The sequence below is a fragment of the Glycine soja genome, chromosome 19 (genome assembly GCF_004193775.1).
Source record: "Glycine soja cultivar W05 chromosome 19, ASM419377v2, whole genome shotgun sequence".
Lineage (NCBI taxonomy): Eukaryota > Viridiplantae > Streptophyta > Magnoliopsida > Fabales > Fabaceae > Glycine > Glycine soja.
The window spans coordinates 8222449-8294537 of NC_041020.1; the positions used below are offsets into that span (position 1 = coordinate 8222449).

General features: G+C 31.0%; 3 protein-coding genes and 1 long non-coding RNA gene across 5 annotated transcripts in view; all 4 read right to left on the reverse strand.

The window, feature by feature from the left end:
- Window positions 1-6771: 6771 nt before the first annotated feature.
- LOC114399225 lies at window positions 6772-7349 on the reverse strand. The gene is made up of 3 exons (XR_003663683.1): window positions 7279-7349; window positions 7108-7188; window positions 6772-7030 (listed from the first exon to the last, which is right to left on the reverse strand). It is a non-coding gene; the product is annotated as an uncharacterized LOC114399225 (long non-coding RNA).
- Window positions 7350-14816: 7467 nt separating this feature from the next.
- LOC114400640 (alpha/beta hydrolase domain-containing protein 17B-like) lies at window positions 14817-24986 on the reverse strand. Of its 2 annotated transcripts, XM_028363185.1 has the most exons (6): window positions 24459-24986; window positions 19938-19974; window positions 16511-16747; window positions 16382-16429; window positions 15421-15480; window positions 14817-15327 (listed from the first exon to the last, which is right to left on the reverse strand). In XM_028363185.1, exons 1-6 carry the CDS (start codon window positions 24788-24790, stop codon window positions 15070-15072), a joined length of 972 nt encoding a protein of 323 aa, XP_028218986.1. In that variant the 5' UTR covers window positions 24791-24986; the 3' UTR covers window positions 14817-15069. The 2 variants fall into 2 exon arrangements, with proteins under 2 accessions (XP_028218986.1, XP_028218985.1); XM_028363184.1 differs by having other exon boundaries at window positions 14817-15480; window positions 24459-24984.
- A 41734-nt stretch (window positions 24987-66720) lies between these two features.
- LOC114399471 lies at window positions 66721-67433 on the reverse strand. The gene has a single exon (XM_028361672.1). The coding sequence runs from the start codon at window positions 67330-67332 to the stop codon at window positions 66949-66951; it is 384 nt and encodes a 127-aa protein (XP_028217473.1). The 5' UTR covers window positions 67333-67433; the 3' UTR covers window positions 66721-66948.
- A 4565-nt stretch (window positions 67434-71998) lies between these two features.
- LOC114398568 (uncharacterized mitochondrial protein AtMg00810-like) overlaps window positions 71999-72089 on the reverse strand; it is a 510-nt gene continuing 419 nt past the window's right edge. The window contains exon 1 of the mRNA XM_028360752.1: window positions 71999-72089. This exon is cut by the window's right edge and continues 419 nt beyond it. Within this exon, the coding sequence (XP_028216553.1) occupies window positions 71999-72089 (91 nt within the window).

A 72089-nucleotide genomic window follows, 5' to 3' on the forward strand; every position in this document is an offset into this window, starting at 1 on the left:
CTATTCGTTTAGAGACAACAAATACTTAAAAGTAAAGGCCTATAAATGTCATAAGCTTTGAAGAAATAAGTTACGAACCTATGCACAAACATTCAAATTCCTTTTTTTAAAAAGCTCTTGAATATTCTTGTAAATTTTCAAGAGCTTTCAAAACACCTTGAATATCTTGAGAGAAAAGACTGAGTGTTGAGATTGTATATCCGTTTGTTAGACGGTTAAGAGTTAGTCATTGTGTAAACAAACAACAAATCTTTTGATTTGCTTAGAGCCAGTGGTGGCTTGGAAAGATAAATAATATTGAGTTGTTTCAATCTTATTTGTAGAGCTTGAGTAGTAGAGCCAGAAGTGACAATGACATAATACTTGTAATTTTGTAGAGCTTGATGGTTTACCAAGAATTGGATGTAGTCTTAGTGGTTGACACAAACCAATATAAACTCTCTATGTTTGTTTATCTTCTTGTTCTATTTATCTCTAAACTAACCTAGGGTTTGAATTTGATTTTGTTTTGAATATATATCTTGTTTTGCATAATTTGTTTCCATCATCTAAAAGTGTTTTGCGAAAATTTCTTATCTGTTTTACAAAGTTATACTTTAGATGATAACTTTGTTTTTCAAGAAAAAGACTTTAAGTTTTTAAAAATCATAACTCAATCTCGTTTCTTGTGATATTTGTCTTTACAAATAGTAATTGTAGTAATTAGTTAAGATTTACATATTTTTAAATTTTCAAAACTTAACCATTATTTTATTATCTATATATTGTAGTAATTGGTTAAAATTTAAATACTTTTAATTTTTTTAGAACTTAACCATTATTTTATTATCTATCTATCTATCTATATATATATATATATATATATATATATATATATATATATATATATATATATATATATATATATATATATATATATATATTCTAAAATTTTAATATTTTTTCTTCATTTTTTTCTTATTTTTTTTTACTCCTCTTCTTATCATCTTTACATTCTTTTAAAGACTTGAAGTGAATTATCATAGTCTCAAAGAGATAATTGATATCAATGTATTGCATACTTGCAATAGATAAATATCAACGTAAAATTCTTATTTGTTGAGAGTGAAATACTAAAATTACTTAACAATAAAACTTTGATAAATAATTTTAAAGCTAAAAAGTCTAAAGATTAATGTAAAAATTGATAGTCTATATAATATTAAGTTTTCTTAAAAATTTCAACTAAGGTCCCAAAATCCCTAGGCACGACTCTGTTAAAAAGCCTTTTAATTAAAAAAGTCAAGCTTTAGGCTTTATTAAAAACTTATTAAGCTTAATAGAGCAAGTATTTAGGCTTTATAAAAGCCTTTTAATTTTCTTCATTCAAGTATTTGGCTTGTATACTATAGAAGTATTCAGCCATACCGAATATCCAAAAATACCCTCAATACCTTTAAGAATTTAAAGCAAACCTCTTAAAAAGTATTCAGGTATCCGGCTAGGCCAAATACTTGAATGCTTAGAATCCTTAAGCCTATAAAGCCTCTCAAAAGTATTCAGGTATTTGACTAGGTGAAATACCTGAGCACTTAGAATCATTAGGCTTATAAAGCCTCTCAAAAGTATTCAAGTATCTGGTAAGCTGAATACCTAAACTCTTAGACTCCTTAGTCTTATAAAGCCCTAAAAAATATTCAGGGATACGACTAAGCCGAATAGCTGAACACTCAAAATCCTTAGGCATATATGGCCCTTCATAAAGTATTTAGATATCTGGCTAGGCCAGATATCTAAAATACTCATAATCCCTAAGCTTACATGTAAAAGCCCCTCACAGAGTATTCAAGTATCTGACAAAACCAAATATCTGAACACTCAAAATTCTTAGGCTTACCTATAAGATACCTCTTAAACGGGTACTTAGACACTCAACTCGGACGAGTACCCAAATACTCCCAATATATATCAAGTGTTAAGCCAAATCGAATATCTAAGTACCTTTTGTCATCATTAAAGTATATTAACAAAGATTATCCTAATACATCATTAGGATGTAGATTAAAAGCCTTGATAGTAATTACAAGTGTATTACCTAATATGGTAATGATATGCAAGGGCCCATAGATCCAAGACCTAATAAGAAATTATAAATATATTTTTTTTATATCAAGGTAAGACATTGTTCATTGTATTAAATACTCATTTATTGCTCTCGTCCGAGATATAACTTAAGCATTAGAGTATCTTTTGCAGGTATTCACCCTTTAGAATGACGAATATCAAATATCGTAGAAAGAAGACCTTGGAGAAGAAGCAAAATTAGAGGAAAGATTACCTATTTACCATGGTGCAGGTACAACTTGTTTATAGGCCTTCTATAAAACATTCCATGTAAATAGACTTCTAGGCCAAGCCTATAAAATAGACTTTAATAGGTAAATAGACAAGACTCAAACTTAGTAATTATGATGTAGGCAAAGCTCAAGTCCTTTAAAGCATGTCCATGACTTGTTATCACCCCTTGGTCACACACACATAGACAAACAAATCGTAAGGATAAGCTAATCAAATTCAACACATATAATAGAGGATTATGTATATTTCTAATATACCTATTATATCATATAAGAGCATCTCCAACGCCAATTCCGTGGTGAGTTTCTTAACATGAAGAAATGGGTTCTTAACATTAAAAAACTATTTTCCAACATCAACCACCTTCAACACCCATGTACAAAAAAGAGGAAAAATAACCGCAAGAAGAAGAAAAATGAACAAATATGGAAAAATACAAAGGGGAAAAGGAATATTGAATAAATATGGAAAAATCCCCTGTCATCGTCATCGACGATGGTGCCTCAATCATCGACGATGGTTCTGCGAGCGAGCAACGATGGTAGCTCGAGGGGCGACGGTGATTACGCTAAGGAGTGGGGTTGTCGTGGTTGCGAAGGAGCGACATTGGTGGCTTGAGGGGCAGTCATGGTCACACAAGGGAGCGATGTTGGTGGCTCAACGAGTGGCGGCGAAGGGTGGTTATGAAACGAAGAAGAGGGAAAATGAGGAAGAAGAAAAAGGAAGAAGAAGAAGCCAATGAGAAAAATGAAGGTGGGTGATTTTTTTGTTTTTGAAAGAAAAATGAAGTTTGAACAGTGGGAAAAGGAAGGAAGATTCTGGAGTTGGATGGGGAAGTGGAAAAGGAAAATGTGGGGAAGGGGGAAGGTTTGGGCAGGGAAAAGAAGAGGGGTGGGGAAGTGGGAAAGGCAATATGGGAAAAGTTTTAGAGTGAAAAAGTGAAGTGGAGTAATTGAAAAAAAACGAAATTGAAAAATAGTGGCAATAAAAAGTGTAGAATTAGTGTAAAATAAAAAAATTAATTAATTATTTTATTACAATAATAATTAAGTTATAATAAAAAATTAAATGTGTGGATTTTTTGGAAAATTCTTGTGATTTCTTGCGATTTCTTGCGTTAAAGTAAAAATTTGTATGAGTTTCTTATGAGTGACATGGTACCGTGGAGAACACAAAAAATATTACGGAGACCCACAAAAAAATGATTAAGAAACCCAGTTAAGAAACCTGGACTGAAAATGCTTTAATGATGCTGAGAAAGAAAACAATTAAAAATACATAATAATTCAAAATATTGTCATCACGCAATTTAGTGCAATGTGGTACACTTGATATATGATATTTGCAGACAACTCTCTGTGGAATACAATTAGTTTGGAGTGATTAATCGAACTTTTCCCTTGCAATAAATCACCACTCTATAGGGTAAAGAGGCAACACATGACATAAAGCGATTGTGATACATGTATGTGAGTGTTTACACTACCATTACTCGAGTCCAAGCAGTGATGGATCCAAAAATATTTTATTGTGGAGCAATATTCATATACATAATCATTATTTATCATAGATAAATGTTTACTTTTTTTCAATTTTTTTAAATTTAGATAATTAAAATTTAAATAATAAATAAATAATTTTAACATATAAATTACGTTATAATTAAAGTTCAAAATAAAAAATATAATTAAATATATAATTTATATTTTGAATTTACAATGAAAAATTAATTATGGTTTAAGATTATTTTTAAATATTGATAATTTATTTTGAAAAAAAACCATTGAAATTTAATTGAAAGATAAAGATAAAAGAAGGTAGATTTTAAAAGACAGACAATTTAAAAATTCAAATATTATATATGTGTAAAGATAAAAAAGGAAATTTAAAATGAATTAAAGAGATTTTTTGCTAATTAAAATATAGTATGTAAAATACACATAAAAAGGAAAAAGGAATAATATTATAAATATTTAATTGAGAGAATAAAAAAATGAGACTAAAAACAAATTTGTGAGAGTAATATTCATATTATGAATATACTTATTTTATTACATTTAAAAATAAATTTGTGAGAGTAATATTCATATTATGAATAAACTTATTTTATTATATTTAAAATTATAAGAGTAAATAGTAATTATAAATATCTATGACATAAATAAAAACTAAAAAGTTAGTGGGGGCAATTGCCCCTCACAATGTCCAACCTCCATCCGTCCCTGAGTCCAAGCATCAATGACCTCACACATCTATAGTGACCTCAATGTTCAAATGTCACCTTCACTACTAAAAAAAGGTTTTTTAATGACGGTTAAAAAGGCTTTTTAATGACGGTTTTGAACCGTCATTAAATATAACAACATTAAAAACCAAAGTTTTTTCAGGACGGTTTTTATAACAATGTAAAATTTCAGATTGTACTAAATTTCCCTCTCTAGGCAAAACTAAATTATAATTTCATTAATGACATTATAAACACCAACTACTTTGCAGAAGCTAAAGAGACACCTTTGGTTCTCTGTAATCACCACATTTAAAATGTCCAGTTATACAACAATAACATGCGCATTGTAACTTCAGCTTTACTAATTATAAACCTCTTGTGTCGAGCAACACCAACATCTGTATAATGCAACAAACAATATTTAACAAGTAACTGCAGAAGATTGTTAATACTATTCCTACAATCTATATATAACTTGAGCACTTGTATGAAAAATAAATTCTCAGTTCTATGTAACCCTTTCTCTCACACACAATCATAGGCACAAACCTTCTTTCATTTTTGGTTAAAAATAAATGTTATATAAAATCATTTTTTGAACTTGCACTCCATCTAATAAAGCTTTTAAGAGAGAGATTAACAAGAAAATATTACTAGCAACTCTAGGATGAACAAATAGACATCTGCAATAATAAGAAGGTAATTTATAAATCAATATCCTCACCGGAATGACTTAATAGAAACCATTTGGTATTGGTTCTGAAAGCACTCCAGTGCGCTAGAGTGTTTGTGATGCTTTCTAAGAAGAAAAAACATCTTTTTCAAAATGTCGAGGAGACTCCTTATTACTTAAGGTCTCATCCTAAGAACCCAAAGAAACAAATCCAAATTTTTCAACAAAATCTGAAGGCCAGCACGACACATTAGATGGCCCTTGCTCTGTCGGCCCTGCATCTTCTCGTGTCTCCTCCATGTTCTTATATATTTGGAATGAAAAACCATTTCGCCACAATTATAAACCCATAAGAGACATATCCAGGCTAAAGGTTTTTCTTAAAATACAAAATCATTGAAATATATATTTCAGTAACTCCAACTGCTTCAAGCTGGAGATCATGTAACCTATGAACCAAAAAACAAGGATATGGCAGATTAAAAAAATAAAACACCAGATAATAAAGGAATGAAAATTTTAAAAATCATAACACATGAAATTGAAGCTTACAACCAAGTGCCAAAAAAAAATTACTATACAAAAGGAATGAACAAGTTAAATGGAGAGACGTAAGTGTCTTGCTTTCAATTTTATGAGTTGCATCAAGCTGATGGCCACTATCATGTAGCCATGGATCTTCCAATTAGTGCATATCGTTTGCAATGCTTACATACAAGGAGGAAAAACAAGCATTTGCATTACATAAATAGGAATGTTTGCTTACATTCAGCTTCACTGACCTACGTAACTATCATAATTGAACGTTAAGTTAAGCATGTGTTTGTTTGCACATTCAATGTGTGCGTCTAACAAGGGTAAATGCATAAGCAACTAACTATTTGTTGCTTCAACTAAGACGCATATCCAATTTTGTTAAACATAGAAGCAAACATGCACGAGAAGATATAACATGATTAGGGAGACATGGAATAAAAAAGAAAAGAAAAAAAGTGAATACATTCATAAATTGATTTATTGGGTGTCCCAAAGGCCAAATTCTCCATACCTAGGTCAATTGTCAAACAATGTTAATATAAAAGCAATCAAGAAATGTCTATCTATCTTTTGTTGCAATTCTTAAGTCACATTTAGTCATAATTTATAAATGATGCAACAAATTTTCATGAAATCCAAAACACTAATGTTCATGACATTTTAAGAAAAAAATTTCTTGCAGAATGTATCCTAATTACATATTCTTACCCCTTTCCCCTTTTTTCTGTTATCAAAATAGGGATAATTGCATATAAATCTCACGGGACCCACCCAAATAAATACTCTCAAAAATCTAAATGGTGGGATGTTCTTTCATAGTAGTTCTTCAAATTTTAAGTATCCGAATTCAAATTTTGATTCCTTTTGCACTATTGACATCAACGATAAACAATGAACACACACTCACAATTTATAGCATTAACAAAACTACTTTCCAAGTGTCCTATTATTATCACTTCCATGTTATATCAGATCACATCTAAAAATATCAGTAGCAGGCAGCAAACAAAATAATCCACCTATATCAGATATTGATGAGATACCAGAAAAAAGGATGCATTCGAAACTCATGCACGAACTGCATCCATGATGGTACAATCAAAATCAGGACAATTCCAAGGGAAGCAACAAACATAAGAGATCTCTCAATCTTAGTATCTTTTTGCTTCAGCAGAAGCTGTATTTATAAACCACTCCCATATTTGGAGAATATATTTCAAAGCTATTGGATATAGCAGAAGACCAAGCACAAGCCCCTACAATAATAGAAGTAGACAACTTTAATTGATCTAGCTATACCATTAATAATAATTCGTAACTTATGGACAAATACCTGAATTATAATGCTTATCTCACTTCTACTTATTTCATATTCTACAGTAACTAACTCTGATGACATCAATAGTCCATGTAGCTATTCAAACAGTTTAATCACCAATTATTATGCACATACATACATATACGTAGGTCATCTGGGAACAATATCATGTTAAGAAGCCCTAACCTTTTTAATAGTAAGCAACAACATGTCACCAAAATAGAGAACAATACCAGAAGTCACCAAAAATGTTTCGCCTGGTATCAGAGGCAAAAATAGGATTATTAAAAGAGCATATGAACCAATTTCAATTGATATGACAGGTCAACATGATCAAATTAAGCAAAATAGGAAGTGCATTCATCTTCCATAGTTAAGTGAAGGAATCCATGAACTATAAAAACAGATCAATTCCAAGCATTTCTTCCTCTTTTTTATGAAACTTTTAATCCCATATCAGTTGTGACAAAAGTAAATCCCAAACACCAAGAAGAATAGGTGACTAAGACCACAAGTATAAAATAGAAATACCAATGGAAGCACATGAGGAAAAAGTTCTAAGGAAATGTTGACTTAGTTTCACAGATGCCAATCCATGACAAAGGGCCCACACTAGCTTCAGTGATGGGTGCAACCCTGCAAAGGAAGAAACAATGAAATTTAAGCAGAAGATGCATCCAAAACCTATATTGAATGGGTTTCATACCAACTTAGGTTGTTCCAAGGTCTAGTTCTTAAAAGATAACAACAAATTTCCCTTACGAACTATACATCTAATCCAATTTTGTACATTCCTTTTTTCTTTCAATTGAAACCCTACTTTAATGTTTTTAAATATTGATATTTTTATTACATATATGTTTCAAACAATCCAAACCTTAACAATGCATCAAGCAGTCAAAATTAAGAAATAGCCACTGTCCCATTTGCATCCAAGTCAACAATGTAGCAGCTGTTGGTCACAAAGAAATCATTGATTACCCGCGTCTTCCCTGCAACGACCATTACCATACATCAGCACTAAAACAAGCTTAAATCATACCCCCGACATCTTTTCAACACTACACGAAGCTTAACCTACCTAAGTAAGTAAGTGACTAACGTACCGTGGACAAAGCCCTGCTCTTCATGAACTACCACTCCTTGATTCAAATGAACTTTGAGCCGAGAAGAGTCGTCCGCGTCGTCGGGTTGAATGGAATAACAACGAAGTGGGGCTACGAGGTTTGAAATATCTAAGTGTTCACTCAATTACGATGAAGAGGGGCTAGGGTTCAAATTGTAACGAAGAGGGGGTACGAGGTTTGAAATGTCTAAGTCTTCACTCAATTACGATGAAGAGTGGCTAGGGTTCAAATTGTAACGATGATGGGCTAGGGTTCAATTGTAACAACAACGAAGAGGCTAGCTAGCTACTTCAATGAAAGGTGGGAGGTTCAGAGGCTATTCGTGCTTTTATTTTTTTCCCCCAATTACGACGATCTTTAACTAAAATCCATCGTAAAGTTTATTACATATAACATTCTAAGGTAATTTTTAATAACCTTCTTAGAATGTACGTCGTAAAATACAATTTTTTACAATAATTACAAAAATGTCACCGCACCACTTTCTAAATTGGTTCTCTAAATAACCGTTGTAGAACACACGTCGTCAAAAGTAATATTTTTAGTTATAATCTTAGCATTGATTTTTTAATATATAATTTTACCTCTTTAAGTATATTCTTGGAGTTAAATCCTTTTCTAGTGGACATGTTTTGGCCTTGTATAAATCTTTTTTTTTTTGTGAGAAGGAAAAAAAAAGGGGGTAAAAGGGAGGACAGATAACCACATAAACACATATTTTATTTAATTTTATAGGAGAAAGAAACCTTGGAAGAGATTTTGGTGAAAGATTTGGAATAATTTGAAAGGCCATAACACAAAGTGGTCCAGATTTAGATAGATGAATGGTACAGAACAACAAAGGGGTATTATAATATAATAGAAAATAACCTATGAGAATATGGTAAAAGGTTTGGAAAATTTTGAAAAATCACGTGGAGCCGAAATTTCTTTAGGGTGACTAGGGGTACAGGAATTGTACAAAAAAAAAGGTTTAATGGAATAAGTACAATATAAGGATGAAAATGGCCTGTGCCCCTCCTCAGCTTGCTCTTTGTGTCACAGCCAAACTATTGATGGTGAATTAACGGAAATATATATTTTCACTTACCCCAAGAGGAAATTAGAGACCAAGTTTCTATAGGATCACAGGACCAATTTAGTTGTGCGAATAGAATCTTTATAATATGCTTATGTAGTCCAATCTATTGGAAAATGATGGGTGGATACTCAAATGGTAGTTGATTCTTACATTTCATTTGGAATTAAAGAAAATCAGAGGGAGGGTACACATGTGTGAAAGAAAACAAGGAATTTTTTTGTTAAACTCACTCAAATATTTTTTTTTCTTTCAATTTAGAGATAAATATAATAAGACAAAACTTAAATAGGTATAAAGATAAAAACTCTCATTATTTATTATACATGTTTTTTTGTTGGAATATTTGTGTCATTTTATATCTCTCTCACTTTTCACTTTTTATTCAATCAAAGAACCATCTCATTTTGATACTATTTTTCTTTCTTTAACTTTCTTTCCTTCCTAAATCAAAGTATTAGAGAGATAAAAAGAGAAAAATATAAATATAACAAATGATATGATATGATAAAAAGATTAAGATAAAGAAAAATGACAACGGTCAGTACAATATTATTTGAACAATGAATGTTAATATATTATTACTGTAATCTATTCTAGTATTCTTTACCTCCTTGGAAGAGGAGGAAGGTTAAAGGACAATGACAAATCCAAAATTCTTAAGTCAATGAGTGTAAATTATAAAAAATAAAATTAGTAGATTTACTTATATAAATATAAATAAAATAAAATATAAAAATATAAGATTTTATTTGCAAATTTAATAAATTTTAAAAAATAAGGAAGTGCAATTGCACCCCTCACATGTAGCAGGTCCGCCATTAACCTAGCTAAAAAATGATTCGGCATGACACTAAAGACCAAAGGGAACAGGAAATGACTTGAGAAGCAAAAGGAAGTTCATAAATTGTAAAAAGAAACGAGTGATAAATGTAATGATAAGAAGTGGATAGATTATGATAGTTATAAATCTATCTATATAGTATATACATAATATAATAATGTTTTCTAAAAGAAATGTTGATACGAGAGATTTAATTTTTAGAGTCGTAAACAATTAATTTATTGTTAATTTTAACATTAAATAAAAAAATGATTTACATGTGTGTTTCTTATTAAGATCTATTATTATATTTATAATTAAAATTTTATAATTAATGATTGTCAATTTAAATCACTAACCGTTAGACTAATTCTTTTGTTTGGTAATCAGGATTTGAAACACTTATGCCAATCATTGATCTAATTAGACTAATTCAATTCAACACAAATAATTGGTTTATAGATCGTTTGAGATATATATTATTTATAAATCAATGGTCCATTATTTAATAAATTAATTATTGTACCTTATAATTAGTATGACTATAGAATAAAAAATTATTAAATTTATTTAATCAATCTATTTCAATTCTCATTAAAAAAACTATAATATATGTTTAATTATCTATATCTATCTATACTATATACATGCAAGAATGCTTTAAAATGGAAATTGGCGTTAACAATTATTTATTGAATCCTTTAATTATCTATTTCTATATCAATTTTCATTAAAAAAATATAAAATATTGTAATATATATTTAATTATCATAATATAAACTAACATTAATATATAACGAGGTACACGTAACATAATTCTCATTCATTTATAAAAAAAAACATAAAATATATTTATTATTATCTCATTTTCATACGTAATATATAATTCTCATTATATTATAATAATTATAATGATTAATTATTGTTAAATAGAAATTATATTTTTTATAATTTTAATTATAATTATTATTATGATTATTATAATAATTGTCAGTATTGATTATGGTAATTGAAGTCAAATATAGGAGTTTAATTTTATTTTAATTCTAACCACTAATTGTTAGATCAATTAGACTAATTCAATGATAATTTATTTAATAATTGATTAATTGTATAATACACAAATTTAATATATTTTTTCAATCAATTACAAGGCACTTTTCAATCTAATAAAATTTAAATTATGGAAAGAGAAAAATTGAAAAGTCCATTTAAACCACTTTTCAATCATAATAGCCAAGGAAATTGATTTGTCACTAAGATACAATAACTAAATTTTCTGATTAGTCTAACAATTAGTGATTTGAATGAAAATAAAATTAAATGGCTATATTTTATTTCAATTATCATTATCAATACTGATAATTATTATAATTACAATTATAGAAAATATAATTGCTATTTAAAAATAATTATAATTATTATATTATAATAATAATTATATATTACGTACGAAAATTGGATAATAAATACATTTAATAATTTTTTTTATAAATGAATGAGAATTATGTTACGTGTATCTCATTATATATTTAATTAATGTTAATGTTAGTGAGAATTATATTATGAAAATATATATTATAAGATTTATATTTTCTAATGAGAATTGATATAGAAATAGATAATTAAAGGATTCAATAAAAATAAATGTTAACATCAATTTCCATTTTAAAAACATTATTGCATGTATATAGTATAGATAGATATATCCCCTAAAAAAAGTATAGGTAGATATACATAACTAAATATATTTATATATTGCATATTTTTTTAATGATAATTGAAATAGATTGATAAGGATACGTCAATTAATTTATTAAATGACCATTGATTTATAAATAATATATTTCAAACGATTTATAAATCAATTATTTGTGTTGAATTGAATTACTCTAATTAGTCTAACAATTACCGATTTGAATTGGTAGTCATTAATTATAAATATATAACAATAAATCTTAATAAAAAAAACGTGTAAATCAGTTTTTCAATTTAAATTTAAAATTAGCAAAAAATTGATTATTTACAACTCTAGAGAATATCATGTGTCAAAAAGAAAACACATTCTTATTTATATATATATATATATATATATATATATATATATATATATATATATATATATATATATATTATAGACTATAAATATATATCAATCTCATAATATGTAATGAAAAAATATCGAGAGACACGATTAAGTTTGAAAAATAATAAATACTTACATTTTTTTATAAATAAACAATTTTTTTTTGAATATTATATAAACAACTGAATTGAAAGAAATAGATTTTCGAAACAATAAAAGTCTAAAATGGATGGAGTACTTTGGAATTAAGATAGGACCGTTTTAGAAGGACTTTTAAATTTATTTTATATTTCAGAGGCAAAATCAAAAGGTACTTTTAAAACATTTGAACAAGTTTATTATGTTATAAAAAAGTTTTTTTTTTCTTCAATTAGAAGCATAAATTGTTCGATTGGACTTACTATCTTTCAAAACTTTTTTGTTGTTTGAGTTCAAACAACTTTTCCGTCAAAAAAAGAAGTCAAAACAACTTTATAAATATCTCTTTTTAGTGTTTCATTCAAACCAGCTCAAATTACACAATTCAGTGGTCTTTTCTTTTACATGTGAACAAATATAAAAGTGATACCTAAAAAAGTATCATCGTACGTACTCTGAAAAACATTTCCAACTAAACAATCGCGTATACTTTTAACCCAAGGCTATGATAACTAATAATGGAAACATCATGCATATTTTCTGAACCTATTCATCTGTTAAGTGATATAAAAATAATAGGACATGAAGGTCAACATTTTAATTTTATGTTGGCAAACAAAGATAAGCATGACACCTTGGCGTGAGCCTATTACTTTTGTCTCATGCATAAAAGCCATGATCGTTGGCATCTTCAAATCTTCTAATCACGGAGTTGGTGAGAAATGGACTTGCTATCTCAATTTCAAAGCAAAATAATCTTGAGCAACCATGAAAGGAAATGATAATTAATCCACAAAGTAGTTGGAGTTTTGAATTACAACAGAAATAAAAAAATGGTTCTTGAATTCTAGTATATATCAAGTGGTAACTTTTATTATGAGAGTGAGTGAGAAGAATCAAATTATGAAAAGTTAAGATTAAAAGATAAAGTCATGTACTAAATAATCATTAAAAACTGTTTATTTTACTCATTCATATATGATTGTATATTTCATATTTACTCATCTTACCCTCATACATAAGCATCTCTCGTAAGTCTTAGTACACCCCGCATTATATGTATAATATGACGGATACATAAAATATAAATCGTGGACACAATACTCATTGACTTAATTTTCTTTATACATTTTAAGTTATGTGGGTAACTTGTAATTATACACATAGTGTATTGAGTAAAGCATTATTTTAATCCTTAAAAATTATATAACACTGTTATATTAGTCTCCAAAACTAAAAAAATAATCTAAAAAAGACCTTAAAAGTACAATGGGTATCACAATCCAAAATTTAAATAATAGCATCAACAAATGTTTAAGGTTTAGAGTTTAAGAACCAAAATAATAATATGTGATTGAATTTAGAGACTTAGATGAAATAATTGAAAATGTCTTGAGACTTTAAAATTTTCTTACTTTCAAGGACTAATGCAGCAATTTGTAAAACTTTTAGGAACTAGCTATCTCACATCCCGTAATTTGACTTCATCCCTATTTATAATGAGAGGTCATTTTATTAGGAGAGTAAGATGAGTAAACCTAAACTATACAATTATACATAAATATTTAAGATTTAAAGTCAAAATACATTAAGAAAGTCACACAACTTTTAAAAACTTATAGCTTAGTATTTTAATTAACCGATCATAATAACTTCTAACAATCATTATTTTTTTTTATTTCTCTCACATAATGTCCTCTTACCAATATTCTTAATATTGTGAGAAATAAAAACAAATAGAAATTGTTAATCATATTTGAATCATAAAGATTAAAAGACAAACACAATACCTTCATCCTTTAATATAAGAATTTTTTAACTAATTCACACTCTTTAAGAAAGATTAATTTAGTTAAAATTAATTATTTTAACAATTTATATTATTTTTTCAAAGTTATTCTTCATATTATTGGAATTCATCATCTCTTTCTTTCTACTAAATTAATTAATATGTTAATCTTCTTCAATTCTTATCAGAGAGAATGAACTTATCTTATTAAATTATATTAAAAATCTTATAGAAAGTAACTACCAATTTTTTTAAAAAAGAATCATATATATTTAAGGACGGAAGTAGTACATGACTTTTCAAAGTGATTATGTGACTAATAACATTTAATCTTGATGATTATTCTTAAAATGAAAACTGTCTTGGAGAGTAAATCTTAGTCATAATACTAATACATAAATGACCAAGATTCTTTTAATTAGTTTTAATCTTAACCACCCATCTGAAGTATAACTGGAGGATAGAGAATATATTCAAGAGATAGTATAGATCATTGGAACATTCTTGTATTTAACAAAGTGAGACTTCAACATTTCTTGATTGTGCTGCCAAGTTATCCCTTGGTGGTTGTAGATAATATCTGCTGCTCTGGCAGCCTTAAATTCTTTCCATCCATATTTTACTTGGGTGAATGAAGGAAGACAAGGATTGAAACACAGAGCAAAACATGAGACACTTGAAAATAACCAAAAACAAATTATCATAATGATTGCATTTATATCAAGCTGTTGATTTTACAGGGCATACAAATGCATATTGCTCTCAATAATTTAACATACAGCTGAATTCAGGACCTAAGAAGGAGGAAAGGAAACAGAAAACTCACTCAATATATTCATTTAGAAGTGGCATCATTACCTGAAAAGTGGAATTAGATTACCTGCCAAGTGAATCCTAGCAGATAAATTATTCTGGATACAGTTCCTGTGAGAGACACTACCAAACTAACCCCTTTCTTCTCCTAAACCTATCAACATGGTCTGTGCTCATACGAGATTTTTCCGGTTTGTCTGGTTTTTTAGACTTCTCGAGACGGCTATCTAAACTGTTTCTAGAAACTTCAGGGATTTCTGTACTCAATTCAGAAGTAACGGAAGTTCCACTTTCAGATTCTTTGCTAGCTTTGCCTTGATTATCAGATTCTACAGTGTCCTTTTTAGAACCATTTGCAGTTGCTTTAGATTTTCCAATTGTCTGTACAAATTTCTTTAGATGTTTAATGAATTCAGGGTAAAGCTCAAGATTACAATGTCCACCACCACTTACCCACAAGGGTTCGTACTTTACCTTGCAAAGCTCCCAGAGCTGCTTCCCATGGGACACATCGACAACTTCATCTGCTGTCCCCTGGTCATGGAAAAATTATAATCATCACTACTGTTTACCAACTTCTGAAGAAAAGACACAATAAAAAGAACATTGAAAACAAATAATTGGGAAAAATGCGCGAGATGAATGGCTACAGTCTTACTGATAGTGCAAACTACTAGTTACGAGTATAAGACCTTTTACACTCATGAGAGGAGTGTTAGTAGCACACTCTAACACATTCTATAATTAAGTTTTATTGAGACTGAAAACTATAAAAACATGAATGGAACTCATTAAATAAGAAGTGAGATCTACAAAATTGTGATTTCCAATAAATTGTTGGAGATCCTACATTGATTTAGACCATAACTCAAATTCTAAGGTATCAGATCAGAGTCTATCCTAGCTATTGTATCAGGCCATTATTGAACATCCCACAGATGTTTAGTCATGTAAACTTCATGCTCAAGATGTCCATTCCTTGGTGTGAGGATGGTGTGTTGGAGATCCTACATCAACTAGTGATACAAGCTAATCTAGTGGAGTTAAGTTAGGCTTAAACCCACATTCTAAGTAAATTTCAGCCAATAATAAAGAGTGTGTTAAAAAAAGTGTGTTAGAACGCATATTGATAACTACGGTTTTTCATTTGCAGTGGAAGTCTTTAACAGTTTTTTTCTTAAGGTAGTAACATATGGTTTACTATAAGTGTAAAATGATTTACACTGTCCATGGATTAAATCCAACAATGGCAAGTTACTTGACTTAATTAAGCATGTTCTAGCTATATATAGAAACGCATTGATTTGGAAGTCAACTTAATTTAAGCCTGAAAGAAACCATAAGCATTACCAACAAAGGAAAAAAAGATGGACATGTAGCCCTAAAAGAACACATTAAATTCAAGGGGGAGGGTGGGGGAGAGAAAATCACTTACATGTATAACCAAAACAGGACATTTGACTGCACCAACTTTATCAATATTCTGCATCGAAGAAAAACAAACCATGTAAATATCCATATATCGAATGAAACAGATTGGAATAGAATCTGTTAAAAACTCTACCTTGTAAATATCAAACCAGTATGTCCGTTTTACGGGGTATAGTACTCTAAGTCCTGACAAAATCGGACTATGCAAGATAACACCTCTCAGTTCTGCTATCCGTGAAGCAAGATCAAGTGTCGGACCACTCCCAACAGATTGACCATACAATATCAATTGCTCATCTTTCACCCCGTATTGCTCTTTTAGGCATTTATATGCAGCATCAATATCTGCGTATGTATTACATTCAGTTGGCTGTTTCAACATACAAAAAGGATGACTGTTATTAACTTACAAGCAATAATGTCACTCTGAAAGAACCATCTACAAACAACACCATAGTATTCCGCATTAAAATATTGATAGCTCACTTTACAAATAAACAAAACTTTCTTTATTTGATAATGAATTGCAGATAAACTGAAAGTCATTGATCCCAGACTGCGCTTATAAATCCACATTTTTCCATAAAACTATTCAAGCAGTTTAAATAATGTCTTTTACATTCATAAACAAAAAAAAAAAAAAAAACATTTGTGTTAGAATTAAGAATATTAAGATTCCTGGAATCTTCTTAGGGTAATGCTGTTATTAGTGTGGACTTGCAAGTAACACTTCATTAGTACTTCACCAAATGATGGGTATAAACAGGTGTCAATGCCTTGTATTATAACACATCAGATTAGGGAAGACAATGGGTATTGGACCCAGTGGGTACCCGCAAAAATTACTCATGATGAGTAGGATAATTGCCCCATTTTATGGGTAGGGGGCGGGGTACAGGTAATTAATTGCCTACAAATTTAACCGGGTACAGATGCGGGTACCTTAGTACCCAACTTGATCCATACCCTCACCAATAACAATAATAACAGTAACAAGAGTATAAAAGTGTATAAATATAGAAGAAATTTGTCAAAGGAGCCACAAGAACAATGCAACACATCTGAACAAATTATTTGGGGAAGATTAAGCGCGTTTAGTTATCTTCTCAATTGAATCATGAAGTCTGTAAACCGTCGTTGGTGTTGGAATTGGATGTGGGGGTGCGAAACTGCAAAAGCTGAGAGGAATGGGATAAACTGGAGATAGATAGAAATAGTTTTTATTTTGATGTATATTATTTGACTGAATTTTATTATTTTTTAATGATGTGTAAATTTTTAATTGGATGTGCCTAAATGTGATCTGTTAGGTATGTGTCCATCTAAGAATTAAGAATTACTCCAATAATAATAATAAGTTTAGAACCTGCAGAGCTGCAGAGGTAAGAATACTGGCCTGTAAAGACTTGACAATTTTTTAATTAGGGCCCTGAACTATGGATATTTTTAAATAAGTCACTGAATTATTTTTTTTCAATCGGGCCCCTGAACTTGTATGTGTTTTTTAATTAGGTCCCTGCACTAATTAAAAAACGAATACAAGTTTAGGAACTTAATTGAAAAAAAAAAGTTCAGGGACTTGACTAAAAATATTCAGATAGTCGAAGGACCTGCAGATAGTGGAAGCAATAGGCCAGGTCAGGCCAAGCTTTGCATAAATAGGCCTGGCCTGTTATAAAAAATTAAGGCTTGGCCTGGCCTATTAGCCTATCACAGAAGACAAGACAATTCATTCAGGACAGGTGACAACCAGACATATCCTTGTCTTGGAAGTCTCAAGTGAGCACATGTGCTGCAGAGCAAGCAACAAAGGTGCATTGGATTGCAATGGCCATGTCATTTGGGTGGCTGACCAATCTTGTGATGATCGAGAAGATAATGGTGGTGGTGGTGGTGATTGAAAAAGTCCACTGACAAGCAGTGAAATGGTTACTGACAATCAAACGAGAAGGAAAAGGGGGTGAGAGAAACAGAAAGTGGATGGAAATCTTGGGTTTCAGTGGTCGAATTTCGTGCAGAGACAATGGGAAGGTCAATTGTTGAAAACTGAGGTGGTTTGGACTTTGGAAACAGTATACCAAACAAAAGAATTCAAATTAAGAAACTCAATAGCAGAATAGTGATGAGACAGGTCACGGAGGATGGCAAACCAAGCTCTAATATAATGTTAAAATTTCAGGGATTGGTTAAAGACTGAGGAAAGCAGAGACTAAGGCAACGAATAATCTGATTTTGATATTGAATTCATGTGATACAAAATACAAAGCATGAATATCTGTTTATACTAATACTAGACTCCTAATCCTAATAAAATAAGAAAATAAATCATTAAATATGGAAACCACACCTAAATTAGATAGTCTAAGATACTCTAAAAGACTGAAAGATACAGTAATGATATAGTAAGATACTTTTACAAAAACTAAAGGATTCCCTTTTGCCTCAATATTTATGTCTTTTGAAAATATCTTGCTACACAAGTCATGGCCAATGGTCATAACTTATGTCTCATTTCCTTTGTTTTTCAAACAAGTCCTGGCTAGTGGGCACAACTTCCATGAAGTCAACTTATATATATAGGGAATATGTAGGTGAGACTTGAGAGCAATTGGTTATTGTGAAAAGATAAATGCACACATGACTTTCATAAATGATCGCTACCTAACTTTTCATCTTGATCATCTATGTATAGTTGTATAATTTAGATTTACTGTCTTCACATTCTTAGAATGAGAACAGTTTATACACTGTTATGAGCAGAAAAATCAGCTCAAGTAATCCTAGACTTCAAGGACTAGGGACCTCCCAAAGAAAGAAAGAAAGAAGAAAAGGGATTCTATTTTCTGCTTGAATTTTTCATTACATGTGTTGTTTATTTATAGGCAGCCAAAGTGCTAAGCTAATTCAAGCTAATTTCTTCTGCAGGTCCTAGAAGGTGCTGGCAATAACGGATTAAGGAAATATCCTAACAGAAAGATGCTTCTTTAGCAGACAGGATATTCCTCTAGCCACTACACATGCGCCAGCTCAGCGTCCCTTGTCAGACTCCATTATGAAATCCTTCAGGTATTGTGGCCTGGTGCTCTGCCTCTTGCTTCTTGGATGCATGATTGTCTCATCTTTGTCTGATAATTCCTTGCCCTTGTCTGTGCTGTGTATGGACTGATTCATAACACACACACACACAAAGTACAAGGTGGGAACTCTTATTTATTGTGAGAAATTAGAATACTTAATTACAACCTTTAGATTAAAATTGACAGTTTGAATTGCATATTTAATTACTGATCTCATGTGATTTTCTTCCTTTTTAAATTTTAATTGAAGATCATGTGAAATTTGTAATTAATTATTAAATTTGAATTGTTAATTTTAAATTTTTAATCTAATAGTTGTAAATATATTGTCTAATTTCTTACAATAACTAAGAGAGTGTGCGTGTGTGTAATAAACGTAATAGACATTAAGATTTAAGAATATTAAAAAGTTGTGTAGATATACATCTGAATTCTACTGATAGAGTGATAGACTTGGATGGGCTGAAAATTTAGACTACTAACCTTTCCTGTTGACTGTCCATAACCAGAGTAATCGTAACTGTAGAAAGAAAAGTTATTAAAATAAGTCAATGAAATGAAATAAAGTAGTAGAACTAAAGGACATATTTAAGGACAACATGGGAATATTGTATATGTGACATCTGAGAATAACAAAAGCATTCCCATATGCACTTTTAAATTTCATGTAATTGTATCCTATAAGTAGCCAAGAACCAAGACAACTTTATTTCTTATATTTACAATTAGAGAAATTCAAGACAAATATATACTGAGGAAGATAAATAAATTGCAGTATAGGATAGCAAACTGATGAAAAATAAAACAGCATAGAAGAACATTACAAGCTATCTTTTGCTGTATAAACAGCATACACACACAAACTCCCAATGAATGATTAAAAAGAGTGCATATAATATGACACTTGTGCTTCCATAAAATTTATTTTAGTTGGTATACTCATTCTTCATATCTTTTGGGCCTATTTAGGAGAAGGAGGAAGGAGGGAAAGATAGGGGAAATCAATACTACTAATATCAATGAATACAAAATTAGTAAAGGATGATGCCAGTAATAATTACCAAGAGTACAGACTACAGTCATAAATTATCATAGCTAACAAAATTTTAAGCAGAGGATGGTTGTAAGGTTCCTGATATTGATTTAACAAAATAATACAGCAGAAACTCAAGATGTAATATTGTTCAGTTCATACTTTTACCTTAAACAGAACCAAGTTTTGCTAAGAAGTATGGGAATAATCATGATGGAAAATACATTTCCAATATGAAAGATGATTGCCATGTGAAATTGGACCAAAGTAACTATTCTCTATAAACGAGTATGACTCAAGTGAACAAGAGTTATCTCTCCAAGAGACTCATTAATCACAACTTGAGGCCAAGTATGTCTTCAAGATAGTTACATTTACCGGTATAATTGTATAAATAAGTTGAATTATTAGTGAATTATTCAAACTTGACTCATCAAATGCTCATTCAAGCTTGTTAATTTATTAGCTTGAGCTTGATTATATAGATGATTCAACCTTAAATATATCATTTTTATGTTCAAATATTCTTTTATTCTCTTTTGTTCTTATTTTTATCTTATCCTCTAACATGAAAATATATATTAAATACTTAATTAATGTGCTTAAAATTATTAAAAGAAAAACACTTCCCTGCTCAAGTTATGAATGAGATAAATAAGCCAATCTTAAGCTTTATATTTTTCTAACAAGTCAAACTCAAGATTTAAATTTGGTTGATTTAAATGAGTCAAACTTGAGCACCATATTATTTTGGTCAGCAAAACTTGAACTTAAAGTTTTTGACTCAGTTTGACTCATTCACACCCCTAGTCACAATGTACAAAAATATCAATTTCCCTGAGTGATATCCAGTAACTGAAATTGTCTCGTGAGTTAACAATAAGTAACTACAAAAATAATTATTTCATTAAAAAGTTCTAACATAATCTATATAGTGGAACAAATAAAACATAAATTATTCAAGGCATTTTTCTCAAAAATATTACAGTCTTAAAAAAGAGTATTGTTATTGGTTTATGATTTAACTTTGGAAAGGTCACTTCTAGAATCTAAGTTGTCTGTTGAAGAACTTTGCTTGAATCCATAAATAATTTGCCAAAAAAAGACATCTGAGAAAATGAGTGAGTTAAAGAAATAGGGAAGATCTCAGTGAGAATTACAAATGATAGAGGGTTTGTGGCCTGAGAGAAGTGAGAAAAGTTGTAGAACCAATAGTTGTGATGGACAAACCATGACCATTTCCCATTAGGATCCTGTCAAAGCTCTAAAATGGAGTGCCATGAAGCAATCTTTTGGATTTAGGAGTAACAGGATGAGTTGTTCTTGAAATCAGACACCATGTTTCTGTGGAAAGATCCTCAGGACCAGCAGGTAGTGCATGACCTAATCTTAGGTCACAGGGAAGAGCCAGCTTTGAAAAGTCACAAAAGCGAGTGGAGGAAATGCTTGGAGAGATGTTCTGCCTATATGATAAGAGGGCGTGAAGCAATTGTTGGATGAAGCAGACCTAAATAGAGATTGTAACCTGTATCAGTGAATCAATAGCAGGATAATGAGCTGGAGTGTAGTCAGGATAATGAGCAGGGGAGCATACAGAATGGCCTGAGCTCCATGGAGCAGGACAAAATCCATAGTACTGAGAAGATTTAAAGCAAGGAGAATATCCATGAGATTAGCAGTAGTGGCATCTGGCATCATGCCCTACAACCAAAAGACCACCCTTGGCCTCTGTAACAGCCAAAGTGGCTACCTCCTCCACAAAAGGAACCATGATGTCCGCCATAATACTGGATCCAGCTCCTCTTAAAGAGAGCAACTCACTTAGAAGGTAAAGTAACAAATCTCAGTCATTGATTACAAAATCTTGAGTAATTGGACCAGGTGTTTGTGGAACTGCTGCTGGAGGCAAAAAGGAATCAGAACCTTGAGTAAGGTTGATTGAAAGTGCATCAGCTAGTACAGCTTTCTAGCTCTTCTTAAGCCGCCCTCCTGATCAAGGAGTCGGTTGACTTCCTTGATAAGGAAAGCATCAAATCTACCACTGACTGCAGCAGGGAAAAAATCATACTCATTTGGGAGTCCTCCTGAATTGGTCCAAGATGATCTAGAGGAGAGACTGAATCTCCAATAAAAAGCAAGAAATGGAATCAAGAATGACTTTTATTCTTGAGGCAGTGCAGCTCAGATCTAAAGTGACAAGATTTTGCTAGTATTTGTTCAAGAAAAAGGTTATGGATCTCCTCCCAAACTTGCCAAGAATGAATACACCCGTCAACCCAGGGAAGAAATGAATTAAAACATAAGGCTGGAGCCAGGCTAAGAGAACAGAACTCTGCTGCTCCTACTCAACATAGGCTAAATTCACTAGGCCTTGACCATGATCTTCTTCTGTTCTGAATCTGAAAGGAATTGTTTGATTTCCTACATAGTTTGTAGTTGGTGGCCTTGGATATTACCTCTTTGTTGATTCCAGTTGAGAAAATTTTTCTTGTCTAGTTTGATAGGGATTGTGTGGGAAAATGTAACTAGTACAAAATATGGGGCTTCTAGAAAATGGAAACGATGTTGATGGAATGTCATGGTACCAGGACAAAAAAACAGGTTTGATACCATATTTTTCAGCATCGTAGACTGAAAAGCTATTCGATAATGTTAGTATTCGAAAGTGTCATCTCTGATGCAAAGACTGAAACTTATATAGTAACTGAAGCTGGAACTGCATTGAGTTCAGCTACAACAGACTGTAAAAAACTACAGTAACAGTCTACAATTAACAAACTAACAGCAACAGGACACAACAAAACTGTAACAGTAAAAGGTTGCACCTAACAAGCATAACAGTAATAGAACATGTAACAGTAACAACACATAATACTGTATTGTGTATACACTGCCATGCTATGACGTACATAGGTTAAACATTCAGTATCATAAAAAAGAATAAATCATTCACAACCTTGGTCAATAAAAACAATAACTGGCCATATTCTAAAACATATGTCAGCATCAAGAGCTACTGAGATAGTAAGTTCCAATTTCCTAGTTACTAATAACTATGACACAGGTACATGTTATAAGCAGCCTAATCTCTGCACCGTAAAAACGAAGACAACAAGGCAAGTTCAGCTCTTCAGAATAGCAATACTAAGAAGACACAAACAGAACTTTCAAGTTTCAACACCACAAAGATAGATAACAGGTAAGCATCGATCCACTCAAAACTTTTCTTTTCACCATTATCTTTTATGCCAAAAACCATCTTAACAGGAAAAGAATGTTCTTCCAGCAATCAAATTTTCCATTACTGTGGCTGACTTCTCTAGAAAAAGTTAAACCACCTTCCTCTTAAACATCGCCACCCTCATTTTGATTCCCCAACTACCCTTTACCCAAAGAAAACAGAACCTTCCTTAAACCACTTTTTTCCCTTCAGAACCATCACAGAAATAGCATCACCATTACCAATTCCAACTCCAATCATAAAACAACATCATTAAAAAGTACAGAGAAAAGCAGGAGCAAGCAACCGGAGCTTAATCAAAAGAAACTCACCCAGATGCTTAATTTAACATAACAATAATTATATTTTTTATTAAAAAAAGGAAGCAACTTAACACTTTAATTAACTAAAACTCAAAAAGTAAGAAAAAAAAGAAAAAGAAAAGCAAACCAATTAAATACAGACCAGAACATTCTGATTCCTCCAAGATCATCCCAGACACAACCAATTAATGCAAACAACACTCAAGCCAAAAGCAATCACAGCAACATCAACATCAAGCTAAGTTATTCACCAAAAAAAAAAAACATCAAGCTAATTTTTTTCAACAAAAAATACAAAAAAAGGAAATTATTACAACAACAACAACAACAACAACAACAAAGCCTTATCCTAATAGTGAGCTCAGCTACATGAATCACAAGACAAGACGAAAAGAAAATTATTAAAATACAAAAAAAGGGAAAAGTACCCCATAACATTGAGGCGAAGCCTGTTGCTCAATTCAACGAAAAGTTCGAACATTTGGCCCAAATCCGCGGCATTCCCGTGAGAATAGAGCATGGTGCAGGTGGGTCTATGGTACTTAACGTACAACGCCACGATTTCGTTGCCTCGGCGCGTGCGAAGCTTAAGCACGTCCACGTTGTCCTTGCTCGGCACCTCCGGAATGGCGAGGCGCGGCGGCGCCGGCGGAGGGTCCGAGAAGCCGCCACCCTCGGCGGCGGCGACCACCGTGTAGGACGGTGGGTGCGGCGGGAAGAAGGCGAACTTGGCGGCGATCGAGGAGGTGACTCCGCCCATGGCGGCGATGACTCATACAGGCTGCGCGTCACGGCGGCGCGTGGGTTTTGAAAATTGTGCTCTTTTGGTGGTGTTGGTGTTGGTGCTGGTGGAGTTCTTTCTTATTATATTTTTGTGAGTAACTTTTTTGAATTTCTAAGTTCTTGAGAGAGATAGAGAGAAGAAAGAGACTGTTCAGTGTTGTTGGTGTATTTGTCGACTCAGCTTTGCTTTTATTACATGGGATTGACAACAACAACAACAACGTACGTGCCTAGATAACTATAATAACGTATGTATCTATGGGTACGCTGTATATTTTGTTTAATTACTCGTTCTCACAGTTACAAAAAATTTAGTACCAGTACTATTGTAACTAATTCTATGGTAGGTGTAAGTTATATTAAATTATAAGTATAGTATTTAAAAAGTGTAAAATAATGTAAAAGTAATAAAATTATGATTTATTTAAAAAATAAAAAAATATTGAAGATAAAAATTAAAAAAAAATTAAAATTTAATATTTTTAAGAAAATATTTCAAGTAGTATTAAAAAAATACTAAAAGTTTTTAAAAAAATATTAATTTTTTATCAAACAATTAAATAAATTTTTCAACTAGTATAAAAATAACTAACTAAAATATCTTTCTAAACAAAATTTATAACTAAAAGAGATTTAGCAAGACTATGATTTGCTTTAAAACATCTTCTAATTATAATTTATTAATATATTTTAATTAAAAACAAATAAATATGTATTAAAATAAATATCACAAACATTTACTAACATATTGAATACATATTTGTTTTTAGCTAAAGCATGATAACAAATTACATTATCGATCAATCTATTTTTAGATAAATTTTAGTTGTAACCTATTACAAATTGCTACATAAAAATACATGTTTTTTTTTAGTTTTTACACATATTTTTAATCTGTTAAAGTATTTGTGATAATAATTAAAAAATAAAATGATATGTATTGAAATTAAAAATGATTAAAGTTATATATGTAAGAATTAAAAAAGGGATATTTTTAACTGTAGGAATTAAAAGAGAAAGTCTTTAATTATAAAATCAAATTATTATCAACAACTTATTGATTTGTGCGGTATTGATTTTGATCCTTTCATACCAATAACATCTTAATAAATCGATGAGTAATTGAGCTTATATTGTACGTGTTCTTATCGCAAATTGTTATGTGTCCTCTCTTCAATTGCGTTTGGTATCATATCATGTTTCATACCAAACCCATCGTCTCTCAGTCCAATCGTAAATTTAAATATGTTAATCAATCACGCCTGAGTTAATTAGTGGATAGTTAAGTTAATTTAATTTGGTTATTTATAACTGTGATTTTTATTGGGATTATTAAAAATAAGAATTTGGTTTTAGAGGGTTTTATTATTTGAATTTATTGATGTAACTCTCAAAGTGTAGAACCGGTTGTTATATAAGAATTGAGCTTATTTTTTATAACAAATTTGAGCTTTTCTTATGATATATAAGAATTGAGTTTATAACATTTAGAATAGAACCGGTTGTGACTTGGAATTTAGGATATTAAAGTATAAAATTTCAGGCTCAATTCTGTAATTTATATATATTGCTTAATGTGTTGTTTATCCAAATTAAAAAATATTCTTAAAAAAATACCATGATGTTGTTGAGTTATCTTTGGAAGGGTGACTTTAAATGGATACAGTTCTTCTTAATAATTTGGAGAGTTTTCCTTTTTTTTTCCGGTTATTCTTCAAATTTATTTTGTTCAACGTATTTTCCGTACTAGACCTTGAACGAAAATAAAACAATGTTCCATTTCCTATAATGTTGCCTCAATTGCTAAGAAGTGGCAATAAAATAAAAGTCTATCTTATACAAACATATTATTGGAGGGGAAATTTTCTGAAAGTAATATATCTATAATGTGGTTTATTTTTTTTATCTAAATAATAATTGAAAAATAAATATACTGATATATACTTTGTATATAATTTTTTGTTTGTTTTAGTGATGGTCTTGTCCTTTCAAGAATTAAGTGTAAAAGTAATAAAGACTTTATGCATTTATGTTTAAAAGTATTTTCTTTTGTCGGATTCTATTTCAACCGTAGTCGTAAAAAATTGACTCAATAAAGCTGAAAAAGCATAACTAACTAAGAACAAAAAATATAAGGACAATTTTTCTTTTTTTTTTTTCATTTCATTCAGATTACTGGATTTAAATTTGATCGAAAGCAGTCTAAATCTTCGATCATACTGTCTACCACGAACCAATTAATTTTTTTATTTTGCCATATCAGATTATATTATTTTAATTGAATTAAAAATAAAAATATTAAAATTTGGGATTGAGTTTTGAGATGGGGAAGTAGGAGGTTAGGAGGTTGGCTGGAAGAAAAAAATGAGGGTTTGAGTTTTGAGATAGATGAATATTGGGTTTTTGATATGGGGAACTGAAAGCGAGGAAGGCCTAGGGTAACCCAAAAAATACAGCGTTAGAGTTTTAAGATAAGAAAGTGAAGAGGAAGAGGATAACAAAAAAAAAAAAAAAAATACAGGGTTGGAGTTGAAGACTGAGGAGTGGGGCGGATAAAAGTGACTGAAAAAAAATGAGAATGTGGGTTTTGAGATTAGGGATTGAGCAAAGAAGGATAGTTGAAAAAAAAGAGTTGATAAGTTCTTTATAAGTGATTTGGAATAGTTTTTAATAATTAATTTAATGTGACTAAATGAATAATTTGATAGTAATCTCAAATTTGAATCTGTAGTTGTATCTAATATTTGAATGAAGAATTTTAGTATTTTATGATGGTCTAATCCGATTCAAGTAATATTATTGTCTATGACAAAAGATATATGTAATCTTTAAAAAAATTGGTTAAAATATCAATGTAAAATAATTTTATACTTAGGATACATATGAAATAAACACTAAGTTTATAATATTCACACATTTTGCTCAATCAATTTAGCTAGATCAACCCTTCTATATTTTGTGTAAAATGAGTTTTTATTAATGTAAAAATTACCAAACCATGACAGCACAATTTTTTTTGCATATTGTTGAGAAAAACTCAGTTTTACATCGGCTAGAAATAAAATCAAAATAGGGTATATAAGTGGAAGATAATTCTCATCCTATAAATTAACTTTTGAGATTAAATTAAATTCAAACCTACATTTTAAGGTAGTATTAGAGTCTAATATAGATCCATTAAACGAATCATCCACCATGTCATCCACGCACTAAACCCAAAAGTATTATAAATAAAAGATAATCAATATCTTATGAAGTTATTTTATGAACTAACTTTTGAAATTAAGTTAAATTAAAATTTACATTTTAAGAAAGAGACATCATATTAGATATAAGTAGACTTCTTATTAAAAAAAAAAAGAAGGAAATAGGATTGATAAGGATGAAAGTGAGATCCGTTGACTTGAATTGATTACAACTATTATCATTTTTCCATATCATAATATAATTGATTCTATCATCATTTTTCTCACGTTATAACAAAATTGAGTGTTATTATGACATTGAACTTTGAAGCAATACTTCCGTTGAAATTTCGATTGTCAATGAGAAAGTTAAAATACTTACTCCTTGGGAGTTGTAATTATATGAGCCCTGTTTCCATAAGTTTGAAATAAGTGAATATGTGTATGTTTTGGCTTAAAAAAGAGGGAGATGGTATTTCTGCCTGAAACTAAAGTCTTGAATTATGTTAACACTTGTTTGAATATGGAATATGACATTTATATATAGAGAGAGAAGTAAGGTTGATCGTTCAATTCAAAAAAAAGAAAGGTTAATCATTTGATTGGAATATATGACATAATCTCTCTCTCTCTCTCTCTATATATATATATATATAAATTTGAGTTAGGACAAATTTATTAATATATTATAATTTAAAAAGTCAAGTATCATAGAATCTCAAATAACCAACCCATTTCTGTGCTGTTTGAATATATGTATATAACTACTAAAGTAGTAAAATTACTTTGAAGTTGTTGAAAACTGAGATTGTCCACTAATTATTTTACTCATATTACACATGACGTGAAGGATTTTTTTTAGCTAAAATATACATTTTTTCTATAAAATTAAAAATATTCATTTTTATCTCCTATAATTTTTTTGTATTTTTTAGTCCTCGTGAAATAAAAATATATCATCGTTGGGCTATAAAACATTGGGATCTCTCAGTTGCATTTATACCATAATAATTGAACTAACATGATTCTTTTCTTCTCCAATTCATTAAATCATTTGATGTGACAATTTTTTTAGGTTTTTTTTTTGTCAATTACAGTGAGGGAGAGAAGAGTGTAATAGAGAATGATCCAAGTGTAGGAAAAAAGGTGTTAAAAAATACATATTACAAAATAAAAGGATCTATTTTGTATTTAAATTAGATTATAAACAAATGATTTATTAAAAAGTGTACTTGTTGATGATTTCTTGAAGCATAAAAATTGAAATAACAATTGACCAAGTCAAACTTGTATCTAGTCGTCTTTTCAACCCAAATTCCAAATATAAAATCATATATGTGTGTTTCTCTTCTTTCACCAAATCTTTCATATTATTTATATTTTCAGTGCTAGCAAAAATATAATAATATTCTACCTTTTTTAAATCAATTAATCATTTGATAATATTAAATTCTCTAATTTAATTAATCATCAAATATTAAAATAATTTCTTTAATATAGATTAGAACACTTTTTTGTGTGTGACCCCGTAGGTTCAATACTAAGCCGTTAATATATTAATCAAATTAATATACTAATCAAGGTAGGTGTCTAGCAACACTCCTTAACATCCGGATAACATGAAGTGACATTTTACTTTCAAGAATCATTAGAAGAGTAGTATAATAATTTCTTCCATCTTTACAGCTCTGAGTTAACTGTAGAGCATGGTATTACTGTCAAACCCTTTTAAGTTAACTCATAATGACTTAAGAAACTCATTTCTTCTTTCATTTAATTTTTCTGCTCATGATATAATTTTATTCGTAGAGCTCAAACTCATTACCAAGAGTTGATGGATTCTTTCTTGATTAATCATTAATTCTACAAGTATTTAATCATATCTAATATATATTCAACAAATGCTCTAAAACATTAGGTGTCTAGAATCAAAATATAACAAATAATTTGTTAATTACTATGACAATCTCAGGTCAAAGAAAGTTATTATACTTCTTCTTGAGAATTTTCTATTGACAGTTTATGATAAATTTTAACCATTATAAAATTTCAATTGAGTCAGTTCAATGATCATATCAACATGTGATTCATCTATATATACAAATTAATAAATGAGATTTATTAATATTTATCCAATAAATATTATCACATATATATTAATCTATCCGAATTATTGATATCCTATTTATAATAATCTTATGATCAAGAACAGTTTAGATTAAAATTAGAACAAACTTATTTGTCATTATCTTAATCTCTATTATAATAACACATCTTTAATTTTAATCAAAAACATTATCAAATGAACCATTTGGTTAAATAGTAAAATATGACAATGAAAATAAAATAATACTTTATTATTAAAATTAGAATTGATTACATGATGACTTAGTTCGTGTACATACAAATTTATTTCCAACACCAAATTGACCTAAAAACAAGAAGAAAATAGAGACATAATTTTTAAATTGGAATATTTATTTTTAGTTTTTGTAAAAAAATTAATATTTTTTAATTCTTATAAAATTAAAATATATCATTATTTTATTTAGAATTGAGCTAAGCTAATCCTAACCTAACTCTATTGGAAACGGTATGTTTCAATTACAGAAACTAAGAACATATGAAACTTTTTGTAGAGATAAAGAAACAAACATTTCTAATTTTATAGTAACGGAAAATATATTTTAATCTATTTTTTATATGAAAGGAAATTTTTGTTTGAGTTGAGTATAATCACTCATATATAATAAACTATTTTTTCAAATATTTAATGTAATATATACACAAAATTTAAATTTGAGACTACTAATTAAGTTAAAATAATCTGATGTTAAATGATTTTTAGGTCGATGATACATTAATTATATTATTTGTCTCAAAACATAATTTATTTTGAGAAAATAATAAAAAAATATTTTTAAGGTGATTAAAATAATTTTTATGTTCTTTAAAAAATAATAAGTTTTATGTTCAAACTATATAAATTATTAAAAATAAATTTATCTCTATATTTAAAAATTAATTATATTTTATCATCAAAATAAAATCAAAATTAATTTTAAAACTAATATTAAAATATTATTCTGAAATTTAAATTATTTTTAACATTATTTATTTATTTCAACATCAATTGCTTAAAATTATTTCTACAGAAAAATAAGTTAATCAACCCCTTAGATAATAGATATTCTCTTTTCTCCATTATTCAACCTGACACATCTTGATTATTGTGGATGGTGTCCTCTGTTTCAATAGCACCAAAACATCTAAATTTAATTCCATTCACTTTCACTTATTTAAAACTAAACGATATTGAGGAGAAGAAAGAAGCTACGCGATAAAATAAATTTACAATCGACTAAACTCCGTGGGCTGTGGTGGCAGAGTTGCCACCAAACTTTCTTATTTGAGTAAACATTTAAAATATAGGATAAAATAAGTTTACAATCGATAAAACTTCAAAAAATATTAATTTCTTTCTCATAATTTTTTATTAATTTAATTTATGTGAAAATAAAATATAATTTTTGTGGGTTCTCGATGATAATTATGTTAGACGATTTCTTTATGTTACTAATGAATTTAATTATTTTATATTTTCATCTTTTCAACTAAGATACTAAAACTCATTTTTGATTCATTTTTTTTCCTTAATTTCATCCGAAAGTGCGATAAAATCTTTTAGGAAGTGACGAAAAATTTTAATTTTTGGAAAATTTTAGCTATCATAAATTATTTAATTCATTTTAGAGGTTTTAATCGTCATAAATAGTTGATTCATTTGTAATCAAATTATATATGTAAGTCTATTGATCACATAAAATTAAGAATTATCGCTAAGGATATATGTTTTATTTTCATAGAGATTAAATTAATAAAAAAAATTATGAGTGTGAATTAATAATTTTTAAATTTTATAGGAATTCCAAATATATTTTAACCTAAAATAAACGATCAAATTTTCAAAAAAGCAGATTTATTTTAGGAGAAATAAAAAAGTTAATTGTTGAGGTCATTAAAATTATTTTTATGTGAAAAAATATATAAAGTGGTAAACATATATTTATGTTTACATTTTAAAAGTAGTTTTATTTTATTATAAAAATAAAATAAAATTAAAAAATATTATTGAATATGGTTGTGCTATCTTCACAAATCAGTCTCAGCATGTGAAAGTAGACATGTCCACGTGCTCTTTAGTGACATCTCTCTGAAATGTCGCACCATAAAATTTGCCATTCTCAAACAGTCTTAAACTTTCAAATTACAAAACAACCTCTTCTTCTAAAAATATTTACTTAATTTGGGGGGGGGGGGGGGGAGTAATTATAGTTGGCTTTTAGGGAGTCAAAAATTCGTTTTAAAATTTTTTAATTTTTTTATCGATCGTGAAATTAAACCATAAGATATGCAAAATGTGAGAGAAAATATAGTTTATATTATAAAAAGAACAAGGATGTCACGTTAACTAATGGTACTTGTCAAAACCGCCAAATAAAGAGAAGACATGAAGTTGAGGTTGATAATTTAGGAAAAACCATTTTAAAGAGACAATTATATTAATTATTAAACATTCATGAGTGAGGCAGTAAGGAATTATGTCCCTTTGTTTATGATTTTTGTCGAGTATTCATATATCATGGAAGAGATTGGATTCTCCCACAACACGATCGTTGAAACCGTTAGATGAATATTCACTATTCATATTCTAAATACAAATTTTAGCTCAGTGTCATCCAATCAACTGATTAGAGACTAATCTCGTACAGAGATTGAATATGAAGTTTTTTTTGTAAATATAACGAAATTTTATATAACTGCATCAACCCTAGGTTAATAGACATCTTTGTTTAATTGAATAAATAAAAATATTCATATTAATATGTAATTAAAATTTTCTAATTTAATGACATGATCATAAATAAAAATATTCATATTAATATTCATCTTTGTTTAAGACTATCATTTATTTCTATTCTATTATTTTATAAATGAAATAATCAAAATAATTTGATTACATGTAAAAGTGTTATTTTTCATTATTTTCATGAAAATCTCAAAGAAAAGGAATAAGCAATATATGATTTTTATAATTATAATCAGATATATAAATAAAAAATTAAACTAATATACAAATACCTCATAAATATTCAACTATTTTTAAGAATCGGATAAACTTGCTCCTTTAGCATTTGAAATTCAGGAAAATGTTTGGCTAGAGGAGGTGCCCTCGTAGCTTGCCCCTCTTGTTCAATCTGATGTATTGAATAAATTTTTGCCAACTTTTCCTCAAAAAAAATATCGAAAGAAACTTTAAATGTTAAATATATTTAGAAAAATAGTTATTAATTCTTGAAAACTATTCTTTATTAATACATTAACGAAAAACTTTAAGTTGTTAAAATCATTTTCTTAATTAATAAGTTGTAATCGTCATTTGAACTTTATTCTCTATATGAATCTAAATCCACGAATGAAATCGTGATAGCGGAAACGGAAAAAAGAATGAGTACATGCTCTTTGTCCATATTTATTTTATTGTTAATCCTCCTAGTTAAAAGATATTTATATTTAGAATTCGACTTAAAAGGTAAATAAAATATGACTAATAATTATTTATTTTCACTCAGGTCGAACTCAGATAGTTTTAAACCTTTATTATAGCAGCATATTCTCATTTGTGGGAAAAGTGTTTTATCTTGTTAATAAATTAGATAAACATGAATATGGGTACCGCAGCTTTTAGACTTCTTAAATTCACCTAATCAAGGGAACGAACCAAAGTCTATATATTCCGATTGTTAAAGCCTTGCTTGTAGTCTTTATTTTCTGATATTATTGTATACTATTAATTTAGCATAATCTTACGTTAGTGATAATTATATTTGAATTATATTCAATTCAAAAGTTATCCCTAATTCTTATATATATATATATATATATGTGAGTTTTTCATGTTTTGGATTAATTAAGGTTCAGCTTCATCTTTGGTTGGTAATTCGTGGAATACATTGGTCGGCTGGGATTTCATCATCAATTGATTGTAAGAATTGGTTTGGTGTCGGTTTCCTTTTGTGTTCGGTTTTCTTCCTCAATTAATGAGATGGTGATAAGGCCTCAATGTAGTTTTATTCCTCATTTGCATTTAGGGTTCCAATGTCAAGCACAACAGAAAGTGACAATTAATAAGTACTTGGTCTTAGATTTTAAAATGGAATTTATATTTAAGAAAAAAATGCAGGCATCACAGTTTAAAGATGAAAAGCTTACACCTTGTAGGATGTTCTCCATCTACAAAGAAAGAAAGTGAGCTTTCTTCAAATAGTTTATACAAGAAAGTGTTTGGTTTTCTTTATGTAAAAAAATTCATTGCAGTCAATTTTTTTTCTATAACTAGAACAAAAAATTGACATATTTGCAGGAGTGAAAAAATATTAAACTTTTTAAATTAATTACATATTAAAATAAAATAAATGCTTAAAGCGTCCACCATTGTCTTGAATTGATGTATCCAAGTACAAACCTCTTGGCTCTACATGGAGGAATGCTTGGAGACCATGGGTAAAGCCCTCAACAAAACTACTGCAAGAAGAGTGAAATTATTCATCGTCCACTCCAAGAACTTGTCCAGAGAGAACATATCATAGTAGAGCCTACACCACAGACAAGGTATGACTACATCCACACCCCCTTTGATGCTTACAAGGCCCTTTCAACAGATGCTATTGTGCCATTGGAAATCCCTACTTGGACAAGACCAGTGTACCCCAACTTGGTAAGAATGACTCCTCATTGGATGATCAGTGGAACTCCAAGAACCACACGTCCATCCATTGAGGAAGTTGGAGATTGGAAAAAGAAGGCTCTGATCATAAGCCTGGATCCATTCTCTAAGACATCCAAGTACTCTCCGCTTGCAGAACCACTCAGAATTGACCCATCAAAAAAGAATCAATTTGTTGGCTCCTAGTAGCATTGAGAAGAACATTTGACTGGGTAGGACAAATCATTGTCATCATTGGTTTATGAATCAATTATAAAATAGATGAACAAACCTCCATCAATGTGTTCGATATCTGGCTTTTCTTGTGGCCCAATTATCGGATTTGTTGGCTGTTGTGAAATATTTGCAGTGGTGGTATTAGCACTAAAATCAATTTTTGACTTTGCATTTTCTTCATGTTGAAGGAGCAAGAACAAGGTTGGTGAGTGAAGGGGTTGGAAACACCCGCTGCTAGCCAGTATAAATAGTGTGTCATTGTATGGTTGCACAAAATGCTTAACCCGAAAACTTGTTTCATTGATTTTAGCCTGAAAAAGTTCATTTCATTTTTTTTTTAATTCTTATTATCTTCTAGTAGAAGTATTATTAATTATTTTACCCTAACATATCCATAGTCCAAGAGCCAAATGGGACTGTAACATTCAAAACCTTTGGTTCGTTTGACTTTGACTTCTAGACTACGAGAATGATTAAGTTTTCTAGAAATACTTCTAACAAAAAATAATAAGAGAAAAAAATGAAATAAGATTTTTCATAGGCTAAAATCAATCAAACAAGTTTTCAGGTTGAGCATGTGCAACCATACTTTGAAGTAATCAATGATAAAAATATAAAACCTCTCTCTTTCACTCTTTTCTTTTGTGTTGTCATTCTAGTGTTGTGGTTTCACCAATGACATGCTATTTGCACTGCCCAACAGTGGATGTTTCCAACCCCTTCACTCACCAACCCTGCTCTTGCCCCTGCAACGTGTTCGATTGGAAAGCAAAAATTTAATATTTTAAGTAATAAAATAAAAAATGGAAAGATAATTAAGTTTAATTTTCAAATATGAACATAAAAATAAATTTTCAAACAAACATTTAACATTAAAAGAAAGTTTGAAAATAGTTAATAATTTTATTAATTTTTAAAAAATTGACACAGTTATTTTTTTGGACCAGTCATAGTTTCAAAATTAACATAAAAAACAATTAAATGTATATTTTGAATTTTTAAATTCGGAAAATAATATAATGGAGTAAATATTTTTCTTCTTCAAAATAACAATCTGAAACAGGAAGATAATTAAAGCTTTGTCAATTTTAATTTAACAAATATAATCTTTTAAGATAGTTAGTCATTTAATTTTTTTAAAATAAATTATAAATAACAACGAATTCATTGAATTGTATATATAAAATCATTCATTTATGCAAAAAAATCAAAAAATATTTTTTAACATAAAAGGGAAACTTAAAAATCATTTAATAAGGCAGTTATTATAAAAGAATACAAATGATAATAAACTATAATAAAATATTATAAATAAAATTTTAAAAATAATTAAGAATTTAAATATTATTAAAATTAAAAAATAAATACTAAATGATATTGAAGTGTATAAAATATTTTTTTTTCAAAATTACAACAATAATAGAAAGATATTTAATGCTCAGATTTGAAATCTTACCATAAAAAAGTAATTTTTAAATAAAAAATTACCATAAGAATAAAGTTTAAAAAATATTTAATTGATTGTTTAAAATTGTTTTTTTATTTTTTCTCAAAATTCTTAAATTGTAAATTTTTACACCTTCTTTTATGTTTATTTCTTATTTAAAGATTATTTTACGAAAAGATTTCAAATATCAACTTTAATTAGGTTTTTAACTTTCTATTCTACATTTTTGAATTTTGAAAAGAAAAATAGTAATAATTATTTTTTATTTTTGTAAAGAAACTTTTTATAAATGATTTTGTTTACCAACATGTCATTAGTTCATGTGGAATCGAGTTTGTTTTCTTTAAGGAAGATCTTGTCTCGTGGACTAAAAAAATGTAGTTGAAAAATTATAGGTGGATCAATTAGGATTATAATGTAATAATGACCCAAAAAAATCACCATTTCCTTTTTTCTGAAATAGTAAATTATTCCAAGTATACCTTTTTTTCTTATTCAACATCTATCTTTTTACCTAAAAAATATCTACTTTTATATTTTTAAATATTTAGATTATTAATTATTTTACAAACCTTCCTTTTATGTTAATTTTAAATCTCCAATTTAATTATTTTCTTTTTTCATTTTTTATTACTTAAAATATTGCATTTTTGTTTTCAAACATATTGACCAAGAATAAAGTTAGAGAGTGAGTGAACGAATTGAAACACCAATTGGGTAGTGTAATGTTGTTCGACACCAATTGAAGTGAGTGGAGGTTTATGATTTATAAATAGTGTGACATTGTAAGAAGAAACCAAGAAAGATAAAAACATAAATATAAAAGATAAACGTGAAAGAAAAAGGTTTTATCATTGATCAATTCATTAGAAGATTAGTGCATAGTTACTTAGCCTGAAAAGAGTTGTTGCACTCAAGTGCACTCTCTACTACTACAAAAAAAGTCCTTTAACGATGATTAATAGAGGCATTCAACGACGGTTATAACCTGTCTTTATATTTAACGTCGTTAAAAGTTGAGATATTTAACGACGGTTAAAAAATAACCGTCATAGAATAATTAAGTTTTCTAAGATGGTTGTTACCAAACAATCGTCTTACAAAGTATCCTTTCTAAGACGGTTGTTATCTAGGACTGTCTTAGAAAGTCTTAGGAAGAAGACTTTTACATTAAGCATTTTGTACATATTCTATTGGAAATTTTTTTATGATTGGTATATAGACCAATGTTAGAAAATCGAAGAAGTATTTGATTGGTTAATGTTATCTTTGTTATAAAAAAAAGTTTCTAAGTGCAAGGACTTAAGTGAATTTTGACGTATACCATTTTGATGGCAAGAAGTTTAACAAGGCTAAAATACTTAGCACGAGTCCAGGATGTCGAAATGATCGTGATTATTGAAATAATAAATTTCAATGAGGCTAACATTTTGATGAGCAAATTAAGCATGTGGAAGAAAAAAGCTCTCAAAATGAAGAATTTAAATTCGAATTCAAAATAGCAGTTACAATGATGAGCAAATTAAGCATGTGGAAGAAAATAGCTCTCAATGAAGAATTTAAATTCGAATTCAAAATAACAGTTACAATGGTTGACAAAAGGGATTATATGAAGATATTGGATGCCAATAGATATAAACAATTAGAAATTCGTTATATATGTGTCAAAATCATACAATTTGACCTTTTAGTAGTAGTAGTCTATAAATAAAGACCTCCGACAACCATTTTTGTTGGATTGTCAAACACACATACGCATATAACAAGTACTAGCATGTAAACTATATTATATGACAAAACCTTAGACTTTTAGAGGATGGGCTTTGGGTTTGATAGGTCAACTACTGGAGCTACTCCTTTTAAATTAGTATATGGACATGAGGTTGTGTTCCCGATTGAAATTAATTTGAATTTGATTCAATTGCAAAGACAAAACGAATTCCCTATCCACGTATTATTTAAATATGATATATAATAAATTGAATTTATTGACAAAGAAAGGTTAATTGCCTTAGAGAATATTATTTGTCAAAAAGAAAAAATTTTCGAGTTAGAGATTTGGTTTGGAAAGTAATATTATCCATGGATAAAAAATCTAGGTCTATGGTAAGTGGCCACCAAATTGGGATGGACCTTATATATAGAAAAGGTTGTTTTAGGAAATGCTTACACAATTTGTGAAGTGAATATTGATAGTTATATTGGTTTGATAAATGAAAAACATCTAAAGAATTATAAACCAATAATAACTGAAGTGAAAATTCCCATAACTTAGAAAGTAAAGAGTGCAAATGATCAGAGAGATAGTTACATGAACAAATTGTCCTAAACAAATTGAAAATAAAGGTAAACTTTTCTAAGACTCTATCACTTACAAGGATTTAGCATATTTAACGTAGTGGTTCTTCTTCTTGTCATTGAAGGCCTTAATCCATGTAGATAGTGCATTCATGAACTCTTTCTTAGCATACTTAAGTTGCCTTTGTTTCTCGAGTAGAACTTTCAATTCTTCCATAATACTGCAAGCAAAAAGGTAGAGGAAATCCTTGTTCTTTTCATTAGATCCTTGGTTGCTCGAAGTTCTAAAAGCTTTTCACGAACTTTTTGAAGTTCATCCTGGATTGGTTTGAGCTTTACCAAAAGATCTTCTTCTTTCTAGACTATATCTTGTTAAGATTTCTTAGTACTCTCTATTTGTCCTTGTATCATAGCATGATATTTTCCTTAGCTTTCTAGAATCCTTCTTGAGTTTGAACAAGTTTGTTTCAATCTTGTTCCGTCGAAGACTCAATTTCAGCAATGTCAAAAGCGTATTGGTCACAAAGTTTATGAGCCTCGAAGGCATTATTGAAAACATTGAGGAATGATTCCATTTCTTTACAAAGCTCATCAACCACTAGGTCACTGAATTTGAAGACTTCATCCATTGCTTGTCAAAGCCCTTTTTTGTAGTTTTGATTAGAGAGGGCACCTTCAAGATTGTTGTCGAAGGCCTATCTTCTAAAATGAGTCACAACTTCATCAAAGTGTGTAAAAGGTCTATTGTAACTCGATTTGAAGGCATTGAATCCTAGAACCAAACATCAATAAAAACAAAGGGATCAACATCAGTTGGGTCAAAATCTTCATGAGGAGTTTTGATGTTCACCCTTGGGGGTATCACTGATTGTTGTAGAGCAACAAAAGTAGCAAGCACTAGCCCCAATGAGTGGTTTTCTTTATTTGATGTTGATGTTTTTAGATGTCTAATGAAAATAGGGGGATGTTAGAAATAATGATTAAACAATTTGGAGAATTCTTTTCTATAGATGAGAGATTTTCATACCTTTCTTAGATTTAAGTTCCAAAGGTTTAGGTTTATCAGAAGTATGCAGAGTTTCCTCAACTGGAAGCTCAAGAATTATCACTGTTAGAGCATCCACACTTAGTAGTTCTTCTTCTCCATACTAGGCAACTTCAGGTTGTATTTCTTTTTCGATGTCATTTGAAAGGTGGGTCTCAACCAACCCTCTAGATTTAGAACATGTGGAATAAATTTTTCCTTTTTTTTTTTGAAAAATAGTATGTTTAAATTTCGAAAGAAATAAAGACATAGATTTATAGTATTTTGAAGTTTCTGTTAGGTATATTTAGAATAAGTAAATAAGGGGAATTTTTAGGGGGAAATACCTTTTTCTTTGGCTTCATTGAAGGAGTCAATTTAAATGAAGAACTAACTGACATCTCTTCATCATAATCACCTGCTTCCTTCAAGAATTTATCCTTTGGTTACTAAGGGTTGAAAAGCATGTGTATATATAAAAAGTGTCAAAAAGATTGAGATTGAAAAGTTCTTTTGAGAAAAAATAACCTTTGTCTGATCTCTAGTCTTTGGAGGTTTTGATGGGAATTTGACTTTATCATCATTCTTGCCATTATTAGTTTTCTTCAATCCCTGCCATAAATTAGTCAGTTCGATGAGAAAAACCTTATCAAAATGGGACATGATTTAAAGGTGGAAGAATTTGAAGTACCTTATTTCCGATGTTAACAAAAGATGTTGCTTTCTTTTTTCGAAAGGTCTTCTTGTAAGTACCTTGCTTGTCATCTTCCCAATCTTCCGCATCTTCTTAATGTGGTATTTTGATAAGAATGTCTGAAATAAAATTGAGAACATTTAAAATATTTGGTTAGGATTACTTTAAGAATTTCATTATGTTGAAAAGAAATTTACCATTTAGTTCTTTTGTTTCAATATCTACTCATTCCTTGAGAATTATTTTTCTTGGGTATTTTTATAGTCACCATGATAAATTTTGGCAAAGGTTGCTCTTTGAGCGATGTGTGTGTGTTATTGAGTCTATAGATAATTGAGAATGATAGGAGTTCTCGAACCTAAGGAGGATTTCAAAGACTTTAACTTAAGCCAAAGCAAGCTTTTCGAGTTAATTACTCTACTATTGTCTTTGTTTCTTTCTATTTTATCTCTAAGAGCAAAAATTGCTACTCAAAAAGTGGCTATAGGCTGGTTTGGATGATAACTTATATGATAGAAGTTTTCGAAGTGAATAATTTCGATGACTAGTTCATGCTTACATTTGCTCTTTTTGCTAGTATCCTACATAGAATCACGAGATTTGATTAATTTCTCTAAGTAAGATATGGTGGAAATAGGTCTTTGAGAATAATAATCCTTCCATCATAAATGAAAATATTTTGTGCTTAAAAATAATTCTCGAAGGGAGATGGTTGGAATTGCAACTTCATTTTAGGAGTTCCTTTCTTGATGACTTTAGGGATGAACTTTCATCACCTTGAATTTGATATGGGTGTGGCTTCTTTTGATACATGGGCATTAGAGGTAATTGGCAAAGAGCAAATTGTCTTGCAAAAGTTTGAAGTTGATAAGGATAAAATTGAATGTCCTTTGAAGTAATCCTAGCAAAAAGGATATCCCAAGTAAGAAAAACACTCCAAATTTCAATCAACTCTAATTGTTGACCAAGAGTTTCACAAGGGATCTTCGTTTCCGCTATGTTGGTATAGTTAAATTGAAGTTCACAAAAGGGGCTAAATTGTTGTAACATTCATAGGTGCAAAATTCTTTACTAGGGGTAAGGTATGTCAATTGTTCTCCTTCAGTTTTGAGTTTGATATCATTTGGGATGTCTCTTTTGAGAATTATATGATTGGCTAAAAGAGCATCCAACCAACTATGTGCTTCATCTTCCTAGGGGCATCCATGATTTCAATAGCTTCGTCCATCACTTTAAAAACTGAAGCTAAGAGAAATTTGCTAAGACAAATATATTCTCCAGAATGAAGAGCTTGAGCTATAACAATAGATCAAAATTCAAAGAGCTCAAGGGCAAAGTAGATGTGAGGAGATCCAATAATCAAAAAGGCAATATGCTCTTGATCAGATACCTCTTCAGTTTTTTTTTGTTCTTTTCAATGAAACCTCCATAAGACTTAGTGCTGAAATCGATATTTACCTCGCCTCTTTCGATTTAATCAACAAATAAACCCAAAGCGTAAGTTTTTCTTAAAGTTTTTAAACTAGTGATATCAGCAATATTCATTGACGTTGGCGAAACTAGACCACAAGGGAGTTTGAGAGCATGCAAACTTTGGTTCTAGAATAGAAAAGAATCCATAATCAAGGGCATATCCAAACTCACAAATTGTATTTGCTTAATTGAATTAAGTCATATATGCCGATGTTATTCCAATGTTTTGTTTCTTAGTTTCTAGACGCTTTAACCAACTAAAATAAGTTTTCCTATCTTTTGGAGGAGGATCCCTAAAAATGTCACTCTTTTCTTTTAGAAAATCAATTTAATCATCAAATAAACCCAAATCGTAAGTTTTTCCTAGAGGTTTTAAACTAGTGATATCCATTAATGTTGGCGAAACTGGATTGCAAAGGAGTTCAAGAGCATGCAAACTTTGGTTCCAGAATAGAAAAGAAGCCAAAATCAAGGGCATATCCAAACTAACTAATTGTATTTACTTAATTGAATTAATTCATATATGCCAATGTCATTCCAGTGTTGTGCTTCCTTAGTTTTCAGACACTTTAACCAACTGAAATGAGTTTTCCTATCTTCTAGAGAAGAATCCCTAAAAATGCCACTCTTTTCTTTTAGAAAATCACTCCTGATGGTGTCTTTATGGATTAAGGGATATTTTTCATCTTAAGTCGGAAACCAAATCTTAATGGCTTCTAAATCCATTTGAGGGTGGTAAGGACTTGCAAAACAAATATTTTTGTTGTCAAGAAAAGTTAGGATCAATACATGGGTTTCCCACACTTTTCTACATTCCCTTGGGGAGGGGGGGGGGGGGGGGACCCCCTTATGAAACAAGGGATGATGAATTTATCGAGTCTTTCATCTTAGTGGGAAGTTTCCTAAGGACCACCGTGGAACACTCCTTATTAAGGCCCACAATACCAAAATTTGTCAATTATCCTTTGTTTTATAAAATTTCTTTTAAATGATTGGCATAAGATGACATTTGTGAGATGACCTCTACAAAAGGGAGGTTGATGTGCAATTTCTTTATAACTTCTAGAAATTTTCTAAATTGCACATTTCGTTGTTCATTCTTGACTCTTTGAGAAAAGGGTATACTTACCTAAGGAGATGTCAATATTTCCTTCTTTGTCGTGAACCTGGTTTTCCCCAGTAGGAATCTCAATCTTCTTAGGTGCTTGGTCATCTTCAGTGAGGACATCATTTGTAGCTTTTAGAGAGGAACCCTTATTCTTATTAGAATCCTCTTCAACCCTCTTGCTTCCAGTCATTACCGCACTAACATCCTTCTTCTTGGGGTTAGGTTCAGATTGTGAAGGAATGGTGCTCGTTTGTCTTTGTGACATAAAAGAATATATAGTGGTCATTTTGGACTCTATCTATTTCATTCGCTTATCATTCTAAGCCATATACTAAAGCATGGTTGGTTTCTTGGAAGGTGGATCATCTCTTTTCTTGTCTTGGCCTCTGATTTTGCATGTGTGGAGGCCTATACATCCCTTGGTGTTGATTCTACTTGAAGTCTTATCCTTGATTGTAATTGCTAGGGTACTAATTATAGGAATTATTACTTCCCCCAATAAAATTGATCTCATCCATGACTACACCTAATGCATCACCCACACAACGCATTCTCCCGGCCCATGTACAATCCCACATTTCTCAGAGGTTTGGAAATGAGGTGTATTGATGGGCATTTGAGCTTGGGCTCTCATGAGTGACCCAATCTTCAATGTTAAAGTTTGAATTTGTGTTCCCAACTCAGTTTGGGATTCATCTTTCTCTATTTGGTGGACGCCCTTCTTTATGTTTCTCCTATCCCTATAATTTTTATAAGAGTTAGAGCACATATTTTCAATGATTTTGATGGCATTAACAGTGATTTTTAAAATAAGATTATCCCCACAAGAAACATCCAAGCTTGTCCTCTTGTGTGAGGAAACTCCAACATAGCAAATGTGAATCAGTCTCTATTGGGTAATGCCATGGTGTGGACAACCTCTGATCATCTCTTGCGACCTTTCCCGGTCTTTAGGTAGACTTTTTTGCTTCCTTTGCACAATGTTTCCCTGATATACTTATTTGTATTCATGGGAGAGAAATACCTCCATAAGAAAGCATTTGCACATTGGTTCCATAAAGAGATGTTGTTTTCTGGTAAAGAGCTAAGCCAATCCCATACCTCCCATTAAGAGAGAAAATGAAGGCGTAGAGGTTGACATATTCTGCCAATACACAATTTTGTCTCACTGTGTTAGAAATTTTGAGGAACTTCTTCAAGTTCTGGATAGGAGCTTCATGGGTACCACTAAATGTGTTGTTCTCCAGCATCTGTGAGAACCCATGCTTGAAGTCAAAATTGACTTCTTCAGACAAATCAAGGAGTATGATGGTATTGGATTTCCCCAAAGTAAAAGTGAGGTAATCCATTAGAGTTTGGGCAGATTCCTTTGCCATTTTTCTTTCTCTCTCCCTTTGAATCCCCACACGAAGCTTTCTAATAAGTTTATCAATATCAAACATAGTTTTAAAAACGGCCCAATGACAGACCCGATCCTGGCACTGGGTTACTAGGTTAGTGGTCGAACCAATTGGTCACTAATTGACTCGCATGACCCGGTCTGTAATTAAAAATATAAAAATTTTATACCTATCTTAAAAATATTTAAAAATAACATCACAAATTAATATAATTCCATAACATAGATAACTAGATACCAAAATGTTAAAAAACATCATTGTCCAAGTTCAAACAAACTAGTAACAAAGATCACAAACATAAATAAATAGCTAAATAAGTTCAAGGTCAACAAATATTCCTAAATAAGTTCAACTTTTTTATGTCCAAGGGACATAAACTAAGTCATTGTCATTTTTAGGAACTCCTTCTTCATTATAGAACTCAGAAGAATCTCCCATTGTAACTTCATAATCAACATTGCTCTCATTTAAATTCATGTTTTCCATGTGAGTGTCTTGTGCTTCAGCAACATCATCATCATCCAAAATTAAAGGACCTATGACAAAAAAATTAGATAGAAAGTAGTAATTAACATTTAGAGATAACAAATATGAAACGAATTTGAAATAAAAATATGATTAAAATATACCAATATCATTTGAAAGTGGTTGGATGGTCATATTTGCAAGGTTTTTGCGTAATGCACCCACCTCCTCATTGGTTAAGAATGTTGGTGAATCCTCCATTACCCAATCAACATGGTAATCAATTGTTTCCAAATTAATAGGATCATAGCTTTGTTGTCTTTTTTTTCTTAAGCACGTGTACAAATATGTAACCATATGTAATATAGAAAGATAAACAATGAAAATGAATAAAAATATAATAATACCTATTTTGCAACCTCAAGTTATAACGAACATAGACTAAATCATTAAGTTTTTGATGCTCTAACCTTTTTTTTTGAATGAATGTGCTCAAATACACTACAACTCCGCTCACAACCTAAAATACTACAAGTTTGGCTTAAATACGAATAGCCAACTTTTTCAAATGTGGTACCCTACATCCATAAGATGCCCACCATTGATCTCAAATATTGCATGTCATAAAATGAATTAATAACAAATAAAGTCACAAGTAAATATTAAGAAGGATTACAATTTAGAAGTTATGAAAGTTACCTAACATAATTGTATTTCATTCATCCAAAGTAGCCTGTCTTCCAAAATGCAACTTAGTATTGTTGTAAATTCTCTTCTCACTAGTTAGCTTAGTTCAAAACTCACTATCTCCGTGAGCATATCTTTCAATGACATCCAACAAACCAGTTGTTGTAGTCATATGTTGTTCAAATTCTTCCTCATTAAATTGGCAAGTAGGATTTAACCAATAACCTGCAGCATGAAGATTTTTGTGAAGCTATGAATCCTAATGATGATATAAGATTTTCAAGTAAGGCTCCATTTTCATTTTATTTCTTCGAAACATCTTCACCATCTCTTTTCTAGCTTTATACATGGCTGGATAAAGAAAATCCATAGCAGGTTTATCTTCATTATCAACCATACATAACACACGTACAAGTGGCTCAGTCAGTTTCTCTACATCAACACATTTACTCCAAAACCCAGAGTCTAAGACTTGTTCCACAAATTGTTTTGCCTTGGCTTCTTTCACATAAGTTGAGTTTGTCCATTCTGTAGATGTTACCATGACTCTTAATGCATCTTTTTTAGCCAAAATACTCTACAAAGCAATGAAATTAGTGGAAAAGCAAGTATGAGCAGGACAGAGTATTTCCCTTCCACCTATATGCTTTCTCATAAAAAAACATAGCAATGATTATAAAAATATTTAGTAATTCTTGAGGCATATGGCTTGACCTCACTAACTTCCTCCAATTTTCCCATGTCTTCCAACATCAAATTGATGCAATGTGTAACACAAGGAGAGCAAAACAGTTTAGGAAACTCCTTTTCCAATAACCTACCAACAACAACATAATTGACAACATTTGAGTTACTATGTGGACTACATTTTCAGGACTAACATGTAACACGACATACTTGAAAAGCTTAAAAAATAAATCAGTAGATTTAGAAGCATGAAAGGCATCAATAGATTCTAGAAAATCAGTTCCTTTAGGACAATAAACCAAGAAATTGATAAAAGTTCTCTTTTTCCTATCAGTCCACCCATCTTCCATAAGAGTACAACCAATTTTTTATCAAATAGAACGATAATCGTCCACAAGTTTATGCACATCATCAACCCAACTATTTAACAAATCACCACAAAGACAATGCATACTTGGAGCCTTGTATCCTGGACTCATGCTACATAGAGCATCAATCATAGGCTAAAAATATGTTAAATCAATTGCATGAAATGGAATAAATGCATCAATGAACCATTTAGCAATAGCAAGTTCACACCTTCGTATAACTTGTGTCGCAACCTACCCTTCAGCGGGAGGGCGATGCGAGGCTCATGGGTACGTCTTCCATGGGAGGAAAAATGCGCGGAGTCGCCACCAACGTTTATTCGAGGAAAACGTCGGAAAAACCGGAAAGATGTGGTCTACGAACTTTAAGCGTGAAAGGTTCGGGAGTTATTTTTTTGCACGGGGAAGGTATTAGCACCCCACGCGTCCGTCACAAGGGACGACAACCATCAATCAAGTTTGCAAATGGTAGAAGCAAGCTTCATTGCTTCATGATGATGAATCAAGATTGATTCAAGGTGTTTTGATGATAACAAAGATGATGAAAAAAAGCCCATGAGAATGATTTCAAGATTGAGTCAAGAACAATTCAAGAATCAAGAGAAACATTTAAGAGAAGTTTCAAGTTTCAAGTTTTCAAGAATCAAGAATAATCAAGATTCAAGATTCAAGACTCAAGATTCAAGAATCAAGAAAAGACTCAATCAAGATAAATACTAAAAAGTTTTTCAAAACATTGAGTAGCACATGAATTTTTCACAAAACCTTTTACCAAAGAGTTTTTACTCTCTGGTAATCGATTACCAGTGGCAAGTTTTGTTTTCAAAAAGCTTTCAACTGAATTTACAACGTTCCAATCAATTTCAAAATGGTGTAATCGATTACAATATATTGGTAATCGATTACCAGTGTGTTTGAACGTTGAAATTCAAATTCAAATGTGAAGAGTCACATCCTTTCACAAAAATGCCTTGTGTAATCGATTACAATGATTTGGTAATCGATTACGAATGATAAGTTTTGAACAAAAATCAAAAGATGTAACTCTTCCAATGGTTTTCAAGTTTTTCTAAAGATTGTAACTCTTCTAATGGTTTTCTTGACCAGACATGAAGAGTCTATAAAAGCAAGTCCTTAACTTGCATTTGCAAGACATTGATTACAATCTTTTACATCCTTTGAATCTCTTTGAACATCCTCTTGAATTTCTTTTTCTTCTTCCTTTGTCAAAAGCTTTCTAAAGTTTTCTGGTTTTCCAAACCTTGAAAACAAAACTTGTGTTATTCATCTTTTTCATTCCCTTCTCCCTTTGCCAAAAAGAATTCGCCAAGGACTAACCGCCTGAATTCTTTTTGTGTCTCTCTTCTCCCTTTTCCAAAAGAACAAAGGACTAACCGCCTGAATTTTTTTGTGTCTCCCTTCTCCCTTGTCAAAGAATTCAAAATGACACAGTCTGAGAATTTTTTTTATTCTTCCTTTTCCCTTATACAAAAGATTTCAAAGGACTAACCGCCTGAGATATCTTTTGTATCCCTTCACAAAGTTTCAAATAACTAACCGCCAGAGAACTTTGACTTAACACATTGGAGGGTACATCCTTTGTGGTACAAGTAGAGGGTACATCTACTTGGGTTGTTGTGACTGAGAACAAGGAGGGTACATTTCTTGTGGATCAATTCTAGTGGAGGGTACATCTACTAGGTTGTTCAAAGAGAACAAGGGAGAGTACATCCCTTGTGGATCTTTGCTTGTAAAGGATTTTACAAGGTTGAAAAGAAATCTCAAGGACCGCAGGTCGCTTGGGGACTGGATGTAGGCACGGGTTGTTGCTGAACCAGTATAAAACTCTTATGTTTGTCTTCTTCTTCCCTACACTCTTTAATTTTTGCTATGTACTTTAATTAGCGCTTTTACTTTTGATTAAGTTTCTATTTCTGTTCTTACTTTCTTAACATTATAGTAAAAGCCTAATTGAATCTAGTAACATTAAGAAAGATAGTTTTTTAATTAGTAAAGGTTCATTAATAATTAATTCAACCTCCCTTCTTAATTATTCCGAGGCCACTTGATCCAACACAAATATGACTTTCAAAATTATGTATTTTTCCCTTTTTTATGTTTTTATGTCTTTTTATTCCTTTTTGTATTTTTTATCTTTTTTGTGGTCGACAAGGGTGTTTCCCTCGCTCCTACGTATCCTCAATTGCAATGAGGAAATCAGACCTACGTAGTTCTTTGAGAACTAAACGTTGGTTAAGTTGTTTTTATCTTTTTTCGCAAGATATATTTTAACCGAACAAAAGTCGTTTAAGGCGTTGGACCAATAATGATCTTTTGATTTTTGGAAAGGAGAGAAACGTTAAGGCGTTGGACCATTAACGATCTCTTGTTTTTGAAATGGGAGAAATGTTAAGTCATTGGACCATTAACGATCTCTTGTTTTTGAAAGGAGAGAAACATTAAGGCATTGGACCATTAATGATCTCTTGGGGTGGTCGACAAAAGCGGGGCTTTTGCTCCTACGTATTCTCAATTGCGATGAGGAAATCAGACCTACGTAGTTCTTGCAAAAGCGGTAAAGTTATGTGTTGATTTTATTCTTTTGAACGGTCCATGTTAACCGAAAAAAGCAAAGATGACTGTTTAAGGCGTTGGACCTTAAAACAATTTTGAGTGACTTTTGCGGACGAAGCTTGATTTGTGAGTTGATTTTAGCCTTAGTTTCACTTTGGTTATTAGTCAATTCATTCAAGGAAACTTCCAAAGAAAAACATCCGATTGATTTTTTTAATTATTTTATTCAAATATATTTTGATTATTTTATTATTATTTTTCAAGATATTTTGATTATTTTATTATTATTTTTCCTTTTTTTGGTTTAACCGTGGTTACAACGTGAACGATCGGTTAGATTTTATTTTAACAGTGATTAAACGAGATTACAACACAAATGATTGGTTGAAATTCATTTTATCATTTATTAGGTGAGAAAACGGCTTAAATAAACGGTAAAAAGCTCGTTAAAGCAAAAGAAAAGAAAACTGAAAATAAGCGAAATTAAAGTGAAAGTACACAAAAACAATAGGGACCACTGAGGGTGCATAGAATGAATTGAAAGATTCGATTTCGGGAACTTACCGATTGAAGACTAAAGAACGACGAAGAATGAACGAAGAACAGCGAAGAACGATGAAGAATTTCCACAGAATCGCTTACGGAAGCGTTACGGAAGCACTTCGGCTCGATTTTTCTTCACGAAAATGTATAGGGAAAAAGGGAGGTGCTTACCAAGGGGTCATGAACATTTTGAAACAGCCCCCCTCCCCTATTTATAGGGAAAAAGGGAGGTGCTTGCTGCCCAGAGACTTCTTGAGGAAGATTTCTAAGCGCACCCCAATTATTAAGTTCACCCCCCTTTTCGTACTTTACGGAAAAGTTACGGAAGCCTTACGGAAGTGTTTTGGATTTGATTTTCATCTTTTTTTCTCTTCCCTTTCACCAATGTTAAGTGAAATATGTTTACCCAAGGTTTTCAGAAATTTTACGGAAGCATTACAGAAGCCCTAGAAACCATTTTTCAACAACGTGGAGGAGCTTGCTACTCAGTTGTTTCCTCCTTAAGCAACCCAACTTTCAAAATGTTTCGGAAGGGCCTAGATTCAAATTTCTATTTACACCCCTATCTTGATAAGTTCACCCCCATTTTTGTGTTTTTGGTTGTTTTCTTTCCGAAATCTCATGAAACTTTACGGATTCCGTAACGACATCCATTTTCTTTCCAGAATGTTTGTGAAACTTTACGGATTATGCAATGATGGTCTTTTTGACTTCTGTAATGTTGCCGAACTTCACGGATTGCGCAACAATGCTTGTTTTTTCCTTCCGAAATGTTGCGAAACTTTACAAATTACGTAACGATGGGTGTTAAACATTTTGAGGTGGTTAAACAAAGGTCGCATACCGACAAACAATGGTCCCCAGACAAAATTAGGGTATGACAACTTGTTTATTTTGCATCACACTTTTCAAGGTAGGTTGAACTCCAGCAGTGGTTCTAGGCTAAAAATAATTCCCAATGTGACCACTTGTCTTCACCTTTTCAGTTGTGCTTTGTGTTTGTTCACTTTGTTGTTCCACTTATATTGGACACCACTTTCTTCACTAGGTGGATAAAAATCATGTTCTTCATCAATTCTTCTCTTCTTATTCTAGCTCTTATTCTTCTCTTCATCAATTCCACCTCCCCTAACAATTTTATCATAGTAAATACACATCATAACGATCTTGTCACCTTCCTGGATGAGCTTACAATGTGCTCAAGCTATGTCTGTCTTCCCTCTAATGTTACGCCTTGAATTTTGAGTAAATGTTTCTTGGGATGTTGGTGTTTCACTAGATGACATCTATGATACAATTAAACACTTAATAATTAACCTAAATTAGGATTGCTAATATGCTATCATATATGTATATAACTAATGAACCTATAAAATAAATTCACACCATATTTATATGACTAATGAACCTACAAAAATCTAAACAAATCAATATCAAAGTACCAAATAGGCAAATACCAACGCATTGAATGTAGTTTACTATTACCAGTCAAAGGGATCAATACAAAAGTATCAAACTAATAATGCAATATAATGAATCAATAAAAATTCAAAACAAATCAATACATAATTTAATTACCTTGCAAATAAACTACCGGAAATCGTCATGTTTTCTTGCCAATAAAAAAAATATTTTAAAATAAAATCAATGATGTAAATCACTAATCAAACCTATCAAAAATAGCTTCGTAATTCATACCTTGTTCGAGAATGGAGAGGTAGAGGATGAGGGTGACCATTGACGTTTAGTGCGGGTGAGGGTGAGGGCGAAGGCGAGGCCAACCTCGACGGCATCATGCAAGGACCTCAACGGTGGAACATGACAACACATCACAATTTTGGTGTAGGCATGTGGCATGACGACCCAACATGTGGCACGATCTCAGTGGCATAACACGACGACATAGCGATAGTGAGCGGCGGCATAGACACGTTGGAGTTGGAGTGAGAAGACTGAGAGAGAGGTAGAGGGGCTGCAATGTGAGAGCGAGAAGGAGATTCGGGAGAAGTTTTCTACTTTCTAAAATGGCTTGAAATGAAACGAAATCATTTCAAGCTGCACTGACCAAAAGAAAAAAGTGACCCGATTCGGGTCGACGAGTCATTGGTTTGACCGAAAACCCGATCAGGTTGAAAGCACACCCCATTGAGCGTACGACTTGACCTGGTGCAGCCACCGGGTTGCGATTTAACCAGTCAGACCGGCAGGGTCGGTTTGTGTTTTAAAACTATGATATTAGGTTGTAATGCAATGATGGCTTTTGGTACCTGGTTTGCATACACTAAAAAGAGGAGAAGATCAAATGCAACAGGAAACAAAAAGATAAAAATAAAATAAAACAAAATTTCATAAAAATAAATAAATAATAAAAGAATTTCTATAACAAAATTGTTTGGATTAACAAAATTAAGCTACTCGAGAACATCGATACTAGTCCCCAACAACAGGCTAGAAACTTGATGTGTAAAATATGTATGCACTAGGGCAAGTGTAACAATGGACCTAAATCTAGATATCATACCCAAAGTACTAGTTATGTTCCTCGATAGCTAATTTTTGTGATTGTTGTTTTTAAAAGAAAGCAAGTAAAACAAGATAAAAGAGAAATTTGAGTGATATTAAAAATGATCGAGAATTATGATTCACTAGTACTAATTTTCTCCGTATTCCTATGAAATGTCTATGTTGAGTTAATTACTAATTCCCAAAGTCACCTAAAGCCTTTGATCTAGGTCAATAGATGTTTTTGCCTTAAATCAATATTCCAATGATCATGAATATAGTAATTTAAGGCAAAGGATAAAATAAAGTCTAGGAATGACTAATTCAAAGATAAACTAACCTATTAGAGATTATCCAAACAGTTTAATCATACAGTTTGTTATAAAACATTCAGTACCTAAATCTATCAAATACACCTGGATGGTCACCACTGTATATTCGATTAAGTTAATATTGATCAAGCCTTAATTGACAATAAAGATAAGGTAGAGAATTAATTAACATAAAACATTAAGGAATTTCATTAAGAACAAGGGAAAGAGTACAATTGTATAGTTACGTCATAACCAATAGGAAAGCCTAGAAGAAATTAACATAGACATACCAGTAGGAAAGGAGAGATGATCAGAATCAATCCTCACGATGTTGTCCATGCCTCAAAAATGCTCAAAACACTTTCAGAAGCTCTCAAAAACATAAAATAGGTAATGAATTTCAAATAATAAAAGTACAGAATCCAACATCTTATTTATACACTCCTAAAGATAATTATTTTAATTCGGTGCACTATAGATATATATTTTAATTTGATCCCTAAAGATGATTATTTTAATTAAGTACACTCTAAATAAATATTCTAATTAGATCCATAAAGATAATTAATTACTTTAATTAGGCACACTACAAATAGATATTATAATTAAATCCCTAAAGATAATTACTCTAATTAGATTCCTAAAGATAGTTTCTTTAATTAAGTTCACTACAGCCGTGGTGATATCCTAATGAGAGCCTTCATCACTAATGAGTATTTTAAGCACTCCAAAACTTGAGAAGATGCTCTTTTATATGTTACTAAAAGTTGTCTTTGTTTAAATAACATGAAGAATTTCAAAGAATATATTCTCAAGCTAGGTTTGAGGCTGCATCGTTTGTTGGTGAATCAAAGACTAGCCCTCTTAATCCTGCTTTGGAGGAGAGTATTAGGTCTAGGTATTGGGTCAAAGCTTTTGGTGAAAGAACAAGGGATAACTCTACGAGGTTGGAGACCTTGCTCACGATTATCAGGGTGGAGATAGTAGCCTCATGCAAGAAAAAAGGAAAGCATCAAGTAGTTGTTCACATGATTCGGAAGAGATTATCCAACTCATACAATTATTTTCACAAAGTGAGGATGAGATTCGTCTAGTGAGACACTATAATGAGCAAATGAGTCGTCAATTTCAACAACAATTTCAGCGGTTTCAATCAATTGTCATGCAATTCCTACCACCCAACACACATTCTTTGAACAAAATCAGCAGCAAAACAACCACCAAGAGGAAAACCAACAACAAATTGATTAGCATGAGCAATAGGAACACCAACAACAACTAGACTCTCCTGATTATGACAATTAGTAGATTGTAGTAAAAGACTTATTACTTGTCCTTTTTATGAATGTTGTTTTCAAACTATGATATGTTTTAATTTATGAATGGTTTGACTTGTTATATAAGATTAATCTATATGACAACTTTTGCCTAAATTATTATAAAAATTATGATCTTTTAAATTTATTATTGTCTTTATATGTTGTCATTGCAGAATATTAATTTGTAGTAATATATAATGTTATAAATATATAAAAATATCAGAGCCCAAATTATAGACAAAATATCCATCGGTAATATACAAAATAATGATGTTATTCGTTAACCATTGTCGGCATAATATCCTTAAGAAAATTTACTTTCCATTATCGATGGATATTCCATCGAAAATTGTTGTCCACAATTCCCATTACCAATAGATTATCCATCAGAAAATATACTTACCATTACCCACAAAATATCTATCGAAAATGTTGTTCCCCATAGTTCTCATTACCAACGGATTATCTGTCATAAAATATATTTATCATTATCGATGGAATATTCGTTGGAAAAAGTTGTTCCCTATAGTCCCTATTACCAACAAATTATCGGTCAAAAAGGAAAGTAAATTTACCAATGGAATTTTGATAGATGTTTTTTCCAATATCAACTTTTTTTATGGATTTTTTTATGCCGAAAATGAACATTTACCAACGGATTTTATTAGTTGGAAATCAACATTTTTCTTAGTGTTTTGAGAAATTTTGTCATTGTTTTAACATTATTTTTCTGGACAGTTTCATCCCATTTTGACACAAAATCTACGACCACAAAAATATAGTCCTTAAAATGTGATGAAGGAAAAAGTCCCATGAAATGAATTCCCCAACAACTAAAGACTTCTACCTCTAAAACCTTTTGTACCAACATCTCATGTTTTTTTAAATGTTATTGGATCTTTGGCTTTTATGAGATCCATTGGCTTTTTCTTAGCTCCAGAATAGTGCTTGCTAGTGGTTTTATAGTGATTTCTTGTAGTGTTTTAGATTAGAAGATTGCTGGAAATTTATTATGTTTTAGTTTTTGACTTAAAAATGTAATATGTCAATGTTTTTTTAATTTTAATTGATATTAATTTATTTTAGCATTTAAAAATATCTTGCCTACATTATTATGACATTTAGCAAATAATTGTGACAATTAGAGATCACTATTTGTCTCTAAGAAAACCAGTATTTCTAATAAAGTGACAATATTAGTTGTGATAAAAAAGTTTGACACTAATAATTATTATAATTGAAATGTCTTAATAGTGACTATTAATTTGTCACTATTGCTTTATATAGATGTTATCATCACTATTAATGACAATATTTTTTGTGACAACAAAATTTATTTTTAGTCACATTTAAAAATATTGTTACTAAAATATTTAGTGGTATTCAAAATATTTATAGTGACAATTTTATAGGTTTTAGTGATGAATATTGTTACTAAAAAAATAATTTTTCTTGTAGTGGCACTATTTCTTACATCAGTTGTTTAATTAACATCCAATATTAAAACCCGTGAAATATCATCATTTTTGCATATAATGACTATGGTGTGTTGCATATAGTAACTAACCTAGTATTCTAGGAAAGTACCAAGTACTTGAACATATATAGATTGTCATGTTGTGCGTGACAAGTTTCGGAATAGACTCATGAAACCATCACCTTTAGCAAACACTCATTAAGACAACAAATATTTTCACTAAGGCCCTTTTCGTAAGTCACTTCCAAAATCATTTTCTCAAGCTAGGACTGATTCATATATTCAGCCTTAATTAGCTTTTGGGGATGCATGAATGGAATTAATTGTAGATTAGTGGTTAACTAATTTAACTCTAGCTTGCTATGTCAGCAATTAAGTTAGTTGCATACAATCTGAGTTAGCTTGTAGATAAAGAGAACTCTCGTAAGAGCTATTGGTTCAAGTTGTGCGAATTTCACTTTTCATCTAATTCTTGGTTTTTAGTTTCTCTTCCTCTTAATTAATAGTTTCATTCCATTTCACAAAAAAATTGTACAAATTTTTGTGTGATCTTTTGAAACCATAAAAACAAAAATTGAATTGTATTTTTAGGTTTCTTGTGTTAGTCTGTGTATCATATTAGTCTTTCTTTACAGATGAAAACAAATCAACGGATAAAAAAAGTATTATTTTTTTATGTAACCAAAATAATATTAGTCTTTTTTAAATCGTAATTGTTTGTATTAGTTTTATAATTTCTAATTACTAAAATTGAATCTCGTATCTTATATTTTATTCGATAATTAATAGAAATATCGAGAAAATGTAATATATTACTGATTAATATAGGTTGACAAAGAAAATATACAAAATAATTAAATGAAATAAAAATTGTATAAAATGTAAAGGAATCACATAACAATTGTATTATACTATTAAATGTTATTTATTGGATAACATTTTATGGCGAAAGATATAATTCAATAATTAAAAAATTATAAAAAAACTAATTAATTGCTAATTTTGAGGCCTCCCATATATAGTGTTATTTTGTGAGAACATTATGTTGCAAAAAAGGGGGTGCAGCAAAACAGATAAAGCTGCAAAACAAAATGTTTCTCAGCATCATGTTCTGATCGAGCTTTTTTATGAAAGAGAATCAGCATTAGAGTTCCATTCTTAGAAGCAGTGTTGACTTTCCAGTATTTTTTTTTTTTTTGGTCTGATGACTTTTCAGTATTATGAACAATAAAGTGTTAAAGAAAGTACCTAGCAATGTGGCATCAGAAGTTTCTTGCAAACTGAGTGACATTACATAATTTAATTGATTATTACATAAAGTAGTTGTAATCCGTGGGTAACCAAAAGCAAAATAGGATATTTACAAATAAAATAAAAAATAAGACAATAATTGAGGCTTATAATAAATGGGTGGTAAATGATGCCAGCTCCCTAGTACATCGCAAATAGTAAAGCCCTTGCATGTGGTCGCTTAATGTAAATTATTAGATTAATTGTGCACTGTTGCACTTTGTCACATTATGAGTACACTTCGAATATTTTAATTCTCTTATTAGCTTTCAACAACAAGGACTCTTTTGTTTTTTTTTTCTTTTTCCCTTTAAAACAGGAATAAAGGATTTATTTACTCTTATCTGTAGAATTTAGAAGAATTTTAGCCATGAAAAGAGAGATAACAATCAATGGTAGTATTGTTTTCCCGAAAAGCTAGCTTAAGTCAAGAAACCCAATCGAATTTGAGAATAATTGATTAAGAATTTAGGACACACAGAATTACCAGTATTGATCTTTGAAGCATGCGTGTCTCATATGTGTAGAAAGCTACTAAAGGTACTACAAGTCTACAATTTGTTCATCAACTTATATTTATCTATTTTTTTTCCTTTTCCATTGTCATGATTCTATAGGGAAAAAAATTATATGAATAAACTGTTTTTTTATATCCAATTAGTACATTTTCATTAGTGTATGATTTCTTTTAAGTGTAATAATTAATTAGTATGACTTTACTCTTTACTCTCTAGTTGATCCCGTAACAAAATTATTCTTTTTTTTTCTTTTCTTTTAATTTTAACATGTCATCTGAAACATTGATATAAAAGTTGTCCGTGGCAAACATAATATCCACAATAAAACATAATATATATCCACAAGTAACAAAATGAAGTGATGAGTTATAAAAAAATAAAATAATAATAAAGTGATGGATGCTGTGATAGTTTGGTAACGTGTAACAAGTAACAACCATTTAAAGTGCGAACTAGCTAGTAACTAGTAGTAAGATAAGTCTAAAAATGAATAAGATTTAGATACTATAAATTTTTTATGCTTGCATTTTGAAAAACAATAATCAACATGATATTTTATAAAATTATCATTTAACCTAATTTAGTCTTTGAAGAGAAAATAAAAATCAACAAATAGTCTTTTAAAATTACAAGTGTAGAACATTTTAATTTTTCATCCAATTTAGTTAATATTTTCAAGAATCAATTTGAGTTATGTACTAATAATTTTTTAGGGACTAAATTATTGCATATTTACTTTTTGAGAGACTAATTATGTGTAAAAAAATGAAAGAAATTAAAAATGATTGAAGGTTACAAACTCATACTATCTAGTGTTGATACCAATTTTAGTATCAGTACGACCTATATTTTATGAATACACATATATATATCCAAAGTCAAATTCATTATCTTAACTCAAATTTATTGTTTAATATATTAAATAATAAGTGCCTGTGATGATATGAATTTGGGTGAGTTTCCACATCCATTCCTATAATATTTTGGTAATAAATACTCTCACACTCAAACTAATTTCTTAATGGATAATTCCTTTTCATCATAGATAGTTTCTTCACAAGGATTCGAATCTAATTTGGCTAATTGTCATCCCTAAACAAGCTGAGTATTCATCTGTTATAGATTTTATCAAAGTTATAGGTAAAGAAAATTGTACGAGATAATTAATTAATTTTGTATAACTATATGTCAAAATGCCGTCCAAAATATATATATATATATATATATATATATATATATATATATATATATATATATATATATATATATATATAACTATGTCAAAAACATGCTTATATAAAAACTGTGAAAAACATATTTGTGATAAGGGTGGTGCTTAATTATAAAACGTACGTTACTTTTTGTGTGTGTATTATATCTAAATATTGTAATAAAAAAAATGTTGAATCTTAATCATAAATATCTTTATTAATTATTCAATTTTCAAAACATTGATCAAAAGTAACTGAACGTTGATCCAGGAATACAGTTTTGACTCAACCTAACGAATTGAAATAGGCTGAATGAAACATTTTCAATAATCGATTAGCATGTAATTATTATTATTATTATTATTATTATTATTTTCTCGCAGGTAGTCAACTAGCTAGGCTACGTATCATTTTGGTTATGATGGGATCAAAAGCATATCTGCCGTTTGTTAAATTTATAAAAAGTAATTTAATAAAAAAAAGTGATTATTTTGCAGTAAAAAATAATATTTTAAGAAGCAAATAAAAGTCATTTATTAAAAAAAACTATTTTTTATTTAAAAAATAGTTAGTGTATGTGTACTGTACAGGACCCACAGAATTTACGTGACATCCCACATGATACCCAGAGACACGTGTCCACCCTCCACGTTAGCTACAGGAGCACGAACGTCTCAAGATTAGAGAAAAAGTTTTCAAACTTCGAGTAATCGGAAGATACAATATAAAGGTTCAACCATGAATCTTTCAATCCAGTGACCTTGTATGATGAGTCTAAGGTGAAGCCAGTAAAGATCATCGAGGGGGAAAGCTTGGCCCCAACTGGGAAGGTCCCTTTAGGGTCACAACCAACCTCGACAACAGAGCGTACCGGCTACAAGAGTTGGATGACAAAGCAATCCCATGAACGAACCCACCTGAAGTTCTACTTCAGCTGACCTACACTCTAAACCCAATGTTGTACACTTTTCCCTACTTAAGTCTTTTGTCCCAAAAATACAAAATTCAGGATTTTGGCTGGAAGGGTTTTTAACGAGGCACATTTGGGGTAACGAAGGGAATTTGTACTTAATTACATACATTGAATAAAAATTCTACATCTCTTCCTTTTCACATTTCTCTTATCACGACAAGAGTATCCATAGTCGTACCTTCGAGGCTCTTAAAACCTAAGGTTCGCCCTTCTTCTAGCATTATGACTCCAGTGTGTGCCACCCACGATGAATGTCACACATGCAAAATCATATCACCTTGGTGACTCCAGTACATGCCACCCATGACGAGTGACATGTGCGCACAAGCACCGTAACAAGCCTCCAATGTGTGCCACCCACGACAAATGACATACATGCAGGAGCATATTACTGTCACGACTCCAGTGTGTGTCACCCATGGTGAGTGACACACATGCAAGAGTGTATCACCTTGGTGACTCCAATACATGCCACCCATGACAAGTGACATGTGCGCACAAGTACCTCACCGACCCTCCAGTGTGTGCCACCCACGGTGAGTGGCATTCATGCAAAAACACAACCTTATGTCTCTAGTATATGTCACCCACAGTGAGTGACATATATGCAAGAGCATACTACTAAGCCTCTAGTTCATCCTCCTCCATAACAACCTCCTCCTCATCATGCAGGACACCATCCTTCACATCCTTGAAAGGATCGAAGAGACCCAAGTTAAGGTCCTTCGCAAAAAAACCGACATACCTAACAACCTTCTGAAATCCTTTTTCATGCTGCTCCACGATCTCATTCTTGTACATAATCGGTCATTTCTTAAACTACATGCTGGTCTCCCTCTCCTTGGTATCCTGCAACTCGGACTCCTCCAGCCTGGATTCCGACTCTTTAAGCGGGGCTTCTAAATCAGTAACTACCTCAACAAGCCCTTCTTTCTCAGTTTCCAAGCTTTCCACGTTACCACCTAGAACCATCTTCTCAACTTGCAAGTCTTTGCAACTTCCAAACAACTCATCACCGTCTAACTAGGTGCGTAACAACTTGGCCAAAACACCACCAACTTTAGCAAATAGTTGGCAGCTCGACCTTACGGTCTAAGCAAAAGCAACAGTGGCATTGGCCACCTTAGAGCACTCTACTCGCCAAAGAGTTCGAGCAGTAACCCTCCACTTGGAGACCTCCACCTCCAAGGATGCCACCTTCTGCATAATTTCTTGGTGCCGCAGTCCATTCTCCTCTAAAATTTCCAAACTTCTTGGAGAAACACTTTGGCAGAGTCTATAGCATTCTGCACCCCAACCGACCTAATGAGGTTCTTGTCAAAGGTTGACACAAAGCCAACCAGGGTCTTTTTCTCCAACTTATAAGTTGTACCTCACAGTGAGTTAGCATCACTAGAGGTGTACAAGTGATCAAGCGAAACGCAAGTGCGAAGCCACCAGTGTTGTAGAGGAAGAAGATAGCATCGTGGGAGCACCAGTGGCCGCCACACCAGCAATTAGCAAAGGTGTCACGATGATGGACGACAGCGCCACAGTAGAACCAGCCTGAGTGGCTAGCGCAACAGCTTCAGTAGCAGTAGGAGCAACCTCCTAAACAACAACAATATGAGAAGGTGAAGGAGTAAGAGTAGTAGTAGTTATAGTAGCAACAAAAGCCTCGATGGCCGGTGGAGTTGGAGGCACATCTTGCGTAGTCGAAAGGCGATCCGCAGTGGGCATCAACCCTGCAACCTACCTCATGGCACAAAGACTCATAGGGACCTTCGACTTCTTGCTGCCCAATGACCTAGCAACATCATCACTCTTCCTCTTTACCAAAACAGAGGAAGGAGCACTGGGGTGACCTCAATAATAGCAACAGTAGGGCCAACCTCTCCAGCAGGTTGACCCCCTTCTAGCAGACAAAGCAACAACAAACGTGGCACGGTCCCACTTCCAGGTCCCACCTGCTTCACGAGTGGCCTTCAAGTGAAGTCGCCCATAATACCTGCAAAATAACCAAGACAATAACACAAACATGTGTTAGACATTGGCCGACACCAACCTCGGACAACAAACAGGAACAAGGTTAGGCACTTACCATCCAAGGTAGCAAGAGGATCGCTCGCCAAAGGAAGAGATAATATGGCCTACGCTTCCAGCGAGGCCAGCAACTGCTTGAAAATCGCTTTGTCGACCCTTTCCACAAGGGTCAACAGATCCTCATTATACGACTTCAAACATGGTGGGATCAGACTGCTAGTAGAATGGGAAGCAGGGCTCCCCGTGCCTATTAAACATCAGTGACATTCCATCAGCCACAACATCAGTAGCTAGGACCTTGAAAAAGCGGTCTTAAAACAACAAAAAATGTTTAAATCAAACTCAAGTTTTTCAAGGAGACCCATCCAATCTTACCAAACAATTTCATTTGGAAGAAAAATAAGAAGACCGACACACTAGGCTAGATGTTGAAAAAGGGACACAGAATTTCAAAGGCCCACACCATTGCCCAACTGTTTGGGTGAAGCTTGGAAGGTGCCACATTCAAGTGCTCAAGTAGAGCACATTGAAAAGCGGTCAAGGGTAAAATAACACCCAGGACCTCAAACAGACATTTGTACATAAAGAAGAAGGGCAGACGACTAAGTGTCGTCCTAAGAAACAGGAAGTCATCACTCCCGCAAGCTTGAACAACCAACTTACAAGAGTCTTTATGTTTCACTAACTTCACCTGGCGCTGAAGCGCAACGACACTCGCCGTCGAGGTCAGAGAGGACTTATACTTTAGTACATTGTCCCAACACTTAGGCTAAGTCGCACGCGGGGAGACGCTCTTACATCTCCACCGTCACTACCTTTCCTCACACCCCCTAAAGCAAATGGGGGGAGGTTCACAATAATCGGGATAGGCTCCCCGATAGTAGTGGAAGGCCGTGCCCCAACCAGTTCGATGCGAGGCCCTCACCCTCTTTGAGGAGGAGGACTCGCTATCAGAGGCACCTCGACGAGTATCTTTAGACGGGGAACCGCCTATCGAGATAACCTCTCGATCCCACAAAATCACTGCCACCAAGTCCAGTGCTAGAATTAGATAGAAAAGAGGACATTGTGGTGGACAAACGTACTTTTGGAAGTTGGAGGATGAAGAAAGGGAAACAGAAAGCCAGAAAGCACAATACCAAGCATGGAAGCACGAAGACAATGAACAGTGACCCGAAATCAAACATATACTCCATTTAAAGGGAAGATAGACTATTCAGTAACTGGTTGAAGCTAAAGAGGTACCCTAAAATTTCGCACCATAACGTTCCCCCACTCACGCATGACCGTTACTCCAGTACGTGCCCACTCCATGTGTGACACGTTTGCAAAAGTACTATGCGTGTGCCGCACTCCCCTGCTGCAACAGATAATCGTTACATGTTGTCTTCAATACACTCTCCAACAGTTAGAAAAGTGACAGAGTTGTCAAATCCGACGACTTACCTTATCTGGCACGCCAAAGACACGTCCATCACGGGCAACTTGACAGAAGCAACCTGAACAACACATGATTAGGCTCAAGGGCTTGACAAGCCACTTCGACCTGCAACTCTCACATTCGTCAAGGCTACCAAACTTGACATCAGACAACACTCGTCCACATTTGGGGGTTAACAAACTTGTTACCCTCTGCTTGTTAAGATTATTACCCAAAACATTTGACAGACTCCCTCGACGCAGGACAATCTACTTTGACATCGACAACCTCTTTTGGCCGCAACTAAGAGCTTGGGGGCTTATGTATTGTCCAGGACCCACAAAATCTATGTGGCATCTCACGTGGCACTCGGAGACACGTATCCACCCTCCATGTCAGCCCTGCTACAAGAGCATATACGCCTGACCCTTAGTAGTCGGACTCCCCAACAAACAAGTTATCTCTAAACTAACTAATATTCAAATATATTTGAATATCTTATATATTGACAAGTATTAAATTATCTATAATGTCACATTATCTACAAGGTATGATTATTTTCTATCTTTTATCTATAAGTAAATATTTATCTCTAACATTATCTATAAACCCCTAGCTATTATCTATAAGCCGAAAATTATCTACAAGGCTACAACAACTCATACAAACAAGGACTAGCACCTTACAAGTTTCATCAAACCCTTCTACACGGCTTGCTTACACACTCAGCACATGGCAACAAGCTTGTGCCCCTCTCTCTCTCTCACTCGCTCATATGAGCTTCATTACAACGTATACTTGTTTTATTTTTCTAACATGTATTCTTACTTGAGTGTTGGAGTCCTATGTTTTGCAGGTCCTCCCTCCTGTTAAAAATACCTCTCCAAGTTGACGTGTAAAATTCGGGATCTCACTCTAGCACGTCCACTTTGACGTGTTACGATTCCAGATTTTGATAAGAATAATATGTGTGTGGGTGTGTGTGCCACGAGCATAAAATTTGTATAAAGTAATGTGAACATTCTTTTTGTTCGATAATTAAAGTTTCATGTCGATAGGAAAAATAAAAATAAGTTAAAATGTATGCAAGCATAAAAAGGTTAAATTTAATTAATTCGTTTGTATATTTTAGATGATATACCTCCTATATTTGATATGCATCCAGTCCAAGTACTGAAGTTCATATATCTGACGATCGATATCGAACCCTTGAACACTTTTTTTTTTTATGTAGTCATATCCTGTTGTTTGAATAAATAGCTAAGAAATGTAATATATTCCTCTTAACCCATTCTATTATTACTTTGTTTATGCATAAAAAAATATCTGTTTGTAGAAGTGAAATAAGTGAGAAATTGAGAAAAGAGCGTGAAAATAGAGGGATGGTTAAAATTAATTTTAGTTGTTTGATTGAGATGAATTAATAAGAGAAATTAAAAAAATATCATTCTCACTTTAAAAATTATTCCCACTTTCCTAAAAAAAAAAATTATACTAAACTAGTGAGAAATAGTAGGGAAATATGAAAAGTGGTAGCAGTGCAGAAGTACTATGCGGAAAGTTTTGACTTTATAGGATTGGGCTTTTTATGGCCTTGATTACAGAACCTTTCTTTTAAAGGTAAATAGCATTATGCGATTCAACATAATTTAATTTACAATACATCTTGAGTCAAGTTAAGTGATTATTTAGATTATTGTTAATAAAAAAAGTAATATAGCAGTAAATATTTTTTTTATTTCTCTTCTATTTTTTTTCTTTTTTTCCCTCTTAAATCAATTGCTTCTATTTTCATTTTATTTTTCAACTATTGTTATTCACTCTTTTTCCTTTTTTTCTGGATTTTTTTTTCATCTTATCTTCAACCTATTTCTTTCTTTGCAATCAATAACAGCCTAACCGACGTTGTAGGCTTGAAAGCAAAACGATGTTACAAATGACAATATCCATGTACCTTTTTTACAAATTACTCCATAAATATAAACACAATTATTATTTTATTTATTAAAAATAAAATTATCAAATATTAATGCATGTGGTGGGCCTTGCTTGATTGATCTTATTTCCCAAAGCCCAAAAATAAAAAAAATGCAAACTTTGAGGCAACCTACAATCACAATACAAACAAAAACTATAAACGTGGTAATACCCCACTAAGAGTCTGTATACTTTACCCATTGTTTTGCATTTTCTAAAAAAATTTAAAATAAGGTTGTTGAAAACATGTTTGGGTTCAAATTTCGGCCCGTTTAAGATTGTATTTTCCACAAATAGCAAACTTTACCTTGTCCTTATGCAACAAAACAATTATAATTTTTCGATTTAAAAACATAAACACAATGATAATAAGCAGGCATGTTCTACTCATAGCGGTTACTCACTACATATCTACAGCAAGCTAGCATCATTGTTGCATGCCAACATTATGCTCTACATCATGATTTTAAAAACCCATGTTTGTGTGTGCGTGTGTGTATAAATATATAAAATAGAAAGAAAAAAAAACGTAACCACTTATGAGTTAGCCTAATTTCAAAATTAGAATCCAAAACCGTAGTGTTTGAAAGTTTACCGATTCAAATATTGTCATTTTACATACAGTATCTTTTACGTATATTCTATTTTTAACTCATTTATTTTTTCAATCACCATAATATTACTATAAAATATTTATTAACTTTATCTATATATAACTTATTTTCATTAAAGAATCTGATTCCCTGTCTAATGTTAGATTTCTTTTTTTAATCACGATAAGAACTAAATTTCACTCCAACCAATAATATATTGTTCCAACTTATACATTTTTGTTTTGCTTTGGTTCTTTCCCATTAATTTTCTGGCCAATGGTGGCCACACAAGCAGTGAGAGTTCTGAATGGACACTTGCGAATCTAATGAATTATGTTGGCATAACTGGTTTAATTGTGTATCATAATGGTTTACACTTTATAGTTTACACATTACACTCTTTAGTTTTATTTTTACTTTTTTTTTTCTTCATTTTTCATTATATCACTTATTATATTTAACACATTTCCTGTTTACTTTTTCTTTTTTTTTCATGTCTTTCTCCTCTTTCCCCTCAAATCTACCTTAAAATAGGTTAAACACTTTAAAAAACTAAGAATATATATATATATATTACTGATCCAAGAGCACAAAAATAAAACAATAAAAGATAAAATGTTATTCTATTTGATTTAAGAGTATACTTTTATACTGTAAAAAAAAAAGAGAGTATACTTTTATGATGTGCATATAAAAAACATAAAAAGTAATTTATAAAATATGTATAGAGAGAGAAAGAAAACTACTACTATATTTGTTACGAATGGAGACACAAACATGTATCATAATTTTTAATGTAATTTCAATCATTTATTATTTTTAGAATTATATTATTTAAATATTAAAGTCTAACACCACATTGTAATATTATTTCAATTTCTCAGTTATTTATTTTTTCGTACAGACACATTTCAAAAACATTTCACAAAAACAAAAGTAAAAAAACACTAAAAATTATCCTAAAATTATTGTATAAAAAATCTTACTATTTGCTTTTATGATTATTTTTATAACTATGTACATATTTATTTCGTTTTTGGTGTACTGTATATATTTTGTCTCAATCTCTTAAAATTTTCATCTTATGTATGGGCACATTTAAAAAAATAGTACTTCACAAAAAATCAAACAAATAACAATGGTCCCAAACTTGTTCAAAAAAGTTCATATTGTTATCATAATTCTGCATGATTGAAAACAGTATAAAAAGTAACAATTTAATTAAAACAAATAAGTAACCATTAAAAATAAATATTTTTTTGTTCTCACTCATGCAAATACTACTTATAAATTATTAATTGACATTTTATTTCTTAATTTCTAAATACGAGAATCTCGCAAAGGTCACCGCCGTTCACTCAATTTTCACAGTATTATTACAACGACAACCGACAGTGTAGCTATGGCAACATTAATTAAAAATAATTACACAAAAGTAGAAATTAAAATAAATGTGATAATATATTAATTTCACCCTAAGAATTATTAATAAACAAAACCGTAATAAGTTCATAAGAACTAATAATAATTTCACAACAGTAAATAATAACAGTGAGTGACTGACTACTCAGGGATGGATTGGAGCACAGGTCGCCAAGCTCTTCTCAGCAGTCTATGCCGGAGTGAGGCGGCGCCGCCGCGCCGGAAACCGGAACCGCTTCGTAATCGGAACCCGAAGCCGCCGCCGCCACCGGGGAGCAGCCCCTCCCGCTCTTGGCGTTTCTTGATCATCGGCGGCGGTGGCGGCGAGGAGAGGAGCAAATCCTTGAGCTTTGAGCGGACTCTAATGTCTTTGTCGGCGGTTTCCGGCGGGTCGTGGAGGAACATGCGAAGGGTCTTGCGGCGGCGGCGGCGGAGGACGACGGGGCTCGCGGTGGGGCTTTGGGTGGCGGTGGTGGTGGCGCAGCGAGTGGCAAGGAGCTTGAAGCTTTGAAGGGTGGAAGGCATTTGGATGAGATTGGTATATAGAGAGAGAAAGAGAGAAATTAGAGTGAGAGTGGTTTCATTTTGATTTCATGGAGGAGAAACCAAGGAACGATAAAGAAAATGATGTTGGGTGGGATATTTAAATGGTCAAGGGTAAATTATTTTTGTCTTTAGGTGTGTAGTTTATTATTTATGGAGTACAGATAAAATTTGTCGTAAAATTGATTGTTAATATAATAAGTTATTATTATTAGTCTTAAATGTAAGTAATTTGATAAAAATGTTACTAACTTTTTTTATGAAAATGTCAATATTTTTTTTTAACAAAAATATCAATATGTTTTCATTAGATAAAATGTTATTAAGTTATCATTATTAGACAAAAATGACAGCAATCTTACATCGTATAAAAATGTCACTAATTTTTTATTAGACTTAAATGTGTAATTTTTTGTTAGATCAAAATATTAGTATGTTTCTATTAGATTAATTTGTTAGACTCAAATTTCATTTTATTTAAGGATAAAATATAATTTTAGGGTAAATTTTTCCTAAATTTTGAATTTTAATTTTTCAGGACGAATTTGTCAAGCGATTTACACATTTAAAGACGAAAATAACTATTTATTATTTTTTTATTGATAACTTAAAAGATGTGAGTCATTTAACTTAAATATGTGAAACTCATATGATACACACTAAACAAACCTGGGAAGAATGAAAGTCTTAATTGTGATTATATTTTAAACAAAATTGTAAGGTTACTTTTTAAGGAAGAAGATATACATGTACATAAAAAAATTATCTAAAAAAACAAAAAAAAAACAGATAGTTTTAACAAATTTAGGTTTATTATCATTTAGAATGTAAACCTACTTATTTATTTTAGGTAAACTAAAATAATAGTTAAAAAATTACAAAATTTAAAGGTGAATTTAATATATAATTATTTTATGAATTTTTTTCATTTTAAGCCTGTTATACTTTCATTTGGAATATATATATATATATAGCTTTATTAAAAAAATAGTGGTTTTTTTTAGATATTTAGTTTTAGTATTTGCATATATATTATTTAATTTGTTTCAAAACTTACAATAATATAAAATACCCAAAGAAAAATATTTGATGATGTTAATTGAAATTTTATTAGAAAAAATTTCTTATTTAATGTTTAATATTGTATCATATTTCAGTTTTGTGTTAATTTTTTAAACATTTTATATAATCATATTAGTATATTTATTTTATTAATAAACATTTGGGATCTAATAAATTAGTCTAACAGAAACATAATAATATTTAGGTTCAACAAAAAATTACTAGCATTTACATTCAATAATAAATTACTCACATTTTGATACTATTGAAAATTACTGACATTTTGATCCAATAATGTTAATTTACTGACATTTTTGTCCAACGAAAACATACTGATATTTTGATCTAAAATAAAAATTACTGACATTTTTTATACAACAAAAAATTTATGATATTTTCGTCTAAGAAAAAATTACTGACATCTAGGTTCAATAATAGTAATTTAGTAACATTTTTGTCCAATCTATTTATCATGGTCACTTTGACAATCAATTTTGTGACAGATTCATCCCTCTATGCCACTAAACTATTTTATTAACGGTAACACGCTGATAATTTTGTTGTACTTTTTACACTTTTGTAAACAAAAAATTGAATTTTAATCTTTCAAAAATGAATTTATCAATGATTTATATATTTAGGGACGAAAATAACTATTTATCGAATTCTTAAATTAAATAAGATTAGTAGTACTTTATTGTTTAAATATTAAAATAAATGAAATATTCCTTTTATTTTACGAGCTTAGTTTTTATATAATATTAGATATTAGAATCCGTTTGACCTGTTTTATCTAAGTTACTTTTTAAGTTGAGGTGAAAAGTAAGAGCTTAAAAAAAGTAGAAGTTGTTTGTCAATTTCTTAATTCTATAACTTAAAAACTACTTTTAAGCAAAAAGTTATTTGGTAAAAAAGCTAAAGATTCTAATTAACTTGTCCAATGAAATAAGAGTATTTATATAATATTGTAAAAGATCATTTTAATGTTAATAAAAAATAAAATATTTTTAGTTTAAAATTAAAAAAAAAACACTTCTATTAATAAAATATTTTTTCAATGATTATTTTCATATAATACATACAGCTATTTTTTTAGACTTAAATATATTTTTGGTCCAATAATTTTTTTTCATTTAAATTCTTGTAAAATTTGATTATTTTTTTATCCTTAAAGTGTTTTAGATAATATTTTTTTAGTGTTCAAAACACTATTTAAAACACTTTAAAGACAAAAAGCATAAACACATTTTGCAAGGACAAAAATGTTTTTTTCAGGAATAAAAATAAAAAACACTAAATTGCAAGGGACCAAAAATGTATTTAATTTTTTTTATTTTTGCCTTGAAAATAAATTACTTATTGTTTGAGTTTTTATTAAAAAGTGTTTGGCCAAGCTTTTGCTTATAATCAAAAGTTAAGCTAAAAAAGCCAGACCAAACCGATGAAAAGCCTTAAAAAGATCAAATTTCAATATCATCAAATTGGAGATTTCCGTTTATAAAAAAGAGAAAAGATGGATCAAGACAAGAAGTAGAAGAATAACGTCAAAGTTGAAACGAATTGATGAGTTAAGGTAGATCTGTCACAAAGAATGAAAATCTTTGATGGGAATCAGGGTTCCAAGAAAGAACCAAAGATAATCACTCTCTTTTAGCAACAAGCTAAAATCTCAATTATTTAGGAAAATGTTCTTACAAAATGTTTAAGAAGTATATTTATTCCTTCACTAAAATGAGCACTTGGGCCAAAGCCCAAAATTAACAAACTATAGAAAAATACCTAATTAATTAAAATAAAGCTAATACTCACACATGAGTTCAATTACAAAATTATTAAAGTTCAACAAAAGTTTCTAAAAACAATTTCTAATCAAAGTATTGATTATAATTTATTATCTTTAAGGCTGCTTCCTCTTCCATCTCCATAAGTGAGTTCATCTTCATATTAATGTCATCTTCTAGTTTCCTTAAGTTTGATCTAGTAACAACTCCTCCCAAGCTAAGGTCCTCATCCTTTTGTAGCTCTTCATCACAAACAGACCCTTAGTTTCATAATTCTTGGGGCAATTTACACTAATTACCCATAAAGTTTCATCTTTTTTACCCATACACTACTATCCTTTAATTGTTTGAAAAATATATTATACGAACACCTTTTATATATTGCATTAATTTTCTTGAATTGTTTGAAAAATATTATACCATATTTCATATAAAGAATATTACTTTATATAATAACCTATTCAAGAATAAGAGTTTGTGCTCACAAAATCTTTGAGATGGTTAGTCTAATTTATTCTAAATTTATATAATAACCAACATGTCCAACTAGTAGATAGTTAGGATTTTTAAAACATGTTATGAAGGATTCAATTCTTGCCCATGTAAATAGAAAAAAACTTTGTTGGAAAAAACAAAATTGCAAAAATAGTTGTGTATGGATACTATAGAATTATTGTATTGTTATCTAATCGTAAGTTGTTATGTATTAAAAATTTATTAATTCTATCATAATTAATTTAAAATTCATAGAAATGATGATTTCTAATTATTTTCCAATGTAAAATTAGGGTGTTATAATCCGGATCATCATGGTTCTAAGGATTTTTGTTAGAATTTTGATAAGAGTATCAAATCGTTCAAGTAACATAAAGATAAGTAAGTATCGTCTTCACATAAACCTATGCAATAATTGGATAATTAATAGTAAATTTAATGAACTACTAGAATTGAAAAATCCAAAGAGAATTGACAGCCACTTTAACACAAGTTTGAGCCTTTATTTCAACTAACAAAATGCTAATAAAACCACTCAACAATGGTGGCACCCTCTACTCTTCCATGAACATGGTGTAATTGACAATCCGAAGCTTCTCCACTTGTAACTTGGGCCTAAATTCAAATAGCATGGTTAACACTTGCTGAAGAGCTTCCTTGGCCTTCTTTGTTCTAGCCCTTGGCATAGGTCCTCCAAGTCCTTCTAAAGGTTCCTTGTCCTTAGTCCTTGCTGTGTCCTCATCAGCAAGTGTGTTGATGTCAAGTGAGGAGATGGTGATGGTTTCTACTTTAAAGGATTGGAGTAGGTTGTCAAGACGATCCACAGAATCATGATAGCGAAAATGATAAAGGAGGTGCCACTTATGGCGGTAGAGAGCTAAAGGAGGTTGTTGAAGCATTTATAGTTAACCTTCAAAACAAATGGGTTAGTGGCAATAGCGATTACAAGTCAGTGTGTTGTGGATATTTAAAAGGGAAGGAAAATAAGCGGTATTTATTCGTTATAATATTTATTTTTAGATTCATTTATGACATGACAAAAGAGCTTTCAAATTCATTTATGACTCAACGAAAAAGGTAAAAAATTGGATGCTAGATTTGATTTTTATTTTCCCCTTTATTAAGATGTGTGTGTGTGCCGCACACACATCCATAAAACTTTAAAAAATTAAAATTATTTTGTGTACTTGAGACAAGATATTTTAGGGATAATTCTTAAGTGTCTAAAACTGACAAATTCAGTACTTATCTCCTTGGATAATAGTTTCTCCCTAACAACATGGCAATCTATCTCTATATGTTTGGTTCTTTCATGAAACATATGATCGGAAGCAATGTGAAGAACTGTCGTTGTCACAATACAACTTCATTTGTTTAACCTCACAAAATTGCAACTCTTGA

What these genes read in the sequence shown, in the direction of transcription:
- LOC114400640 (XM_028363184.1), bottom strand. Translation starts at nt 24,790, where the DNA reads ATGGGCGGAGTCACCTCCTCGATCGCCGCCAAGTTCGCCTTCTTCCCG. An exon ending in CTTCGCCTCAATGTTATGGG is followed by an intron (nt 19,975 to 24,458) that starts GTACTTTTCCCT and finishes TTCTTTCTACAG; the next exon opens with TTACGATTACTCTGGTTATG. An exon ending in ATGGACAGTCAACAGGAAAG is followed by an intron (nt 16,748 to 19,937) that starts GTTAGTAGTCTA and finishes ATGTTGAAACAG; the next exon opens with CCAACTGAATGTAATACATA.
- LOC114399471 (XM_028361672.1), bottom strand. Translation starts at nt 67,332, where the DNA reads ATGCCTTCCACCCTTCAAAGCTTCAAGCTCCTTGCCACTCGCTGCGCC.